This window comes from Vanessa atalanta, chromosome 2 (genome assembly GCF_905147765.1).
Source record: "Vanessa atalanta chromosome 2, ilVanAtal1.2, whole genome shotgun sequence".
Classification (NCBI taxonomy): domain Eukaryota; kingdom Metazoa; phylum Arthropoda; class Insecta; order Lepidoptera; family Nymphalidae; genus Vanessa; species Vanessa atalanta.
The window spans coordinates 11,362,293-11,430,467 of NC_061872.1; the positions used below are offsets into that span (position 1 = coordinate 11,362,293).

The 68,175-nt window shown below is 29.7% G+C and overlaps 5 protein-coding genes across 6 annotated transcripts; 3 read left to right on the forward strand and 2 right to left on the reverse strand.

Moving 5' to 3' along the window:
- The first annotated feature begins 3,195 nt into the window (after window positions 1-3,195).
- LOC125071681 (protein obstructor-E) lies at window positions 3,196-16,781 on the forward strand. Its single transcript, XM_047682015.1, has 5 exons — window positions 3,196-3,322; window positions 14,953-15,011; window positions 15,409-15,571; window positions 15,757-15,951; window positions 16,379-16,781. Exons 1-5 carry the CDS (start codon window positions 3,274-3,276, stop codon window positions 16,597-16,599), a joined length of 687 nt encoding a protein of 228 aa, XP_047537971.1. The 5' UTR covers window positions 3,196-3,273; the 3' UTR covers window positions 16,600-16,781.
- A 1,699-nt stretch (window positions 16,782-18,480) lies between these two features.
- Window positions 18,481-26,533, reverse strand: LOC125071336 (protein obstructor-E-like). The gene is made up of 6 exons (XM_047681542.1): window positions 26,397-26,533; window positions 22,279-22,444; window positions 20,832-20,950; window positions 19,393-19,593; window positions 18,975-19,170; window positions 18,481-18,671 (listed from the first exon to the last, which is right to left on the reverse strand). The coding sequence occupies exons 1-6, from the start codon at window positions 26,443-26,445 to the stop codon at window positions 18,521-18,523; spliced, it is 882 nt and encodes a 293-aa protein (XP_047537498.1). The 5' UTR covers window positions 26,446-26,533; the 3' UTR covers window positions 18,481-18,520.
- A 7,216-nt stretch (window positions 26,534-33,749) lies between these two features.
- Window positions 33,750-41,539, forward strand: LOC125073702. Its single transcript, XM_047684682.1, has 6 exons — window positions 33,750-33,923; window positions 36,292-36,413; window positions 36,865-37,177; window positions 39,130-39,257; window positions 40,504-40,720; window positions 41,344-41,539. The coding sequence occupies exons 1-6, from the start codon at window positions 33,809-33,811 to the stop codon at window positions 41,433-41,435; spliced, it is 987 nt and encodes a 328-aa protein (XP_047540638.1). The 5' UTR covers window positions 33,750-33,808; the 3' UTR covers window positions 41,436-41,539.
- A 167-nt stretch (window positions 41,540-41,706) lies between these two features.
- Window positions 41,707-51,965, reverse strand: LOC125072576 (protein obstructor-E). 2 transcript variants are annotated; one of them, XM_047683216.1, is made up of 5 exons: window positions 51,836-51,965; window positions 45,575-45,784; window positions 44,667-44,855; window positions 44,372-44,582; window positions 41,707-42,223 (listed from the first exon to the last, which is right to left on the reverse strand). In XM_047683216.1, exons 1-5 carry the CDS (start codon window positions 51,879-51,881, stop codon window positions 42,169-42,171), a joined length of 711 nt encoding a protein of 236 aa, XP_047539172.1. In that variant the 5' UTR covers window positions 51,882-51,965; the 3' UTR covers window positions 41,707-42,168. The 2 variants fall into 2 exon arrangements, with proteins under 2 accessions (XP_047539172.1, XP_047539166.1); XM_047683210.1 differs by lacking the exon at window positions 41,707-42,223 and adding an exon at window positions 42,710-43,468.
- A 12,081-nt stretch (window positions 51,966-64,046) lies between these two features.
- LOC125069522 (lipase 1-like) lies at window positions 64,047-65,219 on the forward strand. Its single transcript, XM_047679044.1, has one exon. It carries the CDS (start codon window positions 64,047-64,049, stop codon window positions 65,217-65,219), a length of 1,173 nt encoding a protein of 390 aa, XP_047535000.1.
- The last annotated feature ends 2,956 nt before the right edge of the window (window positions 65,220-68,175 follow it).

A 68,175-nucleotide genomic window follows, 5' to 3' on the forward strand; every position in this document is an offset into this window, starting at 1 on the left:
TTCTAGCACAGACATCTGCTCAGTACACATGTAGAGAGATGGATAGATAGATAATTAGTAAAGTATAGTAATAACGGAAACTTTTGCTTACAGTTAATAGCACGAGAGATGAACTTTTGCAACTCGTCACGACGGGAAAAGTTTCCAGACGAATGGTTAGGGTAGGTCGTAGGAGAATTTCCTGGCTATACAACATCCAGGAATGTGCGAGAATTGCAAGAGCCGCTGAGTTATTTCGCTTCGAATTGAATAAGGAGGAATATACGAAACTAAGTTCCAACTTTCCCTAGTCTGAGAGGCTCTCAAAAGAAGGAAATATACTATAGTACAGATGCATTCTATATTTCCATTTTAGCGACAAGGCCGATATAATAACTTTAAATCTAAGGCCAGCCGAACTAAAATATTTTTACTAAATAAAACGTTGCGCGGCGTTTGGTAAGATAAAAGAAGTATATAAAATAAGAATAAGAAAGAATAAGAATAACTGCCTCTAGTTATCTATTAATAAAAATGGTCATTACTTATTATAGAGTAATGTAGAATTGAAGGTCCAATAAAATAATCGAAGTTACCAACTGCCTCACCGAGACTACTACCAAAATAAGTAAAAAATACATAATACGTATTTGACAACCATAATCTTTTAGAATTAGTTTAGAGTAAAATACAACACACAGGTCAAAATACGAAATTAAATTTATTAATATTAACTTAATTAATATTTATTTTACCACATATATTATATAATTTTCGAAATTTGAAAGTAGAGATATCTGATTATTGCATAAACAAGTAGGATATGCTTGTTTCGCTCAAAAAATTAACCAACTTTGATTGAGTTTTATTTAAACAAATTATTCGTTATAGTTAAAATTCTATGAAATGAATTAACGTCCTCAATAATAAATTATAAATTATCCTCATCTGGGATACCATACCGAAGAATTACAGTTAATAAAATAAAGAATAAGAATTTAACATATTATTACATATATAATTGTTTATTTAACAGTATTACAACACTGTAACAGTTTAGGGTTAAAACCTTCTTATTAAGCCAATTAATATACTTAATGAGGTTACAGCAATATGCAAGAAATTAAAAATATGTGTACATAATATTCGAGACAATGACGAAAATACCCAACAAATAATTTTAGATAATCTTAAATAGGCATCTTCATAGCTCACAGTAGACAGGTGACAGGATACATGATATGTTTATAGTAATTAGCAATTGTTTGTGATTGCCAACACAAGCGTAGTTAAAAACTTAGTAGTACCTACTCATATTATAAGAAAACTCAGATTTCCTATTAACATCTACTTTTGGCTTAAATTTTTTTTCAAGGCATCGGTAGGCGGACTATAAAATGGGACGGATAATAACCTGGTGGTAAGTGGTCACGAATGGATAAGTATTTAAAGAAATATTAATCATATGCCTATATACTCGTTTGCCCAAAAACGTATCACGTTGAATCAAATTCCGATGATATATGTATTCACCATATGTATTCAGTAGGTACTTAAGCATTTATTACTAGACATAAAAAAATACAAAATGACATGAGTCACATTTAAAAATAAACACAAATTTGCAAAAATAAATAAAATGAAAATTATAAAAAGGCAACGGCATACAAAATAGGCTGCTGTAAACGAGAACTTGTTGATATTTTTCATTCCGTCTTTACATTTAATTAATAATAATTTAAAAGGTTTGAATCTACTATACCAGTACTATATGTACATACACATACCTAGGTCAGACTATTTTAATTAAATCAATCTTAGTCTAGGGGAAAGTGTATTGTAGCTAAACATATAAGAACTCGAATATTATTATTTTTAATTACTAATATTACTATTAACACTTCCTTTTAAGCTTATCACCTGTGTTAGAAATGGGTACGACAATAGCCCAAGGAGACAATAGCCCAAGGATTGAACCTGCGACACTTTAAGCGGCCCGTAAACCATTGCGCTATTGACGTTTATTTATAAGGTTTTTAAAGAATTTACCAAATATCCATATACCTAGAAACATGTAACTTTAATGATACGTGTTTGAAATCTTTGAACAGAAGCTGGCTGGCTCACAATGCTTTCCAAAGAATAAATGTATCAAGACATTTATTCTTTGGGAAGCCTATGATTTCATTATGATCATGAACATTGTGATTATTCCTTCATAGATATAAATTAATGGAAACAGTATTGTAAGCCTTTTTTACATATCTTCATAATGCAGACCTGACTTCCGAACTACGAGTAGTATGCACTATGCGCTATCAGTCAGCTCCTTTTGGTATAAACTCGTACATAAAGTACGTTACAAGAAGTAAAGTAATAATATTACAAAAATATCTTAACTATAAATAATCTAAATTTATCCAATAATGACTTTTATCATTATTAATCCACTACTGACGCGGCTATTGTATAAATTAAGGTCTTAATGTAAATAATTCTTATATTACAAGTATATTCAATACATATATATTAAGTAATTATTTAAGTGCGTGAGTGTTTATTTTAATTAGTGGCTATGTATAATATATTTGGAAGGTACATTATTTCGTTTTATACAACTATATAATTTTATACCTAAAGATTCCTGTAAGTCCCATACCAAGGTGCCTTCAAATTATGTTAGATTCTGCGAGACTCTCATCATTAAGGTATCTTTAAATAGCTGATAAACAGTTTGGTTAGGCTGTTATGTTATATTTTGAAAAAAATTTTTTGCAAATAATTTGTCTCATCCAGTTCCATTGGCTCTATAAGATATTGTCACACAAAGCACGCCGCGTGAGGTATATGGCCGTTTTCGTAATAGGTAACTCGAACTCAGCACTGACGCTCCATATTCATAGTATGGTCTCATTTATATATTCATTTTCTGATTTTACCAATGTTTTTCGTACAAAAAAAAACGGTGAAATTTAAAATTCACTAAAATAATGAAATAAATTTTTTTTTTTACATTACTGAATTCACAAAAAAATGATTACTCATTTATTTTAAAAATAAAACCAATAATATACGCTACTATTATAATATAAAACAATCAATATAATTTTTTTACATTTTTTAATAATTTGATTTATGTCAATAAGTCTGTTTAATAAGTTAAAAGAAAAGCGGTCTCATACTATACATTGAACATCGACGGTGGTAGCAGCGACCTGCGCTTGCGCACGCGCCAGTGCTGCCGGACTGAGTTCGAAGCGCGGACGTCGCGACACACACACAGACACAGACAACATGAGGATTAGTGCACGATTCGCGGTTTTGGCCCTTTGCATATCATTTGGTAAGATTTATTACTATTTTTTTTAATAATACAGTTTTTTTTTGGTTTGTATAGTCAAAAGGTTGCTCTACTTAAATAATAATCCAATTTATAAAATACGAACATTTAAGTGGACATGATTTGACCTTGAACGGAATTAGTCTTTAAGTTCTAGAAAGTCTTTAAACAAGTGTGACATGTGTGTGAACACAAAAAAAAAACATATTATCCACGACAATAACACGACCACGAAACCAAAACTTTGAATCTTCCATATATTCCTTAAATTAAAACCATATGTAATAATAATGATATCGTATTATTCAAACTTTATACTGTTTTAAATTGAAATTACTTAATAATTGTTTACTAAACGTATTTCATATTACAAAATAGTACCTAAAATAAATATTGCAATAACCGTCTCGACCAAATGAATACCAGCTATCATTATTTTGACCTTACCAATACTAATAAGATTAGATCATCGTTGAATTGGTTTCAAGAAGAAAAAAAAATGGTGTCGTATAATATCAAGTTATTATAAATACTTGTTTTACCGATTTTATATGATTTACGAACTTGTATTACGAGAATATCAAGCTCGATACATTAGCAAGTTTATCGCAAACTGATTACATGTAATTTATCAAAAAATTAATATTATAGTTTATATTTATGATTATCTATTTGTTTGGGTTTTGATCGTTCGTTGATTTTCATGCAGGATACATAATACTTTTAATTGTATCTAGTTAACATACCTATGTAATTTTATTGTCGGACAAAATAACTACTGATTTTCTTGACGGTTCAGTTGAATCAACATTCCGACTCAATGTTAACTTTAAACTAACTTTAATCTTATACAATTACGATTCAAATGTTCTTTGTAAGAGGTTGCTTGAATAAAGTAAGTTTACAAATGCACTAGGGGCGTCCTGCGGCTTGATCCACATTGAATTTGTAGGATACACATATTGAATACTTGCCAACTGATTGCCATTTTAGTTGATGTTTATGGTTAATGTCTTGGAGTTATAGTTTTCTTAGCTGGTAGCTCCTCAGTTTAATGTGTTCAATAATACTTTGCTTTAATATTATAAATATAAGAAACCGTTATAGTTGCGTTTAATATATTTAAGTTTGATTAAATAATTTATAACAAAGATTTTAATATACGTCATCATATTTTTTTCTAAAGGCAATTAACATTTACATAATTTGTATGGTTACATTTAAGGTCACTTGCTCAACATGAAGGTGGTCTACATAATAGGTTGATTTCCTTTATCCTGATGTAACAGACTACAAATATAGTTAAGCTACAGTTATTAAGTTTCAAAAACAAATAGTTATAATCGATTTTTAGTTCACTTCACTTGACTCTTATTGTTGAATAGTCTTATAACATTTAAAAAGAAATAGTCAAGTATACTCTGACAATCCCTTTGAAAAATCGTCATTTTAAAAGTCTCATTAGGATTGTGGTTATTCAAATAACTTACAGTACAAAATATATTAACTATTTACACCTTATTCAATATATAAAGATACACAATTTTGTATAGAATATTTTATCTAATGTTGTTTTTTGCCCTAAGCTTTAAAATGTATTATCATTTGTTCTTTGTTACATTTAAACGAATTCCTTGCACCAGGAAGGATGTATTAAGTTTGCGGAGTTGCAATCTTGATTGTAATTATGACTTTATCTTCACTTCTCGTATTTATACAACGCTTATATTATATATATTGTATTTTTATTCTTTGATTCATTATGATATGACCGTAGCTAATCCTACTTCGTCAAGTAGTCTTATCATCTCTTATAATGAGATATAATACTAGAAAACTAACTAAATTGTACTAAATTAGCAATATCAATCTCAAGATCCGTGTTTACCTAAACAACCTATCAAGTCTTAAGACAATAAATATACTTTGTTGTTATTTATACTGAGATTTATATTATTTAATAATATGTCAGTAATTGTCGTCTTACAAAGTTTTGATATACGAAGATGGATTTTTATAACCAAGCCAACTTTGTATTGGTTATTGTCAATTATTTTTTTTGTCAAGTTAATAAAGTATGACTGTATTGTTTATAATATAATTTGGAGAATACTTTCAAAAACCTGTAAAATACTTGACTTTTATAAAATAATTATTAAGCCATGATCCCATACCTAATATAACATGATTTGTGTTTGAGATTTCTTTGTTAGTACATTTTAATATCATTCAAACGACAATTCATAAACATATTCTGGTAAACTCAATACAGTATTTAAATTTTACTGTACATATAGTAAATACTTAAATAGAGCAACATCTGGCTGTTACAAATAGAGCTGAAATTATCCTTCAAGCGTTGTCCACGGTTGCTCAACATTGGAAAGGGTCCGGAATATTTAATAACTGAGTGGTGCGCCGGCGCAACAAATAACGTTTGGTGATTGCGTACCCCGCTTTGCCGCGCCCGTCTTTCAAAACGTGATTTTTGTATGGATTACTTAGTAATAATATCAATTATTATATTTTTATGCATGTAATTGTACCGTATGCGGGCAAAAAGGCAAAATCATAGTGAAATTCTTCGAATACTTTTAATTACATAATTTAATTAATAATACGAATTAATTGTACCATTCTAGAACAATTTTGGTACAATAATTTTTAATATTTATACATTAAATTAATTGATATAATCGTTTATAATTATTAAATATAAATAAATGATACATTATTATAAAATATTACCCCTTTATTTTACAAAAGCCTTAAAATAGTATATTGAAATTAATTTTATAAGATAGATCGTGTACGTATGACTTCTTCTTAAAGTACTGGAATAAAGTTGTCATGATTACAAAAATACTTTACTTTGATCACTTCAAGTTATTTATATTTTGTTAGTCGCAAAAAGTTTTTTTTTTTAATTAACAACAAAATCAAATCAAATCAAATTTAATATTTGATTGATTTAGTGATGTTTTATAAATATAAGATGAATTAATTGTACGTAGCTAATAGTTTCCTTCGTTGCTCAATGAATGGAAAGGGGCCGGAATTGTTTAAGCTCAAGGCCCACACCTGCTCGAGCGGTGATAAAAACTCATATTTGGAGCGATCATTGATTTATATCGATTAAAAGTATTAATTGTGTAAATGATATTTCAAACATGATTTTCAAAAAAAGCTCGATTTTATTTAATGAGATTATATTCAAATATCGATAATATGAATAGTTTGACATTCGTTCAAAAATCATCTATTGATTGAAGATGATAGATATGTTTGTTTAAATGTCAAAATATGGAATTTTATCTCCTTAAAAGACACATATATGACGATGTATATCAACAATGATATGTTATGACTATAATTGGGAAATGATAATAGATATTTATGATAAATGATATAATATTTAAAGACTTATTTTATATTTACGCATCAGTCATGTTACAAATATTTTGATAAGTTTCATGATAAAATATTTTTAATTGAATCCCATTAATCACATAACCCCTATGTCACAAGAAAATTAAATAACAATATACTTTCACTCTGTAAAGTTTAAGGGCCCAATTTTGCCGTTCACCTCGTTACTGCGAACAAACCGAATTACGTGAATTATATCGTAACTTTTTTAACTGCTATAATCTCAATGTAAGCGTTTATAAATTTGGTATACTTTTTCAGAAACAAGTACTAACAGTATAACTTTATTTAAGAATAATAGAGTAAGAATATAATATATAATAAAAGTTTAAGAATAGAGTTGAGTTTAAAAATAGTCTAAACTGAGAGCACTTGTTTATTTAAAATACAAAATTTACATTCGTTTCTTTATTGTTTATACAAAATTGTTATTTTTGGCATGATTGCCTATTTTATAATTTAATCAACTTTAGCTTGACATTCAAACTAGCATACTTCTTAAGTAGGTATCTATTCTATAAATCATATTTAACATAAGAGGTACTTAAAGACTCGGTTGTCCAAATGCTCTTAGTCATCTTTATGACCTCTTTTTATATTTTTATTTTATTTATAGAACACTAGTATAGTGATACTCGAAAAACCTTGACTATTAAAACCTATTATTTATTAATCATCTCAAATGGTTTTGTACATAGCACTAAGTTCAATACTTAAAGCGTGGATATTAATTTAGATTGAATGAATTAGTAGTTAGAATTAACTATATCCGTTGGCGTATATAATTAATAATCATTATCAAAAACCTAACCGCATAAAATTAAATAAACATTCCGCTAAACATACATTTCAGTTTTACGGAATCCATATAATAGAAAAATGAATTGCTTTCAATCCACGCGATCATGATATTGAGTAAAACTATTTTTAATTTCGTTGTTTATATTTATTTTATTATGTTTTAATAAAATGTAGTTATGTAACATTTTATCGCTGTAAATATTTTTTTATGAATAAAAACTACTAAATTATTATTTACTGAGATATGTTTTGTAGTTACGTTACAATATTATTTTATTTTATATGGAAAATAGTTATTGTAAATTTTTAAGGCTCCTAAATGTTCCCATGCCCATGCTCCTGAGGATAAGGTCTTTAACAGAAGGTTAAGATATAATATAGACGTATGTAGGTTTTCTTATAACGTTGGAAACATTATTAAAAATCAGTAGCGATTGACCGTAATATTCATTCGTAGATATTTATTATAAACATTGTATTTTTTTAAATATTTACTCCTGATTAAATATTACTATCATTTTAAAATAACGTCCATTTATCACTTAACAAGCTATAAAAAAATTATCTTATTACCTCAGTAAATAAAAGTACTGTGTTATTGCAGTTTCTCTAATTTACAAAATATGTACTTATACAAAAGAGTTCAACGCGTTCGTAGCTCATAGCATTTAAAATGAAATTTGATATTTTTATTAAATGACAGTGTTCAATATGTTAAAATATTAAGTTTTTTATACCTTTTGGTTTTTATTACAATCTGAGCAAGTTTTTTTTGCGATAGTGTGTAGTAGCAGTTTTTTTACAAACACTTTAAAATATCGCGTTGAAACATAAGAATTGCGCAAATAAAACGCGTCATTGGTTCGTTACGCAGGTCTCGTGGAAAGCTAGTGAACAATAGAAGTGACCTTACTAAAATTGTCAGAAAAAAGTATCGCACAAATTTTGTAAACAATACATAAGATATTCTATGGTTATTAAAATTTTGTATTTTATTCAAATAGTTTTTTAATTATATTATTCAAGCTATGCTCAATCATTAGCTATATCAATATCATATAGCTGATGTTTGATGAAAAATTTGGGTATATATACCGACAATATAGTATATTATCTTATCTATCGGTCTCAAAATTTAACAGTGGCACTCATAACCGGAGCGACTCGCAAGAAAAAGACGTTACGAGACTACCGGGTTACAAGAGTGTTATAATGTCAGCTTCCTAACGGAGAAATGCAAATATTTTCTTTACTGAAAGACTTAATTGGTTTTTTTTTTCGATGAAATAAACCAGCTACTTAGATAAGAATTTTTACTGAATGAGAATCGAACGTTCTTCTATCTACTCAGAATAACTAACTCACAACTGTCCTTCCGTGCCGCTGTGCCATTCAATTCTATTTAAAAGTATAATAATAAGCCAACTTTTATTATTATGCATGAAATTGTTAGCGAACCTTGAATGCGATCAATTATAATTTAGTGTTTTAACAGTGAGAAGGCTACTACAAATTGTTTTTATGGTAGACCCAAAACAATGAAAATGTAAACAGATTGTTTTTATTTTTATTTTTTATGCAATTAATATTTTTTAATAAATAAAAACAAATATTAACGTTAGCTGAAACATTACATCTAGTATATTTTAAACTCTTTCATAGTATTATGCCATATGATACACTAGGTATTTTAAATGATTTGCGGTACACATTATGAAATTGTTTCTATGATATAGAAAATAATCTTAGTGCTGCATTTACAATATATTTAAGAAACTGTTTCAAGAAGAAAGTTATATATGGAGATAAGTTATTACTTTAAATTTCACATCAATGAATACTTTAAATACACAGGCAGCCTTTTTGCTTAAAATAGCGATCTCCTTCAGCCTTACGGTAGTGACAAGTGAAGTAATTATAAGGATATACATGAACTATACAGTAATATAATATTTAAGTATATTATAAGAAAATCACAATAATTAAAGTAAAAAGCATATAACGTAGTACATAATAGTTTATGTGACGTTACATGAATAATTAACGTATGGAAAGACTAATCGTTAAATAAATTCGTTAAGGAAATGTCAAAGCAACGCTATTGCGATTCGTGTCAAACCCTAAGAGAAAGCTACGTTTGTTTCCTATGCAAAAGAGAAAAACCACTGACATTTAAATAAATCGCATATAGTCTCACGACAATGGCATCTCTGAATCTAAGCACGTAATGGAAACGAATATTCACCTGAGCATAGAGATAAATTCTAATTGGTTTGTTTTTATTCACAATAAAACATTGCGTTCTGAGATAAACCCTGGTATAGTTAAGAAAAGTTGATATTTCTGAAGAAGCTAATAACTTCATAATAATTACGAATACAAAACATTAAATTCCAGTATATTTTCTCAGATTTTATAGTTACTCCTTTTCTAAAGATCGTAGAGTTACGTTATCGCTGATATATCTGTCAGATTTGAAGAATAAAATCAAGCCGTTCTCATTAGCGAGATCAGCACTAAATACAATTTTTTTTAATATTATTATAGAATACATAATAAATAAAGCTAACCTATAATATTTGACCTCTGACCTGATAGAAAATTGGGTCGTGATCCAAAAAACAGCAAGCTCAGAAATATCTATCTATATATAAATATAAATATCTATTTAATATTTTCCTGCAGACATTCAATCAGATAACACAATTAATGCAATGTGATTAATTTCATTTTATGTACGCAATTTATAAATGTATTAGATATATGATAATTTCTGTCATTAAATGTAGACTTTATTACGTTGTTTTGTTGTTAACAATGAATTTAATGAAGAAGCAACAATATAATCCGCATAGGATGTACCGCAGTACCGCATTACATAACATCGCGAGATGTGAACAGGTTTCACTGCGTCTTCCGTTCTTGTGTAATCTTGTTATCGAATAATGTTAGATGTATTCGACCTATGACGTTTTATGGACACGTTTTCGCGTATTCATAGAAATTTCTATTTGTACAAAGTATTCGTTAACACAAACATACATATACAAGTCATTTACAAAAACAGCTGCGTCCCACTTAAATTTTCTATAGAATTATTCAATATAATATTGTCCCCCACGATCAGTTAAGCGCTTTGATTTTGACAATTAAAAGAATAAATAAAATCATTATTCAAAAAAAGATTTTTTTTATGAAACAAGAGATAGTCAAAGAACAGGCTTAGTGATTACTCAAAGCAAACATTTATGGCAGATGTTTATTTTCCTTTACATAATATTAAACTGGATAGAACTATAGGAATTATAAAATTAAGGAATATACTGACTAGTTTTTTTTAAGGTTTTCCTTTGTCAAACAAATATCTAAAGTTATACAATCATTCATCTTGTCTATATTTGAGATACAAAGCCAAAAAACTTTGTTCAAGAAATCTTAAAACATATTTATAGAACAACAAGAACATATTGCGTATTTACAATATGTGTCGATATAAATATACTACACAATTTATAAGACGAATTAATAGAACATTATAATTTATAAACTTCAGCGTCAAATACAATACCTACGTAAGTGACCGTACGATCATTGTGACGGATTTAATTGCGTAAAATAGTTTAAATTTATATAAACTATCTAATATAGTGATCTAATCTGACAGCATTACACCGCAGACCATTGCGTACGCGTCAAGGCTGACCACTATAGTACTACTTTCGCTCGGCGCTCCACATGCATGGAGTGCTAAAATAACGCTGCGACTAAGATAAAATAATGACAATACAAAAAAAATCACTTAAACGTTTTTCAATATTTAATAAGACCTATGAAATGTTAATGTACATTTTTAAAAGAATGTAAAACGTATAATATTACAACGGATAGGCTACCTACCCATACCTACTAATCAAGTATCAGATTCAATACGACTTTGATTGTGAAATTTTATTGTACGACAAATAGTAACGTACAAATAGTAAATGCTTTGTACATTTACCATAAATTATAACTAACTTTATTTTAAACGTTATATTCTAAATATATATCAAAATTTTGTAACCTAAAATATTAATAATAAAACGGCAACATTTTAACGTTTTTATAACTCAACGATTGACAGGCGTAAGGTAAGTGTATATTACATTTAATAAGTGTAGCAAGGTCGAGGTAATAATTTGTTCTCATAACAATAATAATACTATTTAAAATACAATTCAGGAATTTAGTAATCATTAAAAAATATATAGCTTTTAAATATTATAATTCATTAAATTACACAATACGTGAAGGATTACGTCGGTGATTTCTTTGAATATATTTGTAGCATGAATGTTTATCGAATTTCAATTTCGTACAAAAAATTACAGATATTCGATTCAATTACCTTCAGAATCTCATTCCATTCATATAACTAACAAATGAATACTTACGTTACACCGCGTTACATATTACTTAATGAGTGAACTGTGTTCATCTCGCTTAAGAAAGTAAAAGTGAATGATGTGTCGGCCGATATACACGATATCGTGACTGTACTCTTACGGCCAAGAACGAACACGAACTTGGTACAGTCAATCACATAAACAGATAATAATGAATATTATGAAAAATATACGATAAAACTTGTGTTATAGCGTATTCAATAAAATATATAGTGAAAACACTAATTGTATCATTATTTTTTATTAAATAATTACGGTGAAGTTATTTTCTAATGACTTTCATTGCGTACATAATGAACACAAAAAAAAAACACTATACACACTGAGAAACAGCGTGCAAATTGAATGAATGCATGATGAAGACGAACTTAATTGAAACTTAATTTACTGTTATTCATAATATACAACTATTTTCGTAATAATTATATCCATCTGTATAGCATATGAGATCATTTTATTTTTTTGATTCAAAACTATCTCCATACTAAACTTCATCTAAATTAGTTCAGCGGTTTAAGCGTGAAGAGGTAACAGGGAGAGTTACTTTCGCATTTATAATATTAGTATAGATACTGTGTCAAAAAGAAAAATAGATATGGAGAAACAAATAGACAACTAAAAAGAAAACAAAAAGAAAGCCTTTTGTAATTGTTGTGCAGTCGAGTGGGTACTCGTCTTAGGCTGATTGCACTTTAATCGATATATCACACTTAAGTATTAAAAGTCACTTCTTAATAATTAAATTGTATGCTGTCTTGAAATATTTTGAGCGAAATACAGAGTGAATAGACTAAATGATATTAAGGATTTAATATTTACAAATTTTAAAAATAGCCACTCTGAAAATCATGATGAAAGACGAAAAAGTAATGTCACATTACCAGAAGAATGAAGGGTATAAAAAGGAATAATATAAGTCTAGCATTCTTTCCACCATTCCACGCGATCAAGATTTATACAGTAACTATTTTTAATTCATATTTGTTTATATTTAAGCACTTAATGTTATTAATTCTTATGTTAATAAATATTTATATAAGACTAGAGGGACATCAATAGAAAGGACTGTGTAAGCAAGACATGTGCTAGAAGAGAGTGATTGAGAAAAGATAGAGAAAGAGATACATAGAGAAACACGTTGTGCTTATCACAAACGTACGTCATATGTCATGCGAAGCATGATAACGATGTAGTAAAATATTATAATTACATTAAACACTGTAGAATAATAACAATCCAGTAATCTTTCTATCGACTGTACGATAAACTCTATTTATGTGACGTTGATTCATCACAATCATTTCATCTAAGACATAAAGTTATTACTGCATTCATCGCAATTGAAGTCTACATGAATTAAAATGATTTTATAGATAATTAAAGTTTGACGTAAATTAATGATTTCATATTAATGATTCTCTAACGCATTAAAGTCTTGTTAGCTAAGCACATTAAAATATAGTTATGATTCAAATCTAAGTTATAAAAACATTATCAGTTTTTAGATTAATATCAAACTTTGATGTAAATCTATTATAAATCAAGTATGTAAAATTTCATGTTACTATTTATGTATATACTTTTAAACTATACTAAACTAACTGTAGTTATTAACAATTATTAAGTTGCACGTAGATTGTAGTTTCACATATAAATAATTAAAAAAAAAACAATACAAAAAACGTTTATATCTTGCGTTATATAACAAACAAAATTGAATCGAATATTTAAATAGATTATTGAGTGACGTGTGGGTAAAATAACTTTATTTGGGTTGGTAAATACGTATGTGGAAGTTCCTCCACCAACAGATGCAGGTTTTCTAACGATTTATTCCTTTACCACCGAGTACGAGATAATTTAAACATAAATTAAATGAGTGACGCTTTCCCGGGGTTGAACCTGCTATCTGAGGTCAACATTGATGAGTTCTAACCTATAGGTTAATCTATTGATCATCTCAGATGCCTTTCAATTGGTTATTAAGCCAAAAGAGAACAGGCTTAATTTAATTTTTCGTTTATTTCGCGTGGCTAATAAAACATGAATATATATACACAAAAATATTTAAAATTATAAATACTATTATAATTTCTTTTTATATATGAACTATATAAAAATAATACAAATTATGCTTAAATATTTTTTCTTTATATAGCCTGTTAATTGTAAAATATTATAAAATATGAGATCACGTTATGTCCACAAACAAAACGTGCAGGATAGCGTTCTGCGTATGACACAAAACCAAAGAATTATAACATAAACTTCAGGTCATGCACATTCTATGAATAAAATTAATTAACAATTATTGAACAAATAGTTTTATAAAACATCCAATTATATATGACCTCATGCGAAAGAAATCAAGTATATCTAATTGTCTAATGTAATAATTAGCGGCAACAACCGACCTCACGTCAGGGTTACGCAACCGTCACGCTACGCGCGAGCCGATTGAACGCAACCCGTTAGAATAATGAAAGTATAACCTCTAATAACCGTATGGTATTAACCCTATTTATTCCAACTTCACGTTTGAAATATATAATATATAAAAACTATTTAAAATTGTTAATGTTGCAACCACCGGAACTGAGACTAGAAATATGTAATCGAATTAATTTATTTAAATTTAAAAATTAAGTGGGTATCTTAATTACATTTTAAATATTATTTAGATATTTAGAAACGTATTGTGCAATATCACTGTACAAAATAGAGAAAATAATATTTTATAAGTATTTCTATTTCATAGAAATTATTACCTGCGAAAAGAAAATCATTACGATTACGATTATCTTGAAATAATTTATCGCTCAATACTCAATAATAGTAAATCGTACCAATTATCTCTTGTATTATTATCCAATTATTTGGGAAAACTAAATTTTGATGTTGTTATTAAATATTTTAGCAAAATAATTATGTAATGTATTGGTATTGTTTTATTTACAGCTCAGGCAGGAATTCTTCTACAAAATGCCCCGGCCTGTCCCGAATCATATGGAGTTCAGGTATTTTATTGACGACCTTAAATGATTAAAAATTCTTACTTGATATAAGACAAAGATTTCGTACAAAACGACCTAGTTTTTTTTATCACTGTATATTTTATAATATACAATAACTGTAGACATGATTTGATAAACATGTCATTTGTTAACTTTTGGTAACATTAATTTTAGTCAAATTGGCGAATAACTTTCCTCAACAAGCGACTTCGATCGCTACTTTTTATCGACTAATATAAGCCATAAAGCAATAAAATGTCACCGAATAAAACACTTACTTTACAAATCTATTTTATTATCGGTACATAATATAAATATTTTGAGCAAAATGCATCGATGCATCCAGACAAAAGCATGATATGATCGCTGTACTAAAACATACTTTTCTTTTATATTTTAGGCTTACGCCCACCCTGAGCTCTGCGACCAATTCTTTCTGTGTACAAATGGTACCCTCACCGTAGAGACGTGTGAGAACGGTCTCCTGTTCGACGGGAAAGGTGCTGTACACAATCACTGCAATTATCACTGGGCTGTGGACTGTGGAGAGAGAAAGGCTGACTGTGAGTATTTTAACGACGATTAAAAAATTATTCTTATAATTTTTTTAACTCTATATATAAATCTGCGATTTTCCTGGGTTGCCATTATATTTTTTAAATTAAACGTATTTAGTTTATATTTAGAAGATATTGTAAGTAATACATTTAAAAAAAAATTGTAAAACAAACCTCGCTCTTAATTTCAGTAACACCATACTCGACCCCTGGTTGCGAATATCAGTTCGGTATTTACCCCGATAGCGAGGAATGTTCCACCAGCTACATCAAGTGCGCATACGGAGTACCCCATCAGGAACCTTGCACGCCCGGTCTTGTATACGATGAACGTATCCATGGCTGCAACTGGCCTGATCTTCTGCAACCTTTCTGTAACCCCGAAGGTACGTTTATATTGATTCAACACACTATTCATAGTATCACTTTTATACCTTACCTACACAACGAAATATTTATTAGTTAGATCAATAGTTCGCATAGAAGATGACAACGTGACTGATTTGATATTAGCACTTATTTAGCACTTAATCAAAAATTACATTTACTCAGCTTTGTAGAAAGTTCTGTATTTTTTACTGGTCTTTGGAATATACATCGTCCTGGTATGAGTTCCTGCAATAATTAGCCGAAAGTAAGTAAACGCTGTTCTATGAGCGCCTAATTCGGAATTTTAACGAGAAATTATCCAATAGTAAAGGTTGATTCTGAAAGCAGGCTCTACGTTCAAATAATGACTAAAAATGTTATATCGTTAAATTAATTGCGTATAATTGAAAGTTCTTACCGTATAAATATATTTTTCTTTAACAGCTGTAGTCGGCTTCAAGTGCCCAACTAAAGTTCCAGCACACACCCAATCAGCCAAGTTCTGGCCTTTCCCTCGCTTCCCAGTACCAGGCGACTGCCATAGACTAATCACCTGCGTGGAAGGCAACCCTCGTCTCATCACCTGCGAAGAAGGCAAGGTCTTCGATGACCAGAACCTGACCTGCGAAGACCCCGAATTAGTGCCCCACTGCGCGCACGCGTGATTTATTAATCTATAAAAAATATTATAAAACGAAAACGAATAAGTCCTTTATCTAAGGCTAAATAAACATACCCCTAGATATATCAAAGAATGCTATGGATTAGTTTTAAAGATACAGTGAGTAATAAGTTTTCCAATTTTTTCGTTTTAATAAACTGCAACTAAATAATTTATGTAATTTCATATTTAAAAAATCAACATTATTATTTTTAAAATAATAAATCTATTTAAGACAGTGGTCGTTTTTTGCTATTGTCGAATATAATTTTAGCAATAATTTGAATAAACACAATTATGTTATTTCGTTTTCGTTTTGTGATACTTAAAATACAATCTGGAATTTTTCCACCGATTCCTATTTATTTACTTAAAATTGCTTCGTATTTCTTTCCATCCTCACTTCAAAATATTAAAAATTATCGATAAAATATTATCGTCATGTACCTACGATTTGCGTGATATTAGTTACCATAGAATTACAGTACCCATTATGACAAAATATCTTTGTGTATATATTTTTTAAACAAAACAATGTAAATATATTTACCAGTAAAACTGAAAATGTAAATAGAAAAATACTATATATGTTAAATAATAAAATGTTTAAAATTACTCTTTTTTTTCTTTAAGCTAGCATATAACTTATAAAATTTAAAATAAAAAAACCTTGTCAAAGTCACCAGTTAAAAAAATAGAATTATTGTTATTACAACAAATATAGAATTAAAAAAATATTTTAATCTGTAAAAGTTAAAAATTATTTGACTTTAGTATTTATGTATGTGCGTAAAAAATATGTCCGAATGATTCTGTTTGTAGCCCGCGTATTTTTAAAGGTTCTTAAAAAAAAGAGCTATTATTAATTGTATTTGTATTGTAACCTTGAAGTTCGAAACTCCATTCTAGTTTTTTTTAACAAAAATAGTATGTGATACTGAATTATGATCTGCACATTATATTTACAAAATAATTCGTATGTTATATATAACCATAGAAGACAAACATTAAATAAAATGACGTCAACTTTAATCTGATTCTGGTGTAGTGTTGTTAAATTACTAAGCAAGTAAGTATATGCCCCAAATTTATTAGTCTAAAGGGGAAAAGTATAAAAACAAATGTGCCTTTCAAAGGAAGCATGTCAACTTAAATATACTATGAATTATTTCCTATCACTAACAGCAAATCTTTTATTATCAATATTATTTGGTAAATAGAATCAGTCTTTAGAGTTCGTGGTTAAGAAAATTATAATATTCATTAGTATGATATTTGATTCATTTGGTTTAGATTCCTCTAAGAAATAAATCTGGTTTTATTAAAATATCGACGGTTACTTCTCTATGTATAGTATATTGAATAGTAATCATGATATATTAAGTTATAAGATACTAGTGGTAGTAGTACGTCAAACCTGATTCACATACATACACACAAACACATACACACACATATTTATGCCTATTTAGTACAATATTGTATAATCTGTATATCAAGCAATAATGTATATATCCGGTCACAAAAAAACATACAAATATATTTTTAGGATATTGTAAAACGTTATTAAACAGAATTCCAGAAAATCATCTAAACAAAATAAGATCATAAACTTGGAATTCTAAAATTTAAGCATTTATTCAGAAAAAAAGTTTAAACTATTTTTAACGCACTTTGCAGAAAAAAACGATTGTCAGACCACTACAATACTTCAATAATAATCATAGCAGAATAAAATTATTAGGAAAATATTAAAAATAATTGTTAATCGACTGTTTTGAATGAATACTGATCAGATTGAACAGTAACTAATTGGAAAGGAATAAGAAAATATTTAGGAGGAAGAATAAGGATAATTTTAGGAGAAAAATACTAAACAAGCATGCTATTGTAAAATTATTCTTTATTAGCCTAACTACTTAAATCTATTCCTCGTCAACCTCGATTTGTTTCCCCTTTCCTGGGCGCATTGGCTTGCGACGTGATGGAGAGCCGGCTGGTTTGGGTTTAGGCGTAGGTGGGTTCTCTAGGGCATCCAATTCGGAGTCTGTTAGCTGTCCCTTGTACCAATCAGCGCTATAAAAAAATGTAAAGAGCATCAGCATCACACAGAACTGTGTAACTTTATTTTGATATTTATTTCAAGGGATTTTATTAATCTACTACTAATGTTTATTGCTTGGGTATTTCTTTTTAATATTTTTTATTTCCTTTCGTTTGTAATGAATACGGAATGTAACAGTCAATCTTTATCGGATAATCTAGTACGAAAATGTTAAAATAAATAGAATTCTAGAGTAGATTCAAAACCGTATTTTGTACAAATTCAATGTTTTTCTGCTATATATAAAAAGAAATAAACTTAAAAATGTTCCCTACCATTCAGGCACCTTTCTCGCCCATTCACACTTCTTGTTGACGTCATCGAAGGCTTGTCCGAGCTTACAACCGGAGCGTCTAGGGGTGTTGCCATTGATGCATACATAGAAGAACTGGCAGTCCTCAGGGTCAGCGTACCGAGGATGTGTCAAACCGAAAGTCTCATTTACAAGAGGACAGTCAAATTGGAAGACATCTGCAATAAAAAAAAACTACTGTTAATTACTGTTTTATTTGTAAGGTTTTCAAACGCGATGGTGAAAGAACCACGAAATAATATTAGAATAAAATTAATTAAATGAAAAAAAAATGGTTTTAATCTTTGAAATAAAAATAACTCCTCAATATTATTTCTCTAATATTATTAATGGAATCTACGTTATACGGATATATGTCGTTTTTAAATGTAAGAACTTACCAGCAGCTCCACAACCCTTCTTCTTAGCCTCATCGGGCCAGGTGCAGATACCGCTTTTGTCGTTGTACACGAGACCATCAGGGCACGTGATCATGTTAAACTTGCCGTCCACACAGTAATAGAATTTACCGCATTCTTTAGGGTCTGAGTGGGAAAAGTATCCATTTTGACGTGGGCAGTGCTGGGCGGGGATGGGAGTTTCTGTAATATGAAAACGTACATTTTAAAGTTAGAAGGTTATTAGAACTAAGTAGCTAGACGTTGCCCATAGCCTTTATATTTTGTTCTAAGCTAAAGAAAGTTAGATACCTTGTATTTTCGTTTAAGTGTAAAAATACATTATAAATGAAAATAATTGCTATAATTTTCGTAAAAAATATTATTTATATCTATATTGTAATTAATAGCTATCAATTGAAAAACCTGATTGTATTTTGTATTAAATTTTTTTTTTTTATAATCTTACTAAATTGTCACGACAACAAAAGTGGTTATTCAATAAATTCCAACGCAGCTTCAAGGCCGTAGCTCCCTTGAGATTGGAAAGTTGTTCCAAGCAAATGTAACCTTTAGCATACTATGATTATACTGATGCTACTAACCAGTCGCACCGAAATGGCAAACACGTGCTACTTCCACATACGTGGAACCTGACCTTTATAATCTATGATTATTTAAAATATTCATGAACTTAGCTTAGCTTAATACATTTTCCGCGTACAAATCGATTGATTGAAAGATAATTTATACAATCGAGATAAAAATATTATCAGATAGTTATATGTTTTAGATCTACGATTTGTTTTAGTAAATTATTATCTTAAAAGTTGTTATCATATTGTCTTAAAAGTTTTTTTAAATTTCTAATCATATCCTTCAAGACTTAAATCCTACTAGTAAATTTTAGGAAATAATCAAACTTATTATGATATCTGTAAATAACAGCAAGGTATAGCAAGTAATAGCTCTTATATTCATATGAAGGTACATATAAATAGTTTCAGAAAGGTCTCAATATGAATAAATAGTAATCCTTAATTACTGTACAATCTACAATCACGGTAATGATGCAAGTTTAACGCTAAGTTTCATTCCAAGCTGATACAATCTAGTACGAGTAGACGTTCATGTTTTCTTTATTCACAATAAAAAATGCCATTTAATCAAGAGTTTATTAATTTAAATGCCAAAATGGATGAACCGATTGTAATAAAATTAGACATTTAACTCCATTATATTATGAAATAAGGCAAAGGGTACTTTTTATTAAAACTTATGTCAATTAAAGTAGCGTGTAATGGATATTAAACAATAGAATATTAATGATTTTTTAATAGGAATAAATTAACCGGTTGTTTCAAAATTATAGTACATTAGAACTCGAAGCGATCGGTTCTTATCGGTCGATAAACTGTCGCTTATATATAAACAGTACTTACGTAGCTTAGGACGCTGAGAGCAATCGATGTTGAACGGGAGGTCACATTTCTCCTCATCTGGGCTGTAGTCATTGAACACCATACCATCAGGACAAAGCTTTTCTATAATCTTGCCATCTCTGTAATTAAAATGATATATTTATAATTTATAAAATAGTGTACTGATAATAAAATAAATAGCTAAATATTCTTTCTTTACATAAAACTATTTTTTTATTTTATTTTTTTATAAAATTCCTTTAAATTTCCCTTAAAATTAATCACATTGGGAGAAATCTTTTGAGAACTAATAGTATTTATCGATATGCTCATAGCACATAGTTATCCCTAGCCTACTGATATTAATTACCCAATGGAAAGCGAGTTGTTTAATATACATATATTAACATAGATAAAGTTTTATATATATATATAGTACAGTTCAGCTATAGCAAGACAATGGCATGAAATTAAGAGTTACTTTCTTAACTGTAACTATTTTATAAAATCTTTCATATTCGAATACTCACTTCTTGTAAAGCTATTGTTCCATGTATATGCTATATATATAAAACATATTTACTTTTTCTCTCTATACCTATAAGATTCTCAGGATGTCAATAAATTTATAGAAAATACTGGATTCAATAATACGAATACAATTATTTGTGTAACAATAAGAATGTCTTAGTCGCATTATATGTATTTTATTTTTACTCAATAATAATAACTTCGATTGAAGGTTTCCTTTTACGAAATATATTTGCGAAACGCAGTCACGGTACTTACGAAAATAAATAAAACTTCGAGATTGCGATTTAAAAAGGAATGTATGAACTTAAGAGCCTTCAAAAAGATTTATCGCTAAATAATGTTTGTTTATGCAAATATTTTCTTGCGGCTAAACTTACTCATATATGAATTAAACGATTGTACATTATCCAAACCTGTATTCTTCAAATAAGGAAAATCACTTTAAATATTGCAACAACCAAATATCTTCAATTTGTATAATAGTTTATATCCAAAATCGTTTGAATTAATCTCACAACTACACGTTAAAAATAAATTTCGGTGTAAATTATACTTTAAAATTTAGTAAATCAAGTTACAATGACGATTTAGTAACAATATGTTATAAAATATATGTAAATTTTAAAGATACCGAATACGGGAATCTTTGATGTAAATCGCCTTTACTATTTATCGGTGAGAAAACGTATATCAAGCTGTTAAAAATCCAAATGAAAAAAGGTCGTAAATATATAGTATAACAAGTAATCTATGACTTGAATTGAATTTTTACGAAACATACATGTTTAACAAATCATTATTTCAACGACATCATAAGTGCTTCTCCAAAATATAGAACAAAACATTTTTAAAGTAAAAGTACAATATTCAAGCACGATTTATTATTATATACAATAAAGAGTATGTATCATATTTTATGATAAATCCTTTTTACCTGCACTCGTAGTATTTGTCACACTGCTCGGCATCCGCAAAGAAACCGTCGTCTGGACAAGAGTTTGTGATCTCCGCATCTCGTTCAGCGTCATCGGCGGCAGCGCGCGCTGGTGGATTCACTGGTTTCCTCTTTCCGTTCTTTGGAACTGCTGATGATGCTAATACTGGAATAAAAATTATCGAAAATGAATACTCTGTAAAACTACATTAACGTTATTACAAATAAACTTATTCCTTCTTGTAATTAGATACGAATCAAGAATTAAAAAAAAAACATTAACAAATATATGTACCAACTGCTCTCATAGCTATCGAACGATATTCAATAAAAATCAGTTATCAAACTTTTTCTATTGAACATGAAAGCTCGTCGGCAGCTACTAAATATATAATTTAAAATTTCAGTCGATTAACAGAGCATAAAACTATTTTACCTTTGCCTATTTAGTTTAAAATTATTGTTATAACAAAAATATAATGCTAAATATATTAATATTTAATTTATGTATTAAATAAATTAAACGTCAAGCGTTATAACGGCTTCCTTTTCATAGAGTAATAGGTATTACTTTTAATAAGAAGTGAAAATTAGTTTACGCTCTTAAAGTAAATTATTATTTTATTACCTTATGAATACAGCAACCTTGAAGTACTTTTATATCTACTAGTACATATTCAATGGTTGATATTTTTATGACAATAACTATGATTATTTTTGTTCTATAATTTTCATAGAGACATTTATATCTGTATCCGTAACATATCTGAGTGGAGTTACATCCTAAACTATAAACACTATAAATATATATTTTTATTTTAGATACATAAATTTACAAAAAAAGTAATTAAGTTACCCAAAAATATATGAATTAATGAAAAACTCCGCTTAGAAATCCTAAAAAAGACAAATTCCTGTATATATTGACATTGAATAAAAATGCAACCGAGTCAATGAATAAAAAATTATAAATAGTATTGGCGACGTTTCCTGTCCTACGCATGCATTTAGCGGTTTGCATTGAGCTGTGAGTTCAACGCAGACTTCCTATTTCAATTTCAAAGCCGAAGGTTGAATCAAATTAATACTTTCTTCTTAAATATAAATATTTTATCCTGAAATATTATATCAAGCAATACTAATATCTTGGTATATTGTATCAAGCAATACTGTTTCAAATATTTTTAAATCAATTAGTTTTGTTTCTAATATGTAGGCGGACTGGCAAATTGGTTATCTGTTGGTATTCGCGAATAGAACTCGGTACTGTACCATCAACTTTGGGAATTAAGATGTTATGTCCACACCACCTACTACCTACCTACCTACACAGTGTAACAGCACTGGCTCGTAAACTCCACAAACTAAAACAACAAAACTAAGTATTGCTGTTTGGTGGTACTAAATGTGACGCGTACGATAACTACTCAAATTAGCTTACCACCAAATAAAAACCTCATTTTTATAAGTTAAATTAAATATTTAGCTATAATTGCTTCGAAATATAGTTTCTTATGATGAAAATAAGGAAAAATCTCAGTAATTTCTCTTCTCTTCTTTATTATGTACTATGTACATTTAATAGTTGAAATCAATTAAATATACCTTCAAGATGTTATTATTCTAATCTAAATGTCATAAATGTATCATAAAATTTTTAATAGTCTAAATGTATTTCCTATTTCAATTAAATTTTAATATTAAAAGAAGGTCGACTTAAATTTTCTTAACAATAATATTATATATAAGCATGTAGTTTTATAACTTACGGCATATTATGGTATATTTCGAAAACCTAAATTACTTTTTCGAATAAAGATTATAATTATCATTGTATAGTAGCGTTTCAAGAACATACTTAACGCGTTGCAAAAGATTGATTTCCAGAATGAGTGTTAACGACAGTCAATCTTAAGATGAGTTGAAATCACCTAGACTTACTAATGATAAACTTTAAGAATAAATAAAAAATATAATAAATCTTAACTTGTCTGCTAAAGCAATAGTAGGCAACCAAAGATCATTATAATTCCAATTTCTAATTCGATTAGTAAAAATACATTTCTGATCATTTTTGAATAATATTACGTTAATTATTATTAATGACGAGTCGTGATGACCTAGTGGTCAGAAAACATGAATCCTAACCGATGATTCCGAGTTCAAACCAGGGTAATCACCATATTCATGTTTAGTGGTGAAGTATGACATCGTGAGAACCTACATTTGTTGTATAAAATCCGCCACGTGTATCCTATCTAACAATCCGGAGCATAAACCTTCTCCTCAAAAAGGAGAGGAAGTCTTAGCCCAGCTATGGAATATTTGCATGCCGTGGGAATAGTTAATTCGATTTCAACAAACGGTATTAAAACTTTACTTTTCATACATTGTATTAAGAATTATCGAGTACAGTTTACATCACCAATGAGCAAATTTAAGTATAAAGTGATGTCGACATGTTTAAAATTGTACAGTATTTTTTTTATTGTCAATATAAAGTATAAATAAAACGCTAACGGGCTGACTTATATAAACACAGATTTATCACTTTCCGATATTATTTAGGGACATAGCAACTCAGTTATCAATGTTGAGAAATGGTTAAAGTTTCACATGCGCCGATGTCTATGGCATTGATTACCACTAATTACCAGTCCACCTACCCGTGCTTCAAAAATAATCATTGATTTGACATTCGAAAGTATAAGGCACATTGTTTAACGAGTCTCTATCTAAACATATATAGTCTTTAACTAGAAATATGTATGTTTTTTTTAAATATTTATTAAAGACTAAATGTTTTGTTAAAGCTTAACTTAATAAATACTTAAAATATTCGTAACGTACTATATACATATGAAGAAACTATATATATCAACACATTTTAGGAGTAAACGCTTTGACCTCATGACCTTTAACCAGTTTAACATAACGTGTATGTTATGTTAAACTGGTGTTAAACTGGTGTATGTGTCTATCGTTGACATGAAAACATAGCAGTAGACTCTTAAACGAACAAAGACGGGTGAAGCAATAATCTGTAATGGTTTCTCTGTTACCTAACTTCACGAAAGTTGAGTCTGAGCCAAATTTCGACCACATTGACACTATATTAAAGCCTAGTACATACGTTGATAACAGATATTTATAATTGATTGATTTTGAAATTGATTTACTTGATATTTATAATAATCATGTTTCTTTTTGTTTGTTTTAATATAATGTTTTTAAAAGCTAAACATTTACTCGTGTTTTAGATCCTTTTAAAATTTTCAGTGCCAAATATGTATTACTTTTTTTTAATATTCATAAACTGACTCAATTTCATAGAAACTTTTAAAAATGGAACAAATTGTTTATTTTTATACAAAAATACAATTGCGTTCAATTAAAATACTGTCTTTTTATACATTATTAAAGATTATGGTATGTTATTGTACTCAATTGAATTGTTATACTTATGTTTAAAACAATAAAAATATGTAACAACTATAAGTTGACATTCTATTTGACACGCGCTCTACATTATAAAGGTCCGGTTATAAGGCGGGAAACTTTTCTTATCATGAGTATATTTCTATGATAAGTGCATTCGCCTCTCAGTCAAGCTTTGATATATTTTCCGCAACTATGTATCCACACCCTTACTTAACAATAACCTTGAAGGTTACCACACCCATTACAAGCCTTTATTTCATTTATATACAATAAAAAAATTACAGTTAGAAAGTTGTAGTGACTTTTTATAGCATTATTAATTATTTAATTAATTAATCTTACTTGGATGTTTACCATTCGCAAATATATTTATAAATAATATTTATTGCCATATGATTACGTAAATAAATTACAAAATATTCATATTAATTATTCTAAAAGGTTGATTTAAATACCAGAAACTAGACACGTCAATTAGACAGGTTGTATTATTTATTAAGCCAAGGTCAGCTGATAAATTAATTAATTTCAAATATATTAATTAGAGCATAGTAACAAGCTGTATTCATGAAATAAAACAATGTATTGGATCAGGCAACTGTACATGGAAACAAAAGTTATTTAAAAATCAAAACACGCTAAACATAAAAAGCGTTTCAGTATGGAAACAGACTTACCAACTAGACACGCCAAGAAAACAACACCTATGGATGACTTGAACGCCATCTTGCGAACCCCTTTTTAATACTGTAACAATCACTCAATATAATGTCAAATAGTGACCTATCGATGATTCTCTCACTACGTTCTCTAGCGCACTGACAATAACACTTTTTGTCCTCCGTTCTTACCTGCTGAACGCCTTAGCGAAAGGTTAAGCCAGTATGCCCGTCTCTCTCCCACTCATTTATGTTCGTATATATCCGTACTCGTTACTCACGAGTTCTTCGGACTATTTGGATCCTGTTATCGCTACGTGTTCTGCAAGAGAATTATCATTAGAACAAGATATTTAAAAAAACTTCTACCAATCGTACTTAAATCGGATTTAAATTGGTAAATAAATATATTCACCAATAATTTAACTGTTTTGTTCATACAGTGTATTGTTTCTTTACGGGTAGTAATTAGAATGTGTAATAAAAGACGTTACACAACGTGTTAAGAAATGTGGGTCACATTAACAAGGCTTGATTAATTAATCTAATTATTAAAAGTTAACATTTTTGCGTGTATTTCTTGCTACATAACTTCATCGAGGTAAAGTGAAGAATAGCCCAACCTTGACTCTTGCCACGAAATGTCTGCTTTGAAGATGTCTTATTTTAACATAAATGCAAGACAAATGTCAAATACACTTTGACATTTATTTTATTAGTAACAATCAAAACATTTCACTTTAGTTTAATTATGAGAAGTTCGTTACAAATTAATACTAAGTCTTGTGCTTAATTAGCTAACTGCTCGCAAAACCTGATTAGGTATTATGTACAGTAGAATGATTCGAATTCGTCAAAATACTTTTAAACAATACCACATTAAGTAATGTCAGTTGATTGCTCAATTGGCATTATATATGTATTGCAATTTTCTCATAATCTTACTATACATTAAAATATTATATTTAGTTCACGGCTTGAAGCTTATAAAGGTGTCTTAAATTACATTTATTTATAGATCTTATCATAGAAATAATATTTGTACCTAACTCAAGCTCACCCAGAGAACTGTACAGACACAGAGCTCTACAACTGATTAAAAATCCTATAGGATCCCATCGTTTGACAAGTTAATTAGATAATTACATGATTCAATAGGTCATGTAAATATACAAAATATTATTTTTTTATATTTATTTTATGCATTTAAACAAACCTTACGTACAAATTAGTTATCTTTAAAGAAACTATTTAATTAACTTACAAAACCTATAATAAGAGCCCCTATACATTAATATATTATTTATATAAATGTCGTAAACACGAACATCGTCATGTACCCAAGAATGCGAACTTTTCGTTGTACATCTTCACGTTGACAAAAACCATTTAACCTTATTATTTTTAACCTTCTTAAAAATGCTGTGAATCTATTATTTTATTAAAATAATTATAAGCAGACATTTTAAACTAGGCTGTGATTTTTTTTTGCAAATTAAAACGTGGAAGCTGTAGTTAATATTCTAAGGATTTTTATATTAAAAAAGTTCTAAGCCGTTATAAACTCTCCTAATCTAGTATTATATAACAATGATTTAAGCATTGCATTGGATTTAATAATTAATATACTTAGAGAACTTGAATTTCGAATTCTTGTTTAACGAAGTACTTCTGCGGTGATTTGATTCATGACAATTATTATTATTTTCGAAAAAAATGTTTATACATCAATTTACGTTAATATTATAAATGCGAACTTATCTCTGCTTGTTACCTCTTCATACTTAAGCCGCTAAACCAATTTAGATGACATTTGATTTAGAGACAGTTGGACTCCCAGAGAGGAACATAGGTTACTTTCTTTAATTCTCCCCTTGAGGGTGTAAAACGGGAAATTACTATTTGTGTGTTATAGCTAAAGTTTTATAAATTTTGCGCATGTGACTTTACATGCAGGTTTAGCTAGTTTGTTTGGATTTCAAATATACGTATAGATTAAGAATTAGTTTCTTTTCAATTTGCATATATGCATATTTTTATTAATATATATGCAAATATTCAATTACACTGCGTATTTTAGCTAAAAGTATATTCATAAATAAATTATATTAACGAACATTACATTCGCTATGTAATCGCAATTTTGGTCGTAATCGCTTGTTTTACTCACTAGTTTGGTCTTGCTTTACATATCATTTGAAAGGTTCTGAACTTAATTATTATGTCTTAAAATAGTCATTCATACAATTTGAAAAACAAACTATATATGGAATTGTACATCCATTGCAAAATTGTGTTTTCGTATTGAAGAAGGTCAATCATAAACTTGTTGATAGGGCTTTGTGCAGGCCCTTCTGGGTAGGTCCCATTCACTCATCAGCTATTCCAACGCCAAACAATAATACTTAGTATTGTTAGGTTCTGGTTTAAAGGAGTGGACCAGTGTGACTACAGGCACAAGGGACTTAGCACCCAAGTTTAATGGTGGTGTAAGGAATGGTTAGTGTCTCTTAAAGCGCCAATGTCTATGAGCGGTGAGGACTACTTATCAGTTGCTGGCTCATTTGCCCACCCGAGTACAAAACCATCTTTAAAAAAATGCGTCATACGTAATCACACAGTTATATGTATTTTTTATTTATCAAAAAGACATCGACGAAACTACTTGTTCCTTATTGACACAACCAATAGCAATTAGGCAAAGAATAATTATTTCAATGTTAAAAAACTGATTCCATTAAATTACATACAATATATTGTAAATAATAGTAGGAACATCTGTAAGTTATTGTATTCAACGACTTTATCGATGGAATTCGTAGTGACATAATGATGATGATGGTGATGACTGCTTCGTTGGTACAATGGATGTATTGTAAACTGCAACCCGAGGTCCTGGGTTTGAGCCAAGAGTTGGCCCAACTCAAGTACTTATTTGGTTCCAGTTTCATTTCAGTTTGAAATTTGCAAATTGACAATTAACACTCCCATAGTTAGTTGGTCACGTTCCTGAACTCTCTCCGGTGTTGTCGAATTGCCATCCCATTGGATTATAAGAGTTAGGTAATAAACAGAGTTTTCTGTGTGTACAAACTTACGGACTATAACATGTCTTGCTCTCGACTATTCTTTGTTGAAAATGGCTATTGTGGCCGAATCGTATTAGAAAGACATTACCATCATTCACATAATCCGTTTGTTCTGTCTGCTATTGGGCTCATCCCAAAAAGGCCATAGCCATTCTAGAACCGGGCGTCTTTACTCAAGCACTTCCTAACTATTAACGTCAACAACCAGGTCTTTGTTTCTCGAAGTGAATAATCAGGGTTTGTTTCGTTCCGACTATGGTTCACAGCTATACAGGGTTTTATTATTATTCTATTACAATATACATTAAATTAAAATGGATTCGTGTTAATCGTGTTATTTTTTTTTTAACAAAAGTAATATATTATTCATTTTAATACCTGTTAAAAATATTATTATATATACTACCAGTATAAAAACTAAATAGTTTTTTTTTCTATAAAATATAAATACAGATAAAATTACATAATGATAAATTCACGAGTTAATGCGACGATATCACTTAAATTGCACAAAGAGCATGCGAATCATGCAAATCTCGCTTTCTTAACTCATATGCGTTAGAAAGTAACGATCACGCTCAGGTGACATTAATTTCACTCTATCACTATTGCAAATGTTTACAACTTTTTATGATCTTAGCTTATCGCGTCCATACAATTAATCCGTTTGCGTGAATGCTCTTAGCTCTGCAATAAAAAATAAAATGAATATCTCAAAATATTCAATAATGATCATTTCTTTAGTAAATTTTATTTTTCGCATTAAAATTGATTGAGACAAAAATGTAATTCGAGTAATTTAAAAAAAAAAACATACGTGTACGTATTGTCATAGTCCACTATCTTGCATAGTATTGCATCCTGTATTCTTATCATAATGAAGATAACCTTTTATGGTCTTTATTTAAAGTGACTTCAATGTATGATTTTATTAATCACACATAAAACAAAAACAAAAACTAAATATGTATAAAAAGGGCCTTATTTATATTTTATTTATAGTCAAGTCCAGCACTCGTTAGTCTAGTGGCTATTACAGATCTCGAGGTCCTAGGTTCAAGCCCCAGGTCAGGCCGTTAAAAGGTATTTGGATTATCTGTTGAAAAATGAACTCGTTCTGGTCGTAAGATTAGTTCTATGAGGGAATAGCAGAATAGCTTCTGTGTTGGCTATAATATGTCTACGTTGACATATCATCATTCATATTGGGCGCCGTGACGAAATAAAAAAAATATATAATCTGGATTAATTTATCTGGTTATATATTTATTTTATATAAATTCCAAATAAAATAAAATCAATTTTAAAGGAATCCGGTAGATTTTATGTATTTTATATTGAAAAAATAAACAATTACAATCAATTTTGTTTTATTCTCACTACGGAATATAAATATACTTTTATATGTATTACAAAATAAAAATACCTATTTGTCTGTCCTTGAACATAAACTCGAATAAAAAAGAAAAATAAATTTTTAAGCTATTCATATCATTGTTTAATAATTAATTATGCCTACTTGTAAAAAAATATTTAAAATGTAATTATTATCTAAATAAGGCTTTCATCTTATAAACGTCTGAAATTTATATTATGTTAATATGAGAGTTATAAAGTCAAACATAAAATATAATGGACATTTTATTTAAAATTCATGTAGTTTTAATTCAAAATTCCTGAATTTTAAACTTAAAGGTATCCTTAAGCGACTTTGAGTGTAAGTAAAGGGCTAATTAAAATAGTTACGTAGGCGTTGGCGTGTATTCAACATTGCCTAGTGATTAAATAAACGAGACTGGACCCACGCGCTTACAATACCAATCTATGTGCAATGAAGATTCTTATTAAGGTTGCAATTAACCAAAGAATTTAATTATAGTAACATGAAGCATCACTGATACCTATATGAGATGAATTTTAATGTCTCGAAGCAGGACATTTCAAAATAAATACTGAAGGATCAAGTGATTACTACAATAGTTACCTAACGCCGCTTTTAAATGTATTTTTAATCTATTCTAATTTCAGTTTTTTTTTATGAAGAACTCGTATAAGATTAAACAGTACGAATATTAAAATACTAAATATTAAAATAATGGAGACATTTAAAAAATTAGGTACACTTTTGCCTTAAGTGCCTTAAGGCAAAAGTGTAAACTATCATTAATAACATTACTGAGGCGATCAAGGGATCTCCGATGTTAATTATGTGCCTCGTGCGTACGTTTATATTAGCTCATTCGCCCTTTAAACCAGAACACAATACATGTATAACTATATGGCAGTAGGATAATAAAAATTGGGGAAATGGTATTCCTAGTGTTACCCAGATAGATAGTCCTGTCATCGAAAAAATGTTCACCTTAACCACTGTTATAGAATTTAATTAATTCTGTCGAGGTAGTTCTTTCTTTTGTTTAAATAAAATATTTAGACAAACATTGACAACGCGTAAGTTAAATTTGTTTATTAAAATAAATATAATATAGATATATATTTACTATATATTTAATTTCTTCGCATTTATGAAATAATATTTGTGTTTGGATAAAACTTGGAAGATACCAGACGCGGCTCAAACGACAGCACATCAAGCATGTTAAATGCATTTAAAATATTTTACCTCTTACAAAGGAATTGATTGACAGTACACGCTGGGGTACGTCAGTGAGGAAGCAACAGAATCAAGATGGGCATTCGTTTGAATAATGTAACGTACGGGATCCGCGGGTTCTCTGATGCTATCTGGATAGCTGTCTGAACGGTGATGCATAGGTGCATTTAGATCGCATTCATGATTCAAACACGCCGGCTACGGCTTTCCTTGTTGCCTTTCTATAAAATAAGATAAATTATAATATTCACAGCCTTGTTCGGGTTTGTTTTTGTTTTGTTTTTGAATATTATCCGATTTAAAAGGAGGACGTAATGTGTTTTGATTTTTACTAACTTGAGTGCAAAATAGGTTTATATTTTACTTTATTTGTAATATCGCAGATAATAGACCACAGACGATCATTAAAAATTTTACGAGAATGAAATTACTAAAAATCTATTTACGAGATGCTTAGATTACTAGTAATAGTTATAAGGCAAGATCTCTGATGATCGAGTTTCGAAAACAGTGCTGACTATTATACGAAGTATACACAAATCTATAAGAGATCGTCAATATTTTAAGTTTTTTAAATCATATCCGGGTGAAATGAGGCTTCTATTTACTACTCGATCGCATCTACTAGATCACATCTTAACTATCCACTAAAATATTGAAATACACAAAAAAAAAATGTCTATTCGTGTAGAAGTAGTTCAGTTAAATGCACACAGGAAATACAGAAGACTTTTCTTTTATGACTTATATGTGTATAAAGAAGATACTTATGCTGAATGTAAAATGACATTTTATAGTGGCCGATAGACTTTACTTTTAACTTAAGAAGGTTGTCAATGTTGGTGGACTTTCGGAACTAAGATGCATCGGTCTAACATGCCTGTAGTTACACTGGCTCACTCATATAATATATTATACTATAATAAATTAACATAAAGAGGTATCCGTAAAATAGTGATTTTAAAAACATACGCATTTCGAATAATTAACCCCTAATTTTGTACTAGCTAATATGCCTGTTTTTGTAATATACTAATTGTACGTATTTTATGAATAATATATATAATAAATATATCAGTAAGGTAAAATAATATACATTACAAAGACTGGTGTAAAATTTATACAATGCAAATAAAATTATCATCACCATCGTGCAAGTGTATTTAATAAAAATATTTATTTGTTAGCGAATACTACGCGTATCAGTAATTATAATTAAAAAAATATATTCATATTCAAAGCCAAAAATTACAATGGAATAACTTGTATTTTAAAACGAATTATCAACATAATATATATAGATAATTTAGTATATAGATACTGGTATAAGTAAAAAAATGGATGATAATTACATCATACATTTTACATAAAATTTAAGCATTTTATTAAATTTTATCGTAATAAAATTATACAGAGTCATAAAAGTATTCAATGAATAAAAGTCAAAGCAATAAACTAAACTTTTAATGAAATTTAAAAACAATAGTCCATGATCATAAAAAAACTAACCGCATTTAACAAAATAACCGATAAAGATTTTAACTGAGCAATACACCCGCTTATACTGCAACAAGTATATCCTTTAAGGATGATCTTTTGGTCTTGTCGGTAACCCACGTATGTACTTATGTAGTACTTGTTTTTACCATGCGACGCTATAAAAGCTAGGATTTAGCTGTATCCCTGACATTGCCCTTGTAGTCTCACTAGAGCAGAGTGGTGGGAAAATGAAAATCCTTACTTTGATCGTTTTCGCATACGCCGCGAGCGGCGCCAGAAGTGACGCAAGTCCATTTTTGAATAAACTCACTGAAAAAAGTGCCAGACAGAAGAGATTGCTTTGTAAGTATTTTTTTAACTTGGTTTTTCTTTTAATTAATATTTTTATATGGTATTTAAAAGTTATAAAATATCTTAGTCCTAATGAAGTCTTCAAATATTTTTCAAATAAAGGACTTATCAATATTTCAAAATTAAATGAAACTAAAGTCAATATTTTTAAACTATAAAATATTTAACTTTTATAAATAAATAATTGATAAATTTTCAATTTTATGTTTTCTATAAAAAAACTTATATATTCATTATTTTAGAATACTACCAACTCTTAAATTTTGTACAATATAATTGAACAATAGTTCACTACCTACTAGAAAAATGCACGGACTTTAAATGAAATAAGTGATCACCCAGTGGTCGAAACTCAACTATAATCATTATTGAAAATTAGAGGATTTCGCATGTTTCGATAATCTTGTTACTATTCTTATTTCAAGTTTTTTTTTATTCATAACACTAAAACTCGTCAATAGAAAACGAAAAAGAAAAGAAAGTCGGTTGACAAACGTTTGAGAAAAAGGTATTGAACTGTTTTGTCTTTGTATGTTTATATCTAGACAAGAACATAATTTATTAATTCACGATTTTATCGTCTATCTGTATGTCTTTAAAAGCGGGTGAAACTGAAAATCCCAACTTAAATAATAATATAAATACTAAAACCTTCTCCGAAACGAGCCATGTTTTCCGGTAAAACGTTTATGTTAAGTTGTATATCAATTTAGGTATTCCAAAAATGTCCACTCATTTATTAATATACTAGATTTCAATTTATCCATACACAACATTGTTGTACACTTTTAAACACATGTCATCGTTTTACCATATTTTTTATGTCAGTCACATCTAAAACGATTGCACTAAGACTCACAACAATTATAATTTAATTAACTCATACTCCCGTGTACAATTACCCCTATATTGAGGATACATACATAAATTATTAAAAACTTTAATAATTTTACATGTCTTCATAAAAATATATCCTCAGAAGTCAGCTTCTGAACTGTGTGTTTCTCTTAATTTTTTCTTAAGCATTTATCTTTCATATGATCCAACCGCAAGCTGAACGAAGTTTATTACACTTGTAATTTTATCTTTCTTATAAATTTATTATACACACATCAATAGTCTCCCGGACACTGACCGCAATGCGTCTTTCATGTTAACAAAGATACATTGCTTCGTAATAAACGAAGCCTAGAGCATTATCACTTTTTAATCGAATTGCATCCATTTCTCGTATAAGGAAGGATACAAGAGAATATACATTTACTTAAAATATTACTGTATGTTAATCAGTTATCTTAAGGTTACTAAATTTTCCATACATGTCGGATATTTTGATGGAAATATTAATTATATTTTATTGTAGCTTCGAGAAGAATAATAAAAAAAAACATCCTGTATCTTAAATTGATTGCAAAACGATTCATAAATCTATAGTCTATCTTATCATACGTATATGTAATATGGTTCATATAAAACTTAATGTATTTATAAATAGTCCCAGTTAAAATCACAAATGTGGCATGCTGCTGCGAATGAGGTTCAAATCATCTTTGACATGCTCCAAAGCCTCCTTAACTGCGACTAACATTTCAAAAAATATTGTAACTTATTTGTTGCTACTATTTTTTTATATGCAATTTGAAAGATATTCTTTCACATACCTATATAATAAAAATACAATGGCATCTTTTAAAATGTTTAAACTAGACTCTTACTTAACAAATTTATAGATTTTGGTACATTTTAGGGTCTTTATTCTGTAAAAGATTTCATGTAATTAAATTTTAATTAACTACAGTTGACAAAAATACTTGGGAAACTATTGTTTCTAGATTTATTTTGATATTGCGATGTATCAAACCAACAAGAGAAGTAAATAAAAATCATCAACTGAAAATAAAGCTACATCAAAATAATAATAAAAAAAAAACAAATAAAGATACACTAAAGGCACGGACAACATAAATGTGGAGGCTTAAAATATAACAAAGGAAAAAAATATATATCTGCTTAATGTTAAAAGATAAAGTAAATTGAAACATGTCTTTATAAAAATATATTATTCTTACTTGTTACCAGAAAATTTATGATATCATTAGATTATAGAAATAGAACAAAAGTAGAGTAACAACCAACAGACGATAAAAAGCTCCTGCTGCTTTTTTTCACCCGTTTTTCTTAGAACTGTCGTTGCTTTTTAGAACAGTGGTTCAAAAAAGCTTTATTTTGACAATCAATACTCTTACGGAGAATACATAGATCTATTTTTATTTTTGCAGATTTTATAAGTAAGTATTACAAATATGCAGTAAATCCTTAATAAATATTTTTTAAATTAATATATAATTTCTTTCAACAGTTTATGATGAACAAGGTCGTCTAGTAAAAACCTACGGAAATCCACTTTATCACATTGGACAGAATGACCAAGACAACCTATTCTATTGGAGTTTCTTAAACACATTTTTAAGTCCCATTTTCGTAAGTAACTTTATTTATTATATACAGCGTATTTATTTCCAAAAGTAACAATCTGTTAATATCCCACTGCTGGTCAAAGGCCTCATTTCTCTTTTGAGGAAAAAAATTTTTAGCTTACTCAACGCTAATCCAATGCGGGTTGGTAGATGCACGTGGCAGATTCTCATCCACAACGTTACTCGTGACGTTTTCCGTGACGTCACCAGTGAGCACGAGATGAATTATAAATTACATCCCGGGTCATCAGTTAAGATTTACGTCTTGTAGCTCGTCGTTAATTTTTAAAAAGAAAAAACCACTATCAAATTAATTAATCTTTTATGCGTTTCTTTCTATAAAAATTACATATGAATGAATATTTTGAAATATGTCATTTTTTTTTTTTTAAGTTTCTCCAATACTTGAACTCCGTACTAAGCCTTACATACTCATTATATTTTACTATTTTTAGCCAACAAACTTGGGAAAAACGTCCATTGCTTATATGGTACCAGTCTCCGATGCAGTGATACAGAAGATCAACAAAGATCCTATCTATCAGAACAAGCTCTTCATTCTAACATATAGAGATCCAATAGTGGAAGTCAATCCTCTCTGTGCAGGAAAGCGAGCACAGATACCTTCACCGAATCTCTGCAACAATTTCTTAAACTGCTGGGATGGATGGGCGTTTGAACAGGAATGTCCCACTGGACTGGTTTTTTCCAATGAAGGGTTCTGTGATTACCCCTATAATGTTGACTGCAGAGATAGGAAAATAAAAGGTATGTATTTTTAATAAATAACAAGTTAACTATTAAAATAATTCAAGTAGTTTTTATATTTCTCAAAGATAACCTATTCAATATAGAAAAACTTTAAAAAACAGAAGAAAGACGAAAAGGTATATTGAAAATATCATTGTATTTCATAAGTAAAAAGTGTCGAATGTCAAATATTACCTTACTAATTTAGTTAAGTATTTAAAGTAAAATTTACTTGAACTTTTTTATTTCAACCCAAAACTTACCATCAGACAAAAACATTACTCAATAGTAATATTTAATATTAAAGTGGCCTTTAATTAAAAAAAAAAATAATATTCTCATAAACGATTGTGTTTGTTGAGAATGTTTGGAATATAAAATACTTATATATTTTTTTATTTCCTGCTGCAAATTGATTGACTCGTTAATATTAATTGAAAGGTTTTGATTAATACCTACTTTTAGTCTTTACATTTTTCCTTATAATTGATATATATATGTAAATGTATATATATCAATATACCTTCGATTCTTAGAATATTATAAAAGCGCCTGCTTGATACTTATATAATTCTGTACCATTCAATCGTAGTATAAATAATAATAATGAAACGTTAAAGTAAAAATATTAGAAGTACAAGATTCAAATTTAATGAATATTTTAAAGTAAGTTTTACAAAACGCTTACAATCAAGTGTTTATGAACATTTCATTTTATATCTGGGTGGTAGGGCTTTGTGGTGGTGGTGGTAGATCATCATAGGGATTTGGGCATGTATACCTTTCATCAATTATTCATTCACTAAATATCAATACTTTTATACTACTTGTATTCCAGTTTAAAGTTGAGTGAGCCCGTGTAATGTGTGTACAGGTGCAAGGTTGCGTCTGAGTCCCATAAATGCCGGCACAATGGTTAAATATGTTTTACGACCACGGCTTCATTTCATCTATTTTATAGAAAGTCGTGATCATTTACCATCATTAGCCCTCCTACCTTCCGCATTTAGTATATTTACGACATAGATACGGTAAAACAAAGGCTAATAAAAACTGATATACATTTATGTAAATTATCATAAAAGTTTTTTGTTTATTCGTTGAGATCATACAACTTTTACAACTTAGGAAAAAACATCTGTTGTGTTTTAAGCTTTTGTGTAAATGTTAGGTATATTTGTATGTGTGCATATTACGTCTCATAACATATATGACGCATTTGTTCTTTAAATTAATAATAATAACCATATATGATTAAATAAAATTGACAAGATGTCGTTTTTGCTTCTAACAAACACTAATTCTTTATTTTATTTTTTTGTCTTACTTTTATAGTTTTTAATGTTTGACTGTTTTTTGTTGGTGGATTACAACCTTGTTTATTTTTTTTAAGTTGGTAGTATTTTGCCCAGACTTTTCCCCTTCTAAGAATTTTTGGACATAAATTATGACTTAATCAGTACTCTGCCCAAAAAGCTGTGTAGAAAAAATCGATGCTTCAGCGGTAAAGCCTGTTGCATCATACAACCTTTTTTAAATAAGTATGATTTAGTATTGATATTCAATAATAAAAAATAATCATTTTATATACGAATACCTATATCGTTTAAATATTAGTAGCAACATAGTTAAGTTTTAGAGACGAATATATTAAAACACTACGATAAGTCTCCTAACTTATCTTCCGTCTCGTATGTTTTGAAAACAACTAATGTTTTATAGGGAATTGTTTATCATTAAATTTGTTTGTCTAAGATTTTATAATATTTGTTAAAAAATATATTCCAAAAACTTCCTTCATCTAAATTTCCTTTAGGTTTTATATTATTAATGATAGTTATTCCATTGATGATAGTTAATCCAATGAGTATCGCCTACGATGCCATTTTAAGCTTACGTCCATAAAATCTTATATAAGCATACAATGGTTTTTTTTATTTGTATTTAACGATTTGCCTATAATGCCACAGATCCACGACCACCCTGCAGCAAGGACTTCGAAGCGTTCAGTAACGAAGCAGACTGTAACGAATTTTTCGTGTGCGTAAGCGGTCTTCCAGTCAGGTTCAAGTGCCCCGCGGATCTCGTCTATAGCGAGGTAATTATTATCTTATAAAAGTTTTCACGACATGATTTGATACTTAACAATATGAGAAATCAAAATAAAAATGAATTAATAGACTAGGGTACATCATAAGCTAAAAAATATACAAATAATAAAAATAGATCGAATTTGATATATTTTCTTTTCGGATCTACAAAATTTAATCATCTTCACTAATATTATAAATGTGAAAGTAACTCAGTCTTTCTGTCTGTTGCTCTTTAACAGCCATACTACTGAACCGAATTTAATGAAATTTGGTATCAAACATTCTTAAGCTCAGAACTTAAATATAAGCTACTTATTTATGTCTAACAACTGACGACCAGCCCCTAAGCGAGCGAAGCCACGGGCGACAACTAGTATTAAATGATCAATTGTTGGTAATCTTCCTAGCGTAAAATTCACAATTAAGTTTTTGTCGGTATTATTGACACAATTAATTTACAAAATGTACACCGAACTGCTTTAGGTTAATTTGATCTTACAAAATTATGTATATTAAATAATCAGATAATTTTAATAAGATTAAAACTTCAATAGCATAAGACCTTGGAGCACAAAAAGGTTAAAAAAAAAGATATAAAATACTTAATATTCTAAAGTATGCAATCGATCCGCAAATCCTGTGTAGATGAACAATTTAATCCTAGATAACAAGGTCACTTGCCTTTCTAATCAAGACACCGCATCATTTTTATTGTATACTTCATTAACATATTACGTGTACCAGAGGCTGAGCGTGTTGTTCGTCACCTACGCAGACGAGCCTTTGGAAGAACAAATACAATTTTATCATATCCATTAATTAATTTATTTCTTTTATTACTTACAATAACATATATACAAAAACCTAGTCTTTTATATAAAATAAGGTCAGTTTGTCTATCTATTCTTCAAATGAAATCAAATCGTTCGTAGAATTCGTTCAGTTAGGGTCGCAGCTGCGTATTAATATAGGTTTTTCATATTCTTAACACATCTGAAAATATATTCGTATTACGCCCCAGTGCACGATCATCGGCGTTGGTACTTCAAGCTATAAATGAAACAAAAATGTTTGTATTGGCTTTGACCATGTTAAATATCACAGCTGTTTCCCAAGATGACAAATATTTTGATAATGTTTTTTCGATAGAAACATCGGCATATACGTAAGGGACTATAATTGCAATAGAATATTTTTTATTTCGTTGCAATAATTGAAGCTATTCTAATATGCATTCAAATTGTTTTTCAGAATCTTGGAGTATGTGACTATAAAAGTAGAGTTCAATGCAACGTCACTTTTGAAACGACAAAGACTCCATCAATCACACAAATGACGCCATCGTCTTCAGAAGCAAGCTCTATACTACAAAACGTACCTGGATTTACAGCACCAGCTATTCCATCTTCAACGACAGTTCCCACAGATAAGAAAGTCGTGTTAAATAAAATGGAATATAATACGCAAAGTAAGACATTTTACTTTTTAAAGATGCTGTCATTATAATGTAATATATAATGATCACCAGAATCGAAGCTAGATATTAGTACTTCTAACATATGATGATAAGATGTCAATGTTACCACTAAATCAGCAATACTTTTTATTTTAAAGGCTATGTTCTATTTCCAAGAGACATGACACCTTAAATCTCATGGTTAAAAGGGCATTGAGCTTGTAAGAAGAACCTTATAAACCGTATAGAACCAATGTGTAAGAGCGAATTTGGCCATAGCCAATGGCATTAAATTGTTCATTCAATAATGACATTATAATTCATCTATAAGCGCTTAATTTTGAAGCTAATAAGAATATTACTGATTCTTTGATAAATATAGTTTGTAGTTTTTTCTAAAAAAAAACCATCAATAGACCAATGTGGTTGTCGATACTGCCATAACCAGGATTAATATTTTGTTTACGATTTATTGAGATAAACTAAAAGTTAATAATTATTACATTTATTAATCAGAAGAGGAGTAACTATGATGATATGATCTTTGATCTGTCACCAAGACATTATTTATCTAGAAAGTGTCCAAGCTTATACGATCTTTAGTCATATTACAAGTATAACACTTTTCTTTCTAGCTTGGTCGTCTACACACGTCGCTTTTTCTCGTCAAGACGCCATTCGCCAACTTGGGCTCAGTCGGATGGACAGAGTTAATGAAGCTAATTAAATATCACTAATTTTTTGTAAGGCCTATAATATTTTTGAAATTGTCTTTTTTACTTCTTTATCAATTGTGTGTCTTTTAATTTTCTATATTGTACTAAACTATCAGTATTAAAATAATATAAATAACTACTGTGTTTTATTGTACTCAATTCAATTCAACTTTGTTATGTATAAAAATTAAAAACCTGGACTTGGTAATTTCTAAAAAAGTATATTTAAATTAAAGCTTCAAATTAATCTATTGACATTTTTATAATAAATGAAAAACTTTGTTTGGTTACGACTTTATTTACATTAATTCATAAAAAAATATTGACTTATTTAAGACTTACATCTAGATTAAATGACTAAAACATTGTTCATTTCGACACAGCACCACGACATATGGTACCATGTCAAAGTGGTTACTTTGAAAGCGACAAATCTTAACATTTTTTGCCAACAATTAAATTTTCATTTTCATGAAGTTTAATTTTTTGACAAAAAACTGGAAAACATATTTAAAAAACAAAAGACGTCGCAATCTTCTAATTTTTTAAATCTCATCCGACTCGAGCGCCTCTTCAGACTGACCTTCAGATTAATTTTCTGTGCTAATTATGTTTTTTTTTGAACATTGAACTTATATAATAATCACGATTTTTAAACTTTTCTAAAGACTGAAGAGGGCTTTACTTTTTAAGCAAATCAAAAGGGTTTAACTTCAGTCTGTCCTTGGAGTCGCTCCTTGACATTCAGAATCCCAACTTCTTGAGGGCCTTCAAGTCGACGTCACCGTAGTAATCTTCGCTGTAAAACAATCAAAAAAGTATTATAAAAATGCTCTTACCTATTTCATTCTAGACTTCAAGCAAAAAAGAAAATTATTCATACAAGTCTTAAAACAGATAACAAAATTTTGTTTATTACACAAATAATTACATATTTCGTTAGTTAATTTCCAAATTAAAATTACCATTAAAATTTCCGGTAAAATGTTAGAAAAATTTGCTTATAACCATTAAGATTTATGAAATACGAAGAAACATACCTCTTGTTAGCAAAACCGTCAATGGTTTTGGTACTGTTGAGCAAAAGGCTGGCGAGTATTACTAGTTGAATATATACAGACTAAGAGAACAAGAAATTACTGAAAGAGATACAAGATAGTATTAAAATGTTATTAGAAAGTGAATGCAGTAAAATAGGAATTAGAGTGGATGTGAAAGTTTATGTTACAGGGAGACATCGTGCATTGTGCAACTATAGAAGAACGAAAATCACACAACATTATAATTTTTTTTATATATTTTGTTTATTTTTATCACTAAACATAAATCTTAAGTATTACAGTTTCTATATCGAACAACAACACTCAGTCGCAGCGAGAAAACAGTATATAAGTTATTTACAAGGCCGTGGCTGGTACAATCGGAATGTTGATTTTGAGTTAGAAGTCCTGTTGCATCGTTTCACATCTTAAACTCATAAATGCAAACCCATTTTCAAACAGAATCATCTTAATAACAACAAAATACAATTCTATTATAAAAAAAAGCATGACGTGGTAAAATTAGATCTCGGTATTACCTAACAGGACGCTTTCAAATCTACGTATAATATAAAATAAATATAGCTACCGCAGTATGTTTTCTACAAACTTTCTAACCTGCCTTCCGAAACTGTTATCAAAGGTTACAACGAGAAAAGTATTTGGCAATTGGAAATGAATACAAATCAAATTGGCTTCACTCACTTAAAATATACGAATTTGAACCTGAAATTAAGTCTTGAACACATCAATAGCAACGTTTTATTAACTGAGCTGTGATTTAATATGAAAACCTGTACAGGTTGTAGTTGCTCGTGCTGTGTTGGGACCTTAAAGTTGTGAGTATTATAAGGTTAGGGGGTGGGAAGTTGAGTATTTAGTTTTCTTTTTGGGGGCGAGGTTTGATCTTGGGCTGGGTGGAGTGTGCTCCGCTGCTCTGGAGGCCGGCGAGCAGTTCGCTCTTGCGGATTGACTTCAGATCCAAATCGCCGTAGTAGTCCTCGCTGAAAAGGTACGCCAACCTTACTACCTCTCGTTTCTACCAACTAAATTACTCTAAGCTTTATATTTTAACTTTTATATTTTCGCAATCTTATATAAAAGGATATTACAATTCTAGCAACTTTTACTACGAGAAGTTGTGACTAAGAGTATCGTTAATTGTGTAACAAGAACTCGTTCACAACGCTCAATATCGAGTGAACTGCCTTGAAATGGCAACAAGAATACTAAAACCTATCCGCTCGCTTTACTCGAGAAATTTTATTTTTCTTTATACTATTGAATTGGTTCGAAAAAACCCAAGAAACGACCTTCATTTGTATTAATTTATACCGGTACAATTGATTTATTTAACGAATTACGTGCTTTTTATAGATAATAGTAAATCGGTGTTAATTTACGTAATGGCGAGCTTAATTTTAGACGTCGTCACAAATGTTACGTTAGATTAAATAAGCGCTCATTATCATTCTCCATTACACGTCGGCATTGACCACGAGCTGTACGTGAATAAACCATAACATTAACAACCCTGGAATCTTCTTCATCCTAGTAGACTTCGTGTATGACCTAAACATTTTACATCATCTGTAAACGGCGTAACGCTTTTTTTACTCCAGTATTTAGATGGACGTGCTTTTGTTTACCTTAACATTATTTATATTATTCTTCATACGCATAATATGTACCGATCGCAGTAGAATGTGCAGATGTATGGTTAGTCACAAGGAAGACAATGGGTTACAGGGACAAAATTAAAGTTGTTATTTGACTTTTAAAACACCACCAGTGGAATCCAACTAGTGAGTTTAGAAGTAAATAGAGTTCAAGTTGTTTAGTCAAAACTGTTTTACTTGAACGAGAAGGTAAGTTCACGAGATTAGTTTAAGTGTTATAAAGCTTACCATCCGGGAACATCTTCGGGGTCTTCGCAGTTACCAGTACCATCAGCATCACCGATTTTGAAGACGGTTCCGATCGGGCAACCGTATTCACGGGCTACTCCCTCAAGACAGATGTAGTATTTGCGGCAATCTTCGGGGTGGGCATGACGACTGAAAGATCCAGCGTTGGAAACCTCACCAGGGGCGGGGCAAGAGAAACCGTTTGCTACTTCTGAGAAACATCAGATGTATCGTTATTATCAGGTCAAAAAGGTAACCAAATCACTTCTTGATCGATAGCTGTACTGTAGCTCACCTTCGTTCTTGCACTCAGGGACCTGGTCAGCCCACATGCACACACGGGCTTCTCTGTCGTAAGCGAGTCCAGGACTGCACTGGTAGCGGGAAGCTTCACCGTTCCAGCAGTTCCAGAAAACGTCACACTTGGCATTGTCAGCGAAGATACCGTATAACCGCGTGCAGTGGGGAGTTGAGATTGGGGGCTCTGCAGACATAAGACAAAGTTAAATCTTTGTCAGGAACAATATTATATATGGTAACCAATAATCAATGTTATTGGGCGTAGTCCGAGTAAACTATACAGGAACTTTTGTATCTAAATCATAATAAGAGTATCTTCGACTTAATATATTACCTTAGTGACCTATTGAGTCACATAATAATATTTAAATTACACAATATTATTAACATTTAAAGATTTTTTTCTAGTTCGTTTTTAAATACTGTTACGTAGACCAATTTGAATAAATTTCACCAGTTCAAGGCTATTAATATAGAACGTATTATGGAATTTGTGCAAACGTAAATGTCAAATCTTCGTATCCATCTGTAGGCATTAACCAAGTGACCTTCAGTTACATCCTGGTAGGACTTGTTACACATTATTATCATATATTCTCCAACCTTGACCATTAATTGTTATTAGTATTATTTTAATGTATGATTAATAATTAATATCTCGATCCTTAAAATGAAATTGTGTCGCTGTATTTCCGCATTGCTTACAAGGTCAGAATAATCTTGTACATTAATATTTCAAGCAATTGTCATCAAGGTACTAAAATTATTACGAAAATCTTTGAACACATTCAAAATTTATTTTAAAAAGTTGGAATGGTATTTTGTTTACGTGTTTTTTTTTTGTCAATATCGTTTATTTTATTGTAATTTAAGTAAAAAATAGTTGAAATGTTTATAACTCACCAAGTTGTGTCCTCTCGCCGCACTCGACATTGTGGAGGTAGTCACAGTTTTCAGTCAAATACTTGGAGTCAGAAGCATCGAAGGCGAGCCCATTACCGCAAGTCTTCAGTTCAGCGACGCCGTTGTCACACTTCCAGTATTTGTCACAAGAGATGTGGTGAGGGTAGAAGCCGAAGTCATCGGGACATTTGAAGGATTCTTGGGCAACAGCTAAACAAAAGAAAATAACATTAAATATATTTCAGGGTAAAAAAAATACACATGACATTAATACAAGTGTTAGAAAATAGACATTCGTTTATATTTAAATTAAATGAATAAAATATACATATACAAATAAACCCAGATAATCTCAAATCGTCTTCTTAAATTCATAATGTAGTTTCGAAACAAGTCACCTCCAGGTTATACTCAGCTGTGATTATAGCACGCAACAGATTTTGCAACATACCGGTCGCGGGCAGGGCCGCTCTTTCTCCGCGGAATGCAACGCGACAAACTTGTGTTGAGCAACGTACTAGTCACTAACCTACTCATTGTTACTCGTACCAATTTTCGATTTATCAGAAAACCGCCGCTGGATATGAGTTATTAATATCCTAAACGAAGTCTCACTAATTATCTAAGTTTCACCAACAAAAAGAGCCCAATTAATTTATTAATCAATTACTCACGACTGCTATGCTTAAATGTTTTGTACTAATTATATTTAATTACTTAGCATGTTGTTATACTTCTTAAAAAATATAATTCAACTGGAAACAATTATATTTCGGCTCCTTATAGATTTCTTTTAGAGATTTCCAAGTATTTGATTTGTAAGAAATCCGTTAAATATCAATTACGTTTCGTTAAAGTAATTACGTGTTTCTGTGTATCTTATGTCATGTTATACCGGTTATGTACAAGTTGACATTTGCAAAGAAGAAGAACGTCTAAGGTATTTCGCAATACAATATGACATTTATAACTACAAACATCACATGATGTAATGTGAAAATTGCTAAATTAATGACGAATATATTATGTCTTTTTTTGACATTTGAAATTTTAATATTTAGGAAGTAATAAACCTAATATTCCTAATAAATTAGATGTAAACGTTTTTGAACGAAACGGTAACACGTCACAATTTAAAATTGTTTTAGAACAGACAAGGAATACTTAAAATAATTATGGACGTTCACTTTATTTGTTGCATACATTAAAAAGCACTGTTTGGAAAAAAAAACAAGTAAGTTAATTTTCTATTCAAAAGTTGCCATAAACTCATCTACATAAGCGAAGGCAGCCAGTCTCGTTTATTGAAATTTAACGGAAGCGAGGTTAACAACTAACACATTCCACAAGATTAAAACTTAATAACCGCAGTTTGAAATAAATCAATTACTAATTCCGGTCAATGTATAAAATTGTCACTTATAAACAGCGTTTATAAAAATATTACTTTACAATCTTACGTGTTCAACATTGAATACAATATAAAATACTACGATTTAATCGTCTTGATACTAGTTAAAAAAAATTATCTCGCTGTTTATTCGTATCAAAATATTGAATAATTTCATATTTCGTTTTAAGAGAAAGCATGTCATAACCTATATTTTCAAGGCAATATATGATGTGTGTAATTAGCACTGCGTATGCACAGTGGAGCTTTACGCAAGCGACACCCGAGCCCTGTGGGTCGAGCGTACGCGCAGTTTGCGGCATGACATAATTACTGATCTATGTCGAGTACATTGTATAACAGTGGCAGGTTGTATTATTTGCATGTTTCCGTGACACAAATACTTAGCTTTGATGTGGTTCGACGATTGTCTATAACATTCTTGTTATTCGTAATTAATTCGACCTTTAAAATAAGCTAGGCATAAATGCCATTATGATTTCGGAAATTCGAATTGAACACAATTTTTATAAAGATTTTTAATTTAAAAAAAAATTAATACACATAATTTTGTATTTTAGCTCACATATTACCAAATATAAAAAATACGAATTACATAAAACCGATCATGATTATGTAAATATTTATCGTAAAGGTCATAAAGTGTTAAGTGGTACAGTGAAAGTTTACAATTGACGCAAAACCAGCTTAATGTGGGTGTAACTTTCGATTTCCTTAACATCTCGGCGCTCATCACGACCACGATTGACCTTTAGCCGAATTTTTAACAAACTTGGTCGATTATGTAAAATGTCATCTATTTACATATATTTATGTTACATTTTTTTTATTTGCATAATTAATTTTATTAGATAATTTAATACTTTGAATATATTACTGTGTTAGTTACGAAACAGGTGAAACAGGAGTTATTTATATATCAGAGAACGCGTGCTTAAAATTTGCCTCTCGGTATTAATCTCGGTAAATCTCGGTACTTTAACGATAAAACCATTAAATTGATGTATTTTATAAACAGTTAGCATTATTGAGACCTTTTATAGATATATATTTGATCGTATAGTAATAATATGTTTGTCTCAAGTAAGACAAAATATATAAGTAATATAAAACCAGACCTGAATCTTATGGAAGCTTTATGTAACATTTAAAATATGATTAGATAACAGTTATTGTCGAGTGTGTAGTGAAAGGAGTTTGGATTTCTCTCAGCACAATTACTTTGAATTTTAAATTAAATTAAAACATAATTAAAATTCTTTATTTTTAATAAAAAATATTTCCTCGTTGAAATTCGTTACGATAAAGTTATGGTAAGATAAAATCTATGATCCTATAGCACTCATTTTAGCCGATGATTACAATAATTATAAAAAAAAAGGAAAGATCAAATATTAACATTTAATCTTTCCTTTTTTTTATCTCGTAAGCGGATATAAAAAATACATTATGTTGAAACATGCATGAATCAGATGAAATTCTATCACATATATATGTATATCTACTAACACTCTCTTTAGGTGAGGAATTATCTAATAGTATAATATTTAAAGTCTAATTAGTTTACCTTAGAAACGTAATAACAATATATTATTACAAAAAATTTGTTTTAGGTCACAAATCGAAAATAGATTTTACATGTTTTTTTTTTAAATTATAAACGAGAAAAAAATTAAACAGTACTAAGTATTCACGGTAATCATTTAACACGTCTTAGCTCGTTTAAGTCTCGTAACAGTTACATCATCTTAAATTTAATTTTTCGCACGACTTCATCACTTAAACCACACTATACATTTTTTATTCAACTACAAATAATAATGAAAATGTGCTCTGTGAAAAGTCGCGTTTACACATAAAAATGTGAAATTGATACGATATAATATGCTGCCTGATTTTCTCGATACATTAAAGTATTATCAATTTATAATGATAAAAGTTTTATTTATTAAATACAAATTAAATGAAGTATTTAAATAAATACTTGTTTAATCTCCATGATGAATTTCATTGATTCGCATGGATTTCCATACAAAAGATTGCAATGTGTGTACCTGAAGAATAAAAACAATACAATACAAGGGCCGCGTGAGTCTATTTATATCATCGTGTCGAAGGACAGACAATCTCCGACGAATAATACCAGTATAAGCTCGAGATGCTTTGTGATTGAATATAACACTATTTATAAAACGTGACATATACAATATACACTATAATGTATTCGCTTTATGTGTCTAAAGCCTTGCACGGATTCTTCGAATAATCGATAACGAATTAGTGTACTTAGGACTTTATCATTTTAAATTTTCAACATATTTTAATATCAATTACAATGAGCACCGGATATGTATACCGTTGAAGGACGTACTGAGTTAGAATGATTGTCGGTCGGCCTCAATGTCCTATTTGACGACTCATAACTGTAAAGTGACTTACGGAAATGCATAGCTACAATATCGTTTAATTACGTATAGTGTCTAACTCACAACCTTCATACAAGAATGAACAGAATTACAGCGTATTGTTAGCTATGGGTATCATTGTTGAAAAAAAAGAATTTTTGTGCACAAAACAATTAAACTTCCGTTGCATTGTTTCGTTTAGAATCACCAATTAAACATATATTTTTTAATCCTACGTTCAGTAAACCCCTTGATAATAAGGTCATCACCGCTATATATCTGCACGGAACAAAAAATAAATATTTCGTATACCGTTAATACATCGCCAATAATGAGAACTAAAACGTTTTGTCCTGTCCTAGTAACACTGGCTCTCTCACCTATCAATGACGGTATAATTTTAATAGCGAGATAATGTTCGAAATCTAATAATAGATCTGAGATTAAATGATGGCCTCGTGCGTCTGTGCACTCAACCAGTATGATCATTTTCACCGAGTTTTCTTTATTCTTGAGAAATTCAAACACGCACAGCGAGACTGTATAATTGAATACCTTCACGCAATAATAACTTTATGAATATTTAATTTTAATGACCATAAAATTTCGCGATCGATTATTTTGTGAACGTAAAATCGTAATTATCTTTACATGTCTTTAAAATATTCTTTTCAACCAATTTGTGCTGTTACCCTTTGTTGCAACTTCGACATTATAGTTATCGGTTAGCACGAAAAATTATTTCGATACGATCTATTTACGAACTATTTAAGAACTTTAGCAATGATTGCCTTATAAAATATAACTTAAAAAGTATCTTACGCAAATCATACGTAGCAATTTCGTGAGAACTGGGTACGTGCCAAAAATAACGAGTGATTGTAAAACTCCATAATCGAATCGATGAAAGGAACAACGTCCTGCTAGGATGAGTAACGATTTAAATTCTATTACTGTATCGTAATAACTTTTGCATAATAAATATATACTTCAATATAAACTTATGCACATTGTGTCATATTCACCTACGGCGTTACAAAAAGTAATAAAACAATGAGATTGACAAATAAATAAACTATTTCAAAAATATTTATGAAATATGTCATTGAACTTTTATAAAATGTGTAGATATTTCAAAACGATTAAGCTATTCAAATATTAATTAATAGTTTATTATTTTTTTATATAGTTAATAATGTAGTAAGCACTCATTAATTTTTAAAATGAACGTTTTATCAAGTGTAACATTAAGAAATTGAACTGTCAACTGTTTACGTACTCTTTTTTTAATATAATTTTGACAAATAACTTCATAAAATAACCAAATAATTATTTTATATTTAGGACGAAAATATAACGATATATTTTTAGCTTTGATCGATTTTATCGATTTTATCGATCGATATTAACTTACTATATTTATTATAATTATAGTAAGTTAATAGACTTGAAAGTGTTTAATATTGGTTTATGTTGCTCAACGATTTATGTTACAAAACATATAAATTATGAATGTATAAAAATATATATGCATAATTTAATATGCAAGTATCATTAGAAATGTCACGATAAAGATTTTTTTTATACATTGATTTATTTATTATCTTGTATTTACGGGATATATTTTCTTAATCGATTGTAGATTTTTTGCTATATGACATGCTATGCTTTGTATTTATATTTTGGTACTCAGTATTATGCAATTCAATGTGTTGGTTAGAAAGTTAATGGGGGCGATAGCATTAATTGCTTCATTTATCTGATTACGTCGCTTTAAGATAAATTGTGGTGTAGTATATCTAAGTAACTTAGTGACTATTTTTTAAATTATCTGGGTTATTAATATAATCTGAAACATACTTAATCTCAAGAAATACATCTGAATTTAAAAATATTACTACTTTTTTTGAAAATGAACGTATATATTATTCAATCTGAGATTAGCTCAATATGAGTAAAATTGATATTTTTTTTTACTTTTAAGCTGTTGGAATATTTTTTAAGCACAAGTTTCATTATTAAAAGCGAATGAAGAAGCGGAAAAGCGGCAGATGATGTGGATATTTTATATTTGCTTACAATTATTTTATCCTTTTTAATGTATTTTTTTTTATTTATTCATGTGAAAATGATTATGAAAACTCATCTTCGGAGTATTATATTTAAATGAATGATGAATGCTTTTTCATGTGATGTTATCTCCACAACAACATTGACCACCCAAAGGGACACGCAATGCATGTCCATAGAGCGAAATGACTGCAATTTCTATTCATAGCACTTTCTGCTGCAACGCAAGCAGTGTGGAAACCAATATCGATAACACTAACAGCTTTCGCGTTCGCAATTATAGACTGCGATCGCATATTGACACAATATCGATCCTTCTTAACACACACTATCCGCTCGCTTCGCCGCACCCTAAATATTTCAAATTCTACGTACCCACGCCGAGGGCGGCTGCTAGCACTAATAAACACCGTGAATTCATGGTTAAACAATAAGTCCTTGCACGGGAGTAGTGGTCACTGTAACGTTCTAGCACACACTGCGGGCGGGTGAATGGGCGGTGGAGGCTTTTATATCGGGAAGCCGAACGCCGCGTACGCGCCGCCGCCGCGTCGTAGAAAAGCGACGTCATAGTCCGGGCGCCCGCGCCGGCCCCGCGTTCCCTATACCATCGGACTCTAACTCTCCTGTAGAGTAAGCTACACTTCAATTTTTGACGCTTAGCTTCTAACATTTATTTAATATCCGAACAATTATTGAAAATTATGCGTGTTATGATTAAATATGCATATTGATTATTATTTAGCATGGTTCATTATGCAAAATAATAATATAAATAAAAAAAAAAATTAAAATAAACCCGGTAGTTATTTCATTAGTAAAGTCATGTTTAAACAAATATTTTATTTACTTTAACAAATATATTTTTATAAATTTGTTTATATGAAGTTTAAATTAAAGTTTAATATGCGTAATATAAAATTCCCAGCTATTAAAATAATACGTTATAAATGTAAACATTTCCTTTTTCATATTCATGAATGACGTGATTTTGAAATCACGTCGTCAATATTATACAGTGTGTTTCATAAAGGGCATCACTTGATCAGTGAAGGTGAAAGTTTTTATATCAACGAGATAAATCTCGTACACCGTAAGTACAATCATTGACCCTCAGATAATAAGCCTTGAATAAAATATGGTAACTTGGTCTTAAAAGGAAGAACTTCTAGGGTTAAATACGATCAACATTCTAAATAAGCATACGTACTCACTTATTTTTTTTCTAAGAGCCCATAACAAATAGGTATAACTCGGTATTAAAGAAACCTTTTTAAATAAAAACTTAAATTTTATCTCTGTACCAAAATGAATACAATTTAGTGTACTAGTTATTTTATTGTCACTAGTTGCAAAAGTGTTTAAAAAATGTCAGTTGCAAGATGTGAACCAAACATACTAACAGGTGAACATAAACAAAAGCTTATAAAAATAATTATAATGTGTAATTATTTTCCATATCATCAATAATATTGTTCACTGTGTTGATTATATTATTTAGTTGAGTCTGTATTTTTATTGTTATATATCTATCAGAATTGTTGAGTGCATATTTTCTTGGTACAGCTTTATGCAGGCTCGCCTGGGTAGGTACCATTCACTCATCATACATTCTACCGCAAAAAAGCAATACTTACTATTATTGGGTATTGATTTAAGGGTGAGTGAGCCAGTGTTATTGAAGGTACAAGGGACATAACATCTTAGTTCCCAATTTTGATTGCGCGTTGGTGATATAAGAACTTAATAATATTTCTTACAGTACAGTATATTTCAATGAGTAGGGGTGACCACTTGCAACCAAGCGGCCTATTTGCATACGTGTTCGACCAAAAAAAAATAAATAATAAGATATACCGTAAAACCCTGGTGAGCTTATATTCATCATCATAACATTTTATGTTTAGGGAGTAATTATACTAATTTAAGTTATCATAATAATTGAAATAATTATTATTTTTCTAATATAATTCCCATAATTGCCAAGAAATAGAAAAATATAATTTATTAGATTTATATATATTAAAGAATTTAAAAAAAATATTTAAAAACGAGTATCTTATCCAACAACAAAGTTTCACAAGTTACTAAAATGCCAAATAATTTCGGATCGCCTGACACGCGTGTATTCATCTAAATTGCAAAGTTCGTGACCTCGATTACTGATTCTCCGACTGTTAAAAAGTGCATTATGCATATGTATGTGTGTATGATACAAGAAGTGCCGACAGGTGAATATGACTACTGATAATTTTGGACAGTCATTTTTAATACTCAACTACATTTTAATAATGTTTACCTAAGTTTATTATATTTTATTTGTATGTATAATCAACATCTAAATAAATACAGGTACTTATAATAAAGATTTTTAATATAATAATCCTATTGTAAACTATATTTAAAATTTCCAGTCTCTAACTTATCAGAAAGTTCACTAAAGATCAAGTACCAAATTAATAAATATGTCAGTTCTAGACGCACACATACAGACTATATTATAAATAAAAAAATATTTTTTTTAATATTTTTTCATACCAATATAATATTGCAAAAACGAAACAAATATAAAAGATTTAAGTAATAGACATATCATTGTTATTTTTATATAACTGATTAAATTAAGCCTACTGTCTTATGTAACAATGTTTACCTCTTAAACTTTGTCTCTTTATACATATTCTATTATAACAATACGAGATCTCACACGGATAGGTTACACAATCCGAACAAAAGCCTCACAAATACGGAAGAAGATGATAAATTAAAGATTTATTATTAATGTGAGATGGAAGGCTATAAGCATTTTGACACACCCAGTAACAAATACAAAAAAAAATATTTTCATTATAAATAGTTTGACTTATTCGAGGTACGACTTAATATACTCACATTATAATTACACTATAAAACAAGATTTTACTAATCATTAGTTAATCCCCGGCATGCGTTTTCTACGGATTATTATTATTATTTATAATTTTGTAATATACTCAGTACTTACGCACCCACTTTTAGCAACGTACGAGAATTAGAGAAACACAGTTAGTTTTAACAAGCAGAATTAAATAGAAACTTAATCTGGTTTTAATAACAAATTCATATTTCGGATGAACATTATCAAAGTCCGTATCTCAAAGTCTTACAAAATAAATAAACATACATACACAGATTCCCTAAATATTAAAATCTAGGACCTCAATTTATAGGTTTTGAGTTTGATTAGTTTGGCGTTACAGTGTTTAGAGTGTTTGGCGCAATACAGTTTTTTTTTTACGTGCACTTCGAAGCAAGGGAGTGTAAACATTGTCAATTTGAAAAATTCCAAATGAAATTTCTTGACAGAAAAACTCAATAGCTTTTTACTGGTTCCGACGAAATAAATGAACCCAGTACCTTGTGATCCTTCTTAAGTCTGGTAAGTTATTAAGCGAGTAAGCAAATCTACTTTAATATTTGTAAAACCAACTCTTAGCATTTAGTTTTTTTTTGTCAATGCTTATAAAGTTCGTTTTTATAAAGAATAAATGCTACTTTAATCAAAGCATTGTCCTATAATTATCTAAGAAATAATACTAGTGTTTCTACATGACGTGCTGTTTTAGAGAAATCTGTCACTTACTGAATGACTTAATAATTAAAGTAATCACGACATTCAACAATTCATTCAAGGAATGCGATAATTTCATAATCATACTACGGACGATAAAGATAAATATATATTTTTATACTAAGTATAGTATAATAATAGTATTGTCTATGACTTCCGATAATAGCGGGCAACGTAAAAATCTATAACATTATAAACATATATTTTTCTACAATCTAAATAAATTTTAATAGCATATCATTGCGACATGTTTTAAGCATTTTTAAAACTAATCTTTTGCGAACTGAAAAGTTGTCCGTTTATTTACTATATCTATTGTTTTTATATTTAAGAAGTTATCACTCGATATCACTGTTTTTACAATGTATTAGTTTAGAAACAACGAGAATGTTTCACGAAAGTGAGAAATGAAAATCATCTCTAATGAATAATTCAGATTTGCTAACAAATACCAATCTTCCAGTTGTTACAAAGCATTATGTTCTAGTAAATTCATAAAAGGAGCAAATAATCTTTAAGGTAATTAGTAACAAGTTCTTGAATAATTCTATCGAAGGTATTTGGGACAGGGTCCGAATGAATCGGAGTCGTCAAACGTCCGCGCCCGGCCTGAAGGCCTGCAGGTTTCACGGTAGAAGCAAAGATTATTCGCGCAGATGTAACTGTTTGCTTTTAAATATTTCATAAAAAATAACATACACATAAAACTCATTTTATTTCGAAGATCGTAAGATATACTTTGTATGTATATATTTAATTGATATGTAATGTTCCAAAATACAAAGAAAGCGATTGAATTTAAATCCGCAAAATAATAAAAATAATTATTAAACAAATTGATATTGAATACGTTCGAAAGACATTATTGATATATTTTCTGATATCTGACCGATGTCTAAAATAGTTGTATCATCATGAACTAAATGGAAACAGACGCTCGTCTTATATTGTAGATTTTACGGTTTTTAGAATATAAGCAACATATTACATAAAGATGAAATTGCATTGACTTAAATTATAATTACAAATGATTTAATAATAAATGAATATTTTTTTATAAGTGCACTAACATTGCTAATAAGATATGTATTAAGCCATATAGTTATCCTTAAAAATAACTAAAATGAATCTCAAATAATTTTAAATAATCTATGAGAATATTGTCACCACGAAGTTTGCCTCAATGCGGCGACACAGGTATTCGCAGTATGCGGAAGACAGGCTGCAACTCGCAATGTTTAACTATTAAATATATTTATCAACCGTCGACCTGAAAAGAGAAGGGTTATGCGTTTGACCTGCAAAGTCTCTTTGTTGATAGTAAGTAGAAATCTATTACTGCGCAATTCGGAAGCGAGCTGTTCTAAATAAACGAGAAAAAATTTAAAACAGGTATCTTTGTTTGATTATGAGTCACTTATACATGTAGTGAATCGAAATACTTGAATAATATACAACTAATGACGACCTCCGTGGTCGAATAGTGTGTAGACCGGTTTTCATGGGTACGCCACTCCGAGGTTCGATTCCCGGCCGATTCGATGTAGAAAAAGTTCATTAGTGGTCTATGTTGTCTTGGGTCTGGGTTTTTATGGTACCGTCGTTACTTCTGATTTCCATAACACAAGCTACTTACATTGGGATCAAAGTAATGTATGTGATGTTGTCTAATATTATATTTATTTATTATTAATAGAAGAGAGAATCAAATAAATCTAGATCTGTCAAGTTCTAGTAACGCAATGCTGCAACATTATTACATCGCAAAGTTATCTTGAGCAATAAAAATAACAATCTGAATTTCACTTACAGCTATACTTTAAAGAAAAAACAGCATCTTTTTTTCAAAAGGCTGATAGACTAATTGTCTAATCTGCATGGAAAAATAATGGAAATCACAAGACCCTCTGACAGAAAAATATTATAAGGAAGGTGAATTTACTATCATTTTTACATTACATTAGCAGCCTGTAAATTTCCCACTGCTGGGTTTGGAGCATGCCACCACGCTGCAACAATGCGCGTTGGTTTAATACATATGTGGCAGAATTGCATTGAAATTAGACACATGCAGATTTCCTCACGAAGTTTTCCTTCACCGCCGAGCACCAGATGAAGTACAAACACAAATTAAGCACATGAAAATTCAGTAATGCCTGCCTGAGTTTGAGCCCGAAATCATCGGTTAAGATGCACGCGTTCTAACCACTGGGCCATCTCGGCTCTCACTTTAATATCATTTCCGTCAAAATCGGAAAAATAAGGTAGAAGGAAATTTTAAATTTATAAAGTTGATAAGACACCGCTTTGGTATTCATTGAAAACCTGATTCTAATTAATACGTTTCGCCACATTGCAACCTTACTAGTAATAATATTTGTACAATATAAATCAGTTATTAAATATTTTAGTATATCAGTTTAAAAACATTACAATTTTGGGGCAAGGTGTGTTAATTTATCTGATATATGTACATTTATACGCATATAGTATGTTATTTTTATTTTAAGACAGCGATCAAATTACAACCTTTAGTGCTACAAATGTTAATTCTTAGACAACCCTGTGATTATTTAATTCTAGCTCATATATATGAGTAATTTTAGCTCTAATATCTCTTGCCTAGGCTACATTGAAAATCGGATCGAGAATAAAAATTAAGATTAAAATTAAATAAAGCCTAATATAAGAAATGTGGTCACTCATACATAACTTGAGCAAGTATTTAGTAAAAAGGACGAAATATATAGAACCGTTACTTTAATTCCATATTGCTTTTAGGGCTTCGTGCGGGCACGTTTATCTGAATTTTTTTTTTTTATAAATTAGTCTGTGTAACCTGTCATGTATTTTATATTTCTCCAGTGTCAATTTCCGTGAATTAACATTTATCTCAGAAATATACACTCTTATTTTTTTGTTAAACCTTCTTTTTTGCAAATACTTTTTCCTATTCCCGAGATGATCCAATTTGAGATTAATAATAAATTTAACTGATAGCTTAAAATTATATCGGTTTGATTTATTACTTAACTGAATGGTAAATAAAAATACAATAGATATATTTTTACCAATGACATGTATTGAAATATATTGTTACTGAATAAAAAATCAATAAGTTAACAAACTGTATCGACAATACCAAACGGTACTTAATATTTAGTATTCAAGAAGATAGCGACGCGTGCGCATGTCGCCTCTTACTTCCTATCAACACTGTCTGAGTTGGTTTGAACTTTGTGCTTTGGAACCTAGAATATAACCAAGACTATTTCAACATTTTTTTTTTTTGAAAATAATGAAATTATTAACAGTATTTTAAATTAAGTGAAGTTACAAACTTCATCAATAATAATAATAATATTTATTAACAAGTTTATTAATACTGTTTACAAATACAAATATGCTTTATTGCACATCAAAGTATATATAAAATTACAAGCAGAGATAAATGTTACATCTGTAATGTATGTTACAAAAGGCGGTCTGATTGATTAAATAGCAATCTCTTCCAGTCGACCTTCTGGTAGAGGACTTGTAGTTAAGTTGCGGTGAAGATGTGTGCTAGAGTCCATATGTTAATTAAAATAAATATTACTTTTATAAATAAATATATAATAAGTAGAAAACATGATATACTACTGATACAAAAGCTTATTTTTTTAATACAATGGAAATAAATACAGTATCATTTACATGCTTAGTAAAAATAAACAGGCTCATTTAAGTAGTGACACATTATATATAATTAGTACATACGTTTTTAGAAATATTAGCAATCAGTGGTGAAATAACTAAATGCTTACGCTAAAATAATTACTTAATTATCACACTGACATTTTCTGAAGACGAACTCGAAAGGTCACGCGGTGTCAAACGAGTAAATGTGTAAGCAGCCACTGACCATAATATGATCTCAAAATTCTAGAGAAATGATATTATTAATTCAAGTTTTTTTTTTATTATATTTTTTATTATTGAATTGGAAAATAGGCAGTAGTTAAAGAATAAAATGTATTGTAATTAATACCAATTTTTACAAATAAACAAATATTTAACATATAATTTACAATTATATGTTTGCAGGTATGCCTTACATGTCAAATATAGCCACTGCGAGAATGATATTTAAATAATAAATAAATACTTTATAACGGTTCAAATGCCAATCGAATCGTGTCTCGTATATATATCACCCTATGATATATTATACGTAAACTATAAGCTCGTTAATTCTGGTACAATCAGAGGAACCGATGCATTTGAACTTTAAGATCAATAAACGCGTTACGCGCTTCCCCCACGTGATGGAAAGTGGGGGGGGGGGTACTCCCCAGAGCCTTGGACGCCGAATGCGCCCAGGTACACCCGGGTTTACCTACTAAAAAACCAGCGGTACTCTCTCCGTCTTTCGGTGGGCGTGGTGTTTTTTCTAAGGTTAGATATACCGGTATTATTAACTTATCTATTTATATTTTTAGTAATATTAATGATATAAAATGAACAGTTGTATAAATTCCATAAAATTTTCATATAAAACTAACAGTCCGCTATATTATTCGAACTTTTATTGACAAGGTATCCTTGTAGTTATTGAACTACTGACCTTTATTTTTTAAGATAAGTAAAGTCTGTCAAAGATTCTTGTTTTTTTGTATAATAAACATTCTATTTGAATAAATGGCTTTACACGCGTTGATGTCTTTAACAGCTACTTAATTAATAGCGTAAGCCGATTTTTGTCCCGCGTGATTATGGGATGATAGCTGTACGTAGAAGACCGGTTATGGTCTTATTGTGAAGAGCTCCAACCGTAGATGCGCAGAAAATTAAAGTTGACTCTTGATTGCAAACAAATAATTAATTTTAGAGAGCGGAAAAAAGTTACTGGCCGCTAGAGAGCGGCGCTATGGTTGTATAAAATAAACTGTAAAAATATGGAAAAAGACATCGTCGGTTTACAATTAAATTGAATAAAAACATTTTTAAATTCCTAAAAATCTGTTGAATAAATGCGAAGTTTCGCGAGCGACCCACTAGAGATTTAATTAATTATAGTAAATATTTTTATATCAATATTCATACTAGATTTCATACAAAACAAAAATTTGCTTCGAATCATTCGTACATAAAGATTATCAAACGAAACCTTAACATAACAGTACCACTGTTTCGGTTTGGAGGGTAAATAAGTAATTATATGCACAATAGGTATAAGATCTTAAACCAGATCTTAAAATATACTTTTTTCACTACCTGTGTTTAAGGGTGGATCCAACAACCTGCATTGAAGCAGCGTGGTGGAATATGCTCCAAATCTTCTCCCCAAAAGGAGATGAGGCCTTAGCCCAGTAGTGGGAAATTTACTGGCTGTTAATGTTCTATAAAGGTGGAATCACCAATATCACCGACACTATAAGCCTATTACACAATACATTAAAAAAACCTATATTACACTCTACTTATTTTTGATGAACAATGACATAGCATAGAATATATAGAGCTCACGACCGTAGTAGAAATACTTTTTTTACAACAATATAAAATAGCTTTTACACATTCAAAATTATTGCGAAATAGTATATACACATAATATTATTCATTGAGAGAAACAAACGAAGTAGGCGTACTCTTTTTAATAAGCAAACCTCCACAGACTGCTTTTGGTTTATCTTTTCCATTATATAAATTTTGTTTTTGTTTTACAGATGTATTATTTACAGAAATATTATGATTACTGACAAAGCTGTATTATTAGCTAGATCATTGTTTGAAGAACATTTTTCTAATAGATATGTAAGGTTAGTTATAATATAGGAGTGGGCACAATAACAACCCTACAGCTTAAGTCCAAGCTGAGAGCTGCGTCATCATAGCGCTGAAAGGCCATATACCGTTACTGTTTGCCGTTATAAAAGGCTTGAAATACAGGATCTCAAATAAAAAATAGCAAGTATAAATCTGAGTGTCTATCTACTCAATTTGCATTTTATGTTAATTTCGTGAAAGAAAACATGATGAGGAAATGTACGTGATAATATCCTGCCACAACTTGTTCGAATGAAAACCCAGGTTTGTTCATTGAAACTTTTTTTATGTCATTTTGATTTTGGAAGTTAGCTTTACAGTATGGTAAGTTTTAGATTCCCAATCCTCAGAATGCTCATAAACGTATTTACGGGCTGTAACTAGTACTACTAATTCGGTTATGATATTTAATGTTCAATTTTAATATACTCAGTAAGCTAAGTATCAAATATACACGCAATTTAAAAGTGTTACTTGATGACGTCATCAAGAGTCTCAATCGTAAGTGTCAGTGTCTCCAATTCATACACTATCTTGTATACAATTAAGATATCTGATAACCATCAATAAAATGCTCTTCAGAATGTATTCTAGGCATCAATTAATTATCAAATTGAAATTGACTCGGGTTAGTAATGAGCTTAGAATTACAGAGTTGAGACTAATTTAAGTTACAGGTTTTTGTTACTTGAACATCATTATGTTTTTATGACTTTTGCTATGTATTTTACAGCGTATTATGTAGCGTATGGATTAATAAGTTACTGTGACTATATTGTAATAAATTTATATACCTTGATAGAGGATACGATGTCGTTAATGGTCGACGCCATTAATTGACCTTGAAAGGTGTCTCTTTAGGTATTTATGTCTTATTTTTTATTACGAGACTTCTTACATAGCTTTGCTTCTAGCTAGGTACTTATATAAGCGATGATACTAATAATTTTATTTATATTTATAATTTTTTAAAGTTCGATCATTGATCTACAAATTAACTACGTCCTTTTGCAGACACGACATTGACTTGTTGGGTTTAAGTTGAGTATCTGTATACATATAATTAAAAACATGTTGTGAACAAGAAAGTCTAGCTTGAAAATTGAAAATGGAGATATATTTTTAATTATACCGAAACTCGAAAATATTTCACATAAACATAACATTAAAAGCCTGTAAATTTCCTACTGCTGGGCTAAGGCCTTCATTCCCTTTGAGAATAAGGTTTGGAGCATATTCCACCACGCTGTTCCAATGCGGGTTGGTGGAATTCACATGTGGCAGAATTTCGTTGAAATTAGAGACATGCAATTCTTAACGATGTTTTCCATCACCGCCGATCACGAGATGAATTATAAACACAAATTAAGCATATGAAAATTCAGTGGTGCTTGCCTGGGTTTGAATCCAAAATCATCGGTTAAGATGCATTTCGGCTCATATATATAACGGTACTTTTATTTTACATACAAAAAATAAAATATGTACCTATTTGTATATTTTTGTACCGGAATATAAGTTTTAATATAATTTCTTATTTTTATTAACTACTTTGTTGGTTTAATAGCTCATAAAGCTGCAGATCACGAGTTCTTAGGTTCGAAGCCAGGGTCAGGTCAGAAAAAGTATTGGATTTCAAGATATAAGACATAGTTGCTAATAGAGTTTTATACTGTAATTAAAAAACGCAGTCATATTTACTATATTGCTTAAAAATTAAAGTGAAATGTTAATTATTAAAAGAGTTCACTTATAGTCTGAAACATTTAACTGTATATATATAATATATTTATATGATATATATTGTATACAGAAGGACTACCGATATTACTTTAATATATACAAAAAATTATTCCGGTTTGGATTGCATTGCAAATTATGCTGAGTTTGTGCAGGGTCAGAATTTATTCGCAGTCGAGTTATGTTCGTTAATTCGTAACATTGATTTGAAACTGATTTCGTTTTGATAAATGAGCTTCTTCTAAATTTTTTTTTTTGTTCTACACATATTAAAGTTTAGGTACAATTCTAAAGAATTACTCTAGTGTATGCTTGTCAGAAAAAATTGGTATTCATTTATTTTTTCAATCAAAATCTAAAAATTTAATACTTTATGATACATTTATTGTGTAATTTAATCTACGTATATATAGCATTATCATTCGCTTAACACTATATATATATATGTTCGGCACAGTATGAAAGCGGCGATAAAAGGTGGGAAAAGGATGGTTTTTTTTGGAATGACAGCTAGGAATGATGAAATATTTATTTTTTATTTGTATTCACGTTTATTTATATATACTGTTATATAATAAAAGAGCGATATTTATCATAGTTTAAATACACCAATTGATACTAATATACAAAACAATATCATAATGAATCATAACCTTTAAATCTTGCTTCGGCATTGAATCCATTTGCTTATTAACACATGTAAACTGTTTTAAATAACATTATACGTAGAATATATTTAACTAGAAGTGGTACATTCTTATTTAGATAATAATAAAAAATTTATAAACATATGGATATATATCTAATAGCTAAATTATTATTGATATTTTTTATTTTTATATAAATGTCATATTTATTAATTCTTACGCCATCCTTTGGTAGGATTCTGTGTAGTATTTTTAAAATATGTTTCAGTTTGATAAGTGAGTAAGTGTAATTATAAGCAATTAATTCTTATGAACAATTAAAATGAAGGAGCGGCCTATTCTCCTTGCATCTCGACTGCTCTCGTGTCTCTCGTCTATGGACGAAGGTGACCGCTTCAGGTAGCCCATACGCATTCTTACAATATATATTTATGTTTTATATACATAACTGTTAGCTGTTATGCTAACCGTTACAATTTATGACCCGAAACGAATATTAAATGAAGATATCACCTTTAACACAATAACAAAATTAATATTATTCAATTTAATCTATTAATTTATTAAGGAAATATGAGTACATTTTCATATTACCGTGAATTCATTAAGACCTTAACACTGAGGTCACGTAAATATTATAAAGCTGAGTAACAATATACAAATAAAACATAAGTTACTCGAACTTTATTGTGTTAAGAATAAGTGTATTAAAATGTTTATGTATATAGTGATTATATTATGTTTCCAACGACTCACTGTCTCAACACGAATGCAACCAAACATGCTGATTTCCTACGCACTCCCCGACAACAGACAATTGAAGATGGCGTTGGGATTTTATGAAGACACTTACTTAAATTTCACTGAACTAACCAATAAATACGGATACAGGTCAGAGGAACACACAGTGGCTACAGAAGACGGTTATCTGTTGACCGTTTTCAGGATACTCCCGCAATGTAATCAAAGACAAAGATTTCCTGTTATTCTAGCACATGGCATATATGATAGTTCCGATGCGTGGATAATCACCGGTCCAAAAACAGGACTTGGTTATATTTTGTCAAACAATTGTTACGACGTTTGGGCTGCTAATCTCAGGGGTAACGTTTACTCACGAAAGCACATACGGCTAGACCCAAATAAGGATTCAGACTATTGGGAATTTTCGTTCGATGAAATTGGTCGTTTCGATTTACCAGCTATTATTGACTACGTATTAGGTGTAACAGAGCAATCGAAGACCTATTACGTCGGTCACTCTCAAGGTACGACTGACTTTTTCGTGATGGGATCAATGAGACCTGAATACAATAACAAAATCCAACTCTCTGTTCAATTAGCTCCCGTCGCGTGGATGAAAAACTTGAGGAGTGTAATACCAAAAATAATCGCTCGCCAAACGAAGAACATCAAAGATTTTCTTTATGCTGCAGGATTCAGAGAGTTGTTTGCTAAGCAACAGTTTATACATGCTATATCAGAAATACTATGTCAATATTTTCCGCAAGAAATCTGCGGTACGGCATTAACTGTGGCAACAGGTTACATTCGAGGAAGCATAACATCGAAGAATTTGGCAGTCGTTATTGGTCATCTTTTAGTCGGTGTGTCAGTTAAAACGCTAGCTCATTTTGGTCAATTAATTGTTTCAGAAAAATTCCAACGTTTCGATGAAGGTAAAGAAATCAATATCAAAACGTATGGCACAGTAACACCTCCGCAATATAATGTATCTCTAATCACATCTCCTGTAGTACTGGTTTGTGCTGAAAACGATTGGCTATCGAGTCTAAGAGATATCAATATTTTGAATTCAAGATTACCCAACGTAGTTGAAAAGTATATAGTTCCTGAGCCTACGTGGAGTCACAATAATCATGTGTGGGGCATTAATGCGACGGAATATGTTTTTGACAGGATTTTAAATTACTTCGAAAAATTTAACACTTGATATATTATTTCTTAAAATAAAATTTTAGTAATATACAGAGAGAAAGAGAGTTTCCTTGCCGAAGTGAGAGCACTAAAGCTCAGAAAACATATATTTCTATGGAAACCGAAAGTGAGAAAGAAAGAGAAGAACGAATTTATTTTATTATTCTTTAGGAAATACGAAATAATAATAATAAAAATTGACATAATAATACACAGAAAATATTCTAAATCAATAATTTATGTTATAATTGCAAAATCATTATACATATCTATACCAATCTAAATATTACGAGCGAAGAATTCACAAAATATAGCTAATAAGAATAACTAAAAAGAAGAAGTAATGAATCGGCTAATAATCGTCTTGATAACTTTTGGCCATGGCGGGTAATCTCAAGGACGACTGGCCTCTATTCCTAAACTCTCATAATCCGATGAGACGAAAAATCCGACACGACCGAAAAAAGTTTAGCCACGGGACCAACTGTTTTTGATGCTTTCCGATACACAGGAGTGTACACACTTCAGGACTCCGAGCTGCTACTGAGATCTTTCAATAAAAAACCATATAACATTTTATAGGAACCAATTTTTGGTTTGAACCAAGGACGATCGGGATCTGCGGCCTCATATCTAGTTAATAGACCAACGAGGCAATCATCCGCAAATGAGTTACTAAGTAAGAAAATTTAACGCTAATAAATAATTTAATATATAAATATAATTGCAAATGAATATGGGATAATTCCTTTCTATAAACTATATTCCAAAAACTTCACCTAATGCAAGCTTAGCTATATAGTATATACCCACCGGAAGTGACCGTGTGTTACATGTTTATATTATATAAGTATTAAAATCGCCTTCAAATCAACAGAATTTTTATTTTATAGTTGGTTAAATTAGGCCTCTAAAAAGGCTCCTAAAAAGATTTTTTGAGTATAATCATTTGATGTACCTCTTATATATATTAAAGCGTCCTTAAATAACTTGATTCCCAAACATATTTCTGTAAGATTATCAAGTTTAATGTGAATTTATAAAAGTAAATTATAAAACCATTGTGGATAAATAATTTAAATTATAAATCTAAATAATGTACTACCACCCAATAATTGAAAATAATAATAATTGAATATATTATAAATATATTCAAAAAGTCTTGCTGTGTAAATTATGGGAATATAATTCGTTAAAAGTATAAGATATGGCTTTAATATTATATACGTCTAATTCACGTCTAATTTTATTAAAATAATTGGGGATATCCGTAATTATTTTATTTTTAAACCGTATTCATATGTTAGATTACGCAACTTGATTATACCTATGTATATTACTTAAGGCATTTTAGGCAGGCTTAATTTCCACTTATATAATCTTGAGATTACGCATCAAAAAAATACACTTAAAAGTTATAATAACCGACATAAAAAGTAGCTTAGAACGAAAATAGTGTTGAATTTTAAAATTAAAAATTTACACGAGCGTCTTGCTGGTTCTTCTGGATTAAATCTACATCATCAATCATTTTTTTTTTAAATAACGGTATAAAATTTCTTTCACGGAATCTAATCTAAAAATATGTTTTGATTTAAATATTACGTGATTATTTTCATTGCATTAAAAAAAAAAAACAAAAATATAATATTTTGCTATATGATGTCAATTGACCTTAAAATAAATACAATATTCAATTTTATCACCGTTTTATTTTTAACATTATTTCCGTAAATAAAAAACAAAGAGTCAAGGAGAATTATATAACAAAGGTTATCTAGTAATATTTAATTTTCAATGATTTGCTTAACCATAGAAAAGAGACGTACTCGTAATATGTCGGTCATCGGGTTGCGGTCGGTCATTTAAACCACAGTACTAAATCCGAGAGACGTGACCTTCACGGTAATAATGTGTCCAAATGATAAACACGAACGCATATAACATTACATTTGTAATTAAGAGCATTTCCAATGTTATAATATATACTCTATAATAATATTGTAAATGCGAAAGTAACTTTACCGTCTGTTACGCTTTCATGACTAAACCATCCAACCAATTTTCGTAAAATTTGGTAAGAATCAAGCTTGAATCTCAAGTAAGGACATAAGTTATTTTATTTTAATATATCTATTATAGGCTAACAAATGAAAAAACTAAAGTTCACAAGAGATCTTATGTTACATTATTGTGTGTAGTTATTATACAAACAAATCTGCATTGTAAATTTCCTCACTCGTAATCCGATGGGATAGTAACTTACCGACCGTAGTGTTGTTGACCGTAGTTTCCAAGGCATGGAAATGTAAAGACTACTAACTTGAAGACTCCCCATGATTTCTATTAACCCTATTTTGTATTTGCATATCCCGCTTTTAAACCAAGAGTAAAACCTAAAACAGCTATCTTTATGGATATCGTATGTTAGTAAATGTCATCAGCAAAAATTATTAATATTCTTGAATAAAAACTCCTTAAAACCTCTGCGAAATTAGCTCTGATTTAAAATATAAAAAATGGCTCATGCAAGCAAAGCTTTCGATCCATGTTCCATTCACCCATATATCTACATTTATTATTTTAGCGTATTTTTTGTTAGTAAAATATTAAATATTAACGACCTTAATGTATTTAAGAACGCATGAGATATTTTTTCAAACGATAATAAATATATCTCTTTGAATTATCTGACCTTCTATAAATCCTCCACCTCGACCGTGGCCAACAAATTATCTTAATAATTATTCAAAACTATTTGATTGCCTGATTAAAATCGGTAACAACGGTTTTTATGCATTATGATACTTTTTTTCTTTTTTTTTTATGATATAGGTAGGCGGACGAGTAAATAGGCCACCTGATGTTAAGTGTCCACCACCGCACACAGACAATGGCGCTACATGAAATATTAACCATTCCTTACATTGCCAATGCGCCATCAACCTTAGGGCACTAAGATGTTATGTCTC

What these genes read in the sequence shown, in the direction of transcription:
- LOC125071336 (XM_047681542.1), bottom strand. Translation starts at nt 26,445, where the DNA reads ATGGCGTTCAAGTCATCCATAGGTGTTGTTTTCTTGGCGTGTCTAGTT. An exon ending in TTTCTTGGCGTGTCTAGTTG is followed by an intron (nt 22,445 to 26,396) that starts GTAAGTCTGTTT and finishes TTTTTATTCCAG; the next exon opens with TATTAGCATCATCAGCAGTT. An exon ending in CTCTCAGCGTCCTAAGCTAC is followed by an intron (nt 19,594 to 20,831) that starts GTAAGTACTGTT and finishes TTCATATTACAG; the next exon opens with AAACTCCCATCCCCGCCCAG.
- LOC125073702 (XM_047684682.1), top strand. Translation starts at nt 33,809, where the DNA reads ATGAAAATCCTTACTTTGATCGTTTTCGCATACGCCGCGAGCGGCGCC. An exon ending in CAGACAGAAGAGATTGCTTT is followed by an intron (nt 33,924 to 36,291) that starts GTAAGTATTTTT and finishes TTCTTTCAACAG; the next exon opens with TTTATGATGAACAAGGTCGT. An exon ending in AATGGAATATAATACGCAAA is followed by an intron (nt 40,721 to 41,343) that starts GTAAGACATTTT and finishes TTTTCTTTCTAG; the next exon opens with CTTGGTCGTCTACACACGTC.
- LOC125072576 (XM_047683210.1), bottom strand. Translation starts at nt 51,881, where the DNA reads ATGAATTCACGGTGTTTATTAGTGCTAGCAGCCGCCCTCGGCGTGG. An exon ending in CGGCGAGAGGACACAACTTG is followed by an intron (nt 44,856 to 45,574) that starts GTGAGTTATAAA and finishes TTATGTCTGCAG; the next exon opens with AGCCCCCAATCTCAACTCCC. An exon ending in CCCGAAGATGTTCCCGGATG is followed by an intron (nt 43,469 to 44,371) that starts GTAAGCTTTATA and finishes GTACCTTTTCAG; the next exon opens with CGAGGACTACTACGGCGATT.
- LOC125069522 (XM_047679044.1), top strand. Translation starts at nt 64,047, where the DNA reads ATGCTGATTTCCTACGCACTCCCCGACAACAGACAATTGAAGATGGCG.
- LOC125071681 (XM_047682015.1), top strand. Translation starts at nt 3,274, where the DNA reads ATGAGGATTAGTGCACGATTCGCGGTTTTGGCCCTTTGCATATCATTT. An exon ending in CCGAATCATATGGAGTTCAG is followed by an intron (nt 15,012 to 15,408) that starts GTATTTTATTGA and finishes TTTATATTTTAG; the next exon opens with GCTTACGCCCACCCTGAGCT. An exon ending in ACCTTTCTGTAACCCCGAAG is followed by an intron (nt 15,952 to 16,378) that starts GTACGTTTATAT and finishes TTTCTTTAACAG; the next exon opens with CTGTAGTCGGCTTCAAGTGC.